Below are 72,089 nucleotides of genomic sequence, written 5' to 3'. Positions count from 1 at the left end.
CTGCTTCTGGCTGGCTGCGCCCTCCAATAGCAGCAGATTTAGAATAATCTGAAAAAGTAGTCTACAGGATAAGATGAGTTAACTAAAAGCTTTCCTGTACAGGTATGTTTTCAGATCTTTTTAAAATATTTACTGAACTTCGCCTGCTTGATGTACAGAGGCAGGGTGTTCCATAGTTTGGGGCATAATGGATAAAAGCAGCTTCTCCACTTTGTTTGTGGAGCACTTTGGGTACGATTAAAAGATTAGAATTGGATGATCTAAGTTTCCTTTGTGGTTGATAAGATATTAAAAGCTCAGAGATATATGAAGGTGCTATGCCATTCAGAGCTTTGTAAGTAATTAACATAACCTTAAAATCAATTCTATAGGAAATAGGGAGCCAGTGCAGTTCAGCCAACACAGGGGTGATGTGTTCTCTCTTCTTAGTCTTAGTTAAAAGTCTAGCCGCAGAGTTCTGTATGAGTGCCAATTTCTTTAGATGTTTTTTGGGAAGACCAGAGAAAAGTGCATTGCAGTAGTCTAACCTGCTAGTGATAAAGGCGTGAATTAGTTTTTCTGCATCTTGTTGAGTTAAAAAGGGCTGCCTTCACCTCACCCAGTAGCGCACAGAAGCGGTCCAAGGCTTTACCTTTGCTTAGCCAGCGCACGTCGTTGTGCAGCAGCAGGTCATCATGGGTGGCGTCCTCTGAATCTGCCACAAGCTGTCAGAAAAGTCGATGCTGGGTGCTTGATGTACCCCTGACAAAATTGATGATACGCATCACTCTATCCATAATCCCCTTCAGCTCACCACTGAGCTTTGCGCAAAGGATACTCTGGTGGATGAGACGTGGAGTGCTCCTTCAACCTGCTCACTAAACCTCTGTGCCTTCCCACCATAGCAGGGGCCCCATCTGTCACGAGTAGGTTGATTTTCTCAAATGACAGTGAAAACTGTTCAGACACTTTTGACAGTTCAGTGAATATAATGTCTCCAGTGGTGTGCTCCTCCAAAGGAATAAGAGCCATCTTCCCTAAACAGCTTCCCATCAAAATATCTGACAAAGACACACATCTGCGCAACATCTGTGTTGTCAGTGCTCTTGTCTATCGCTAAGGAGAAGTAATTAGCCCGAGTGAGATCACTGATAACAACTCCCTGCACAGCATCAGACAGCGCTTCTATGCGGCGGGTAGCGGACCTTGCAGAAAGGGGCACCTGTTTGACAGAGGCAATGATTCCATCCATGGACTTGTCAACAGCCAATTCCTCCAACACTGAAACCATGACTTCTTTAAAAAAGCTCGCACTTGACGCTCTCTGTTGCAAGGTGAAACCTCGCAATAGGATCCTGCTGCTCTGTGCATAGCCTTGTGCCAACGCTACAATTTTGGACTTTCGTGCCTCTGTTTGCAGTGGATAGGCAACCTTGAAATTACCATGCTTTGTCTCGTGGTGCCGTCTGATGTTATATTCTTTGCAAACAGAGACAGATTCTTTGCAAATCAGACACACCGGTTTTGCATTTTTGAAGTGCAATACCATCATTCCGTCTTCTGCTCCAGTAGAGCGTTTATTTTCCTTTGCTGGACTGATTAACAGGACCCATAGGCGTCGTCTGAATGCAACACTGTTTGAGAAGTTAGTTGGGCTTAAAGGCATCAACTGAGGAGACACCACTAGCTAAGGTTACACACACTTCTTTGGTCACACAAGGACAGCACAAAGACTTGAGTTCACAAGCTTAGATCGCACAAGCTTAGCTTAGCTCACAAGCTTAGACTGCTGTCCCCGCTGTTCATTCTTGTGAAGTTTCTTCCATTTTTCATGCCCTGACTGGTAAATTGATTTCATGTTCATCTTAATGCATGAGACACTGTTGCTATAACTGTATACCTGTCTGTCACTAGCTTGACTCAAGGGGAGACGGAGGAGGGGGCCTTCATTAACTTGCTGGGCCCTACGCAACTTGCGTAGTGTGTGTATAAGGAGAACCGGCCCTGGCATGGATTTGATAGCCTGTGTGTACAAAGTAAATTAATATTCATAGATTCATATAAATTAAGTTACTCTTCATGTGTTCTACATGTTTTGAGATCTCCAATTTTAGTTGTCTTTAGGTCTTCCCTGTATCACCCCCATCACCCATCCACTTCATATCTCAACAAAATATGTTCTGCCATCATAAACATCTTTAATTTTTTCATGTGGGTAATATAGCAAAGACCTAAAGACACATAAAGATGTTTTATTAAGGCAAAACTTACTTTTTTGAGACATGAAGTGAAACACTTCAGAGTACTGGCACATCGTTTACAACCTTTATTCTGCTCGTATGGCAGTTAAATGAGTTTTTGTTATTCTATTATATGTTTTTCCCCTTGCATGTTTAATCTTTAGTGTTTGACTATAGCTGTTGAAATACTTTGATAAGGTGCTTAACTGGAGTTAGCTTGTGAAATGAATTTCTCTTAGTGTAAGGGTGTGTCAGCATATGAAAATGTTGTATGTGAATACATGCTGTGTGTATTGAAAAGGCAACATATCCCTCATGTTCCCTTTTGTGACACGGACAGATGACTTAAATAAATAAATAATACATAAATAAATAAGAAAAATATTCATGAAATGGGTGACACTGCTGTGTGCATTATCTTTAATTTACAGAGCCCTGGAACTCTCATGGTGGTAATAAAGAAAAAGTAACTGCACATTTTTTATTGGTCTTGCAATAGTTTGCGTTCCCTTACAATAACATATGCATTCCATATAAAGTCAAAAAAAGGGAAGGAACAGTCAAGTATTTCCGAGTCAGTCAATCATAATTTGGGCCTACATTTCATATTCATACTCACACAGATATAGTAACTACATGTAGATATAATGTGCTAATGCATTTTAAAATTATACTCATAGACTGTGCAGTTTAGCCCCATTACCACCTTGAACATGCATTAGCCTTTGCCTGAACTGTCCATTGTGCTTATCTTTATATAGAGTACCAAATGGCAAGTATTTCTTAAAACACACAATTGCACTGATGATGCAAGTAGCCAATTTTGTTGCACTGCTTAGTTCCTTAAAAAATGTCCAGACACTTCCAGACAAAACATCAGTATATGGAATCAGTCATGACCATACTAATGCAGAAGTGAAACTGATGCTGAGTCAGATTCAGTTACAACTTCAGCACAAACACACAACAGAAAAGGGAAGGCAATGGAGATGTCAGCCAAGCTCTGTGTTCTAATGGTCTTACTGATCTTCTCAGACTGTGCACGTAAAGGTAGAGTAAAACTAAATGTCTTTGCCAACACCTCTCCAAACATGCAATTGCTTTAAACTGCTACATCTGCTTAGCCTGGCGAGCCAGACCCACATTAAAGGGACACCAGGCAACGTTTTCGTGTAAATTAATCATCTTCGTAAGTCGGTATATGGTTAAATGACTCATTACGGGGTGAATGAAGGCTCTCTCGCCCGCCCCTACTGCCTGTAGGAAGAATATCCCACTTGCAAGTTCGGTGTATCCTACCCGCCGACCGAAGCAGGATCAGTTTACAGCACAGAGGCAGGCTAGAGATTGTTGCAAACGTGTGTATGATGGTAGAGCCAGCGAAGAAGCAGCGAAAACCCTTGAAGGAAGACGCAAAGAAAAGGAAAAAGGCTTCAGACCGAGCCAGAGGGAGTTTCGTAGAGAAAAAGCATCAGGCTTGCCTGGTGTCCCTTTAAAATGTAGGGTCTGGGCACTCACCGTTTGCAGTGCTCAGTCCGAGGGGCGGGATAATCAGTTGCCTTTCAAATTCCCTCTGCACGCAATAGGACGCAATAGGATATTTGTTTTCAAGTAGCAGGGAATTCAAGCCAAACCGTTGCAACTCTGCCATCAATCATTATGTTAAAGGAGAACTTGGCAACTATTTCAACGTAATAAACCCTTTTAGAAATCATTTGGATGGTTAAATGACCTGTTCCGGTAAGAATGGTGACTTTCCCGCTAGCTTAAGCGTCCCCCAGGCGGAAAACCAACCTTGCAACATTGAGACTTACCGTCCCGGAAAGAGAAGTGAGAAACTCGTTTTAAATCGTGTTTCTTACCTTGTAACATAGTAACTAAACTTATGCTAACCGTTCGCTAGCTTGTAAACAAATCCATGTGCTTTGTCGTTACCTTTTTCCACAGTTTGAAATAGCATAATGCACAATTTCTCCAGCAGAGGGGGAAATCCTGCCAAGTTTCCCTTTAAGCCCACCAAACGACTCTATACACGATTTCAATGACCTGATTAAGTTTCGATTTCTGGAGCTCACAAGCCAACGGAGGGTTGCTAGACTAGCCCTGGCAGCAAATGTAATTGCCGCTAGGGGCGCGTCTAGATTTCTAGGCTAACATCTGCTGCTTTGCTGGTAATGACCATAACATTCAATAGTTGTTCACAGCATAAAATTATAGAAGAGAGTCTTAAAGGGATATACCACCATTTGGGGAATTAGGCTAATTTTCCTTCATCTCACCTGCTAGCATCATGCTTAAAAGTAGGGTGACCAGACGTCCTCTTTTGCTCGGACATGTCCTCTTTTTGAAACCTAAAAATGTGTCCGGGCGGAATTTCAAAGTCGTCCGGGATTTTGTTATTGTACGTGTTTACAGCGAATTTGCATTGCTCTCTCTTTCATTCATAGATATATCTATGTCTTTTTTATTCACATACTAGTCACGCCCTCCCCCTACAGTTCGCTTTGCATTGAGTGGAAAGTGTAGGATGTAGAGCCTGACCTTAGCTACCGTCATTGGTCGATAGTAGGCCTAATCTCTGTAAACATTTAATTGGTCAGTCAGTCACCTCAATAGCGCAAACTTCCTTGTTTAGTGTAAGTTCACTGACAAATTCAAACGTAAATTTCCATGTTTTTGTCTCGGTCGATATCAACATGAAGCTGAGTGCCTGACCTGGAAAGCAGGCACTTACGTGTTGGTCGCAAATAAAGGTGCCAACGACCTACAGGTAGGCTACACAATGTTCAGCAAAGCATCGAACAGCAGCGAGGGGTGAAAGCTCATCAGCTAAAGTGACAGAGTTTTTCGACCTTAACATTACGTCTCCAAAATCATTTTGATGGCACATAACCTCATAACCATAGACTGTAAAAAATATAACATGACGAACGGCACTTCTGCCATTGTCTGAGCGGCCTTCTCTAGACGATTGCCGACCTAGCAACTTTCTAGTTTCAGGTAGGAAACTGCACTTTGGTTATCCCTTTAAACTGCCTTTAAGGCAGTGTTTCCCAAACTTTTTTTCTGGGGACCCACTTTTTAAAAATGACAGACCATCGCGACCCATTTCACTTCAGATCTAACATGCAACCACCAATATTGTTTTAGGCCACAGGTTCTCAAACTTTTATATGCACCCCCTAACCGTTCTACACTGCCATATGTATACGTAATAGCGCCTAGGTCTGGCCTACTACCACTACTATTACAGGGATTGGTGATGTCAGTTTCCCACAACTCTGCAATCTCAATTATACATGAAACAATGTTAAATATTTTCAAAGCTATACAATTCTCGCTCAGTTTTGTACAAACACACAACCTCAGGTTTTCCTCATCCTGCTTTGAACACAGTTGTGTTGCATTTTGAGCACCATCAGCGTGGAAAGTTACCTAAAAGATAACGTTTTAATGCGCATCTGAGAGTTTGGGGATATTCTTGCATTCTACGCAATCGTCAATCTTCAACATAGTAAGCTGTTCCTGTATATCTAAAGAGAGATGTTGTACTAGGCTGCGTTGCGTTGCAGACAAATGGATCCATAACAGCGTTAATTCCGATGTAAACATAGCAAATAACTCAAGTCGTTATATTGTAGCCTATTACTGGAGGTTTCTTTGGAAAGTTGAATCCGCAAGTTAAATGTTTGCTTGTTTACAGGCCTTATACTAAGGCTGTGTATTGGTGTTGTGACAAGCTATGTTATCGTAAGAATGTGAAATGAATACATTTCAGAATAAGAGGCTTTTGCGCAATAGCCAAAAGATAATAGAGTTTGCGAGGTGGAAAACAAGAGGAAATAATAGCTTTTAAAATGTCCATTTAAATTGTAGCCTTATATAATGCATTGGTGTGCATTTTAAATCCGAAATAATAAGGAATGTGAGCAGGCTGCTATTAACTTTAAAGAGTGCATCTACAATCGAAACTATCAGCCTATGACACAAATTGAATAGCCATGCCCGGTATACGGATGTCTGCTTTAGTTGACAGCATGGTAACTAGATTTTAATCGGTCAACGAAAGCTGTCCGTTAATGTTCATGCTGATTCATGTCCGTTAATGTTCATGCTGATTCATGTCCCTTGCATTTTGCAACTGCGAGGTCCATAGCAGGTGCCCCACAGAAATGTTTCCTTTTGCGAGTGAGATGCACGCTGCCCCCTCTGTGACGCGTTCGCCCCCAGTTTCAGAGCTATTCTAGGGCCGTCACTGTGGTAAACAAACTATATCCTAATAGAAAACTGATAGCTTTCCTGGTTAAATGGTATAAGCTAGGCCTATTACACAACATAAATTGTGCTGGCGACCCAAATAAAATTTCCGATCCAGTCTTTGGGAACCAATGCTTTAAGGGATAGCCTGCAAACTGACAACAGCAGATGTCAATAATCCTCTATCTACTGTAGCCTATATTCAGGTGAATTAAATATGTTGGCATAACATGAGGGATAGTTGTAGGCCTATTTCTTTACAAAAGAAATATCTAATAATAATGGATTGAAAAGAGGTAGGCCTAATAATAAGACCAGACATAATTGAATAGATATAAGAAAATGGACAACATATCCACATCAGTCCCCATCAACACAACTGTTTTCACAGGTCAGGATTATTAAGCTCTAAAACAGATTGTCAAAATTATAGAGCTACTGTAAAAGATTCAGTTTGTATTTTCAGAAACACCTTGGATCAAATGTAGAGATATGCAACATTAAAGATGGGTCGCCATCCAAATGTATCTTGCGCGTATTAGAGCTCAATAGCCCTGCTTTTATTGGAATTATTGTTTTTGCACATTTAAAACTTTCAAGTGTTCAAAATAGTCTTTTGAGGCAGTGTTTTTCTGTTAGCGTTGGACTGGCCAATAAAGCTCATTATCATACATAGTCACCATGTCTGTTGACACATGCCCCCCCCGCTGACGTGTCCTCTTTTTCACAAACCCAAATCACCCTACTTAAAAGTGACTAAGATTTCCCGTCATTTTCCTATTTAAAACTTGTCTCTTCTCAAGTTAGAAAGTGTAATAAGACTAACGGAAAATGAAACGTGGCGATTTTCTAGGCTGATTTGACATGGAACTATACTCTCATCCCGTAATAATCTGCTGCAGCTCAAACTTGTTGCTGGAAGTTACAGGGACTATTTTCAGGTTCTGCGTGATATTGTGCTGCTGGGCCCATGGTACGTTCGCAATGTTCCTTGATTATTACGAGTTAAAGGTGCAGTCAGGGATTTAACACAATTTTAAGCCCATAACATTTTTTTTGTCACATTCAGCAATCATCTGCTCACGACTGCTAGCTGCCCATTCCGTGAGTACACTGGAAAAAAAGGGTCTTTGTAGGCAGCCCAGGCTCCGAAAACTAAAAATAAACAAAGTGGGGGGCATTAAATTTCTCTGGGAATACTGATGATAGGGGTGAGATACCTCTCAGACATGTTTTGTTTGGTCCTTGGTTAAAAGATAACATACATTTTTTTTTGCACAAAAGCGTCTGCTTATAAATTTAAACATTAATATAAACAAACACTACTTCCTGTGTCACATCCCCACTGGACAGATCCTCCATCGTTAGAGTGAAAGCCTAACTTAAAAAGTACATACCAAAATAATAATAAAAAAAAATACATTTGTAATACAGGAGACAGGGAGAGCCCAATTAAGTTCTACAAAATACAAAAGAGTGCCAGAATGGTAATACTGTCGGTGCCTCTACTTTTTCATGTCAGCTGTAATCATGTTTTCCTTCAGCAGGTGTCAAAGGAGATGTCACTCCCACTGTTTTCTCCAGTGCTGGGGGGCACATAACCCTTCCCTGCAATAATGTGCTTGACGAAGGCTGTTTCTCAACTACATGGATCTACAACAGTGCTGGTCATGATGGAACTATTGAAGAAGTTGGCCATGGACAAGTCAAACAAGATTCACCAACAAATCGATCAAAGAGACTTATGGTGGAATCTGACTGTTCTTTGAATATTACTGATGTAACCACTGAGGATGCTGGACTTTACACATGTCAACAGTTCCCGAAAGAAGGTGGACAAAAAGAGGGAGGGGATGCTCCAGTTTATCTAGCAGTTCTTCAAAGTATGCATTTGTCAAACTCGATCAACTTGATATGTAGGCTAAGGGATAATGGACGACACGGTGGTCTGTTCACAGAAATGAATGCACGGTCGAGGTTGTAAAACGGCCCCGACGCGAAGTGGAAACCTCGTAAGTGCATTAATTTCTGTGAACAGACCACCATGGAGTTCATTATCCCGCTTATTCCACTGTTGCCACTTGCGTTGTGTTCATTTCCTTTTACAGTTTAAACGTTTTAATCGCTAAAACTGTCTTGTTTGTAGAACTAATTTCTTCCGACACATATCAACTAGGCCTAATTTCTCAACTTGAAGGACAAACTGTCGTTACTAGTTCTAAATGGATGGTTGCTACAGCCAAAGGCCAGTTGTTAATTCTATCTCTCCCGTTGTTAAGTGGCCGTATCCCAAGATTCTGATGGACTTTAGCTTTGAAACATCGCTATTTTACTCAGCCTGCTGTCATCCATCTAGCTAAAAGTCACCTCCGTCATATGCTACAACGTTGCCATGTTCTGAATGTCTGCATTTTACAGCTCGGATGCAATGTGACAGTTCATTTAAACTTCACAACGAGTTCGGCGAATTAATATACAAGTGTGATACGGCCAAAAAAAATTATCTACTTCATAGGTGTGCAAATAACATACGGTTAATGGTCGATCTAAAGGGAAATTCAACCAAGCAGTGGAATAAACTTTACTAAATGATTTATTTCACAAATACAAATTGTTTGCAACTGTGAGTAAATCCTTAGATACCTTCAAACTGCATATTATTATTATTTTTCATTTTTGCATATTTAAATTCTTCTTTAGTGTTTGCATCGCCAGAAGTGACAGAAATAGAGCCTGGTAGTAAAGTGACTCTCCAATGCCTCCTGATTACACATGACAAGTGTGGAGGAACCGTGGAAAATAAGAGAGTTAGTCTAAGCTGGGTGGATAAGCAAAACATGAAGCTGAATGAGACAAGTAACCGTCATATCAGAACTTCATCTGCCTGTAACATCACTATTGCTGAGAAACTCATACATCTAAAGCGTTCTGAGAAATTGAGATTATGGACATGCCAACTGACTGCAGATGGGAAGGTCAAGGCTTCAACCACCTACACCATTCGAGTAAAAGTTATGAGGTAACGTCTCCAGCAAACATCATCAACAAACATCAGATAAATCCTGTTTCTTGTGTAGAGTTGTACTCGAAGAAGTAAATCTGAATGAAAGATTTGTCCATCTACAGTCACTGACAAAGGGTTAAGACAACCACTGAGGAAAATGTACTTTTGTCTTCTAAACACAGTGATTGTATCACAGATGAAATTGATTCTATTAGATTGTATCCGTACAGTGGCCTTTCCAAGTGACCACACAAATTATGGTTCTTCACCTGTCTTCTAAACATGGTGTTGTAAGACAGTTCCCAATGTGTCTTCAGATTAATGCATTCAGAGACACAAAATTTGAACACACAGTGGCTTGGGTCTACGGAGTCCCTTAAGGATGATGTTGGTGATTGAGCTACTTATGTTCCCTTGCAATACTTTTGGGTTCCCATGATACAAAAAAGGCAGAACACAGAGAAAAACAGCACAATGATGTGTTTGCTGAATGATAGTCACTTGAAAAGTGACTAATGCCAGGCAAACATAAGGATGACACAATTATGGAAACAACAATGTCATCTCTGTTGCAGTCACTGCACCAAAAGAACATGTACGGAATGGAGGTCTTTTATCATTGACTGTAGTGCAGTGCCCATACAAACCATGTCGATTCCGGTAGATAACCTGTATCCCAATTACATATTCATAATGGGCCCGCCGGCGGGCCCACTAGGGGGCGCTTCTGCCTAATGTGTGGCACTTTGAACCATCATTAGATTCAGGACTGTGCAGTTGGAATTGCTGCTTGCCCAAAGACCTTTCAAATTAGGCCTATTCAAAGTATTATATATATATATATTGTAACGATTTGATAGCGACACACAGAGTTGTCCAATCAAAATGTTTATTAGCTGAGAACGAGAACAGGGACACAGACATACCAAGACACCATTACATAGGAAACTCAAGGGAAGTCAATAAAACAAGCACGATACACGAACAGGGTAGTCACATACAATACACCGGGTAAAATACATGAGGTACAACGTAAAGAAAGACTACACAAGCTAACACATACATCACATGGTAAACGCAATTACACTCACTAAAACCGACATTACACAAACCAGCATTCACACACATTGCATTCTGGGAGGCTAGCACTCAGTCCAAAAGACACCGACGTTACACAGCCCCCTCGCGAGCTATTGCCGTCCTCGGCAATATCTCCTCGCTTAGCCATTGCCATAACGTCGGTGTGGGCATTCACTCGCTCAGTCCATCAGTCTGTGGTACCGCCAACAACACGCGGGGTGCACACGCCGCAGGAGCTCACTCAACGGGGAGCCACACTGCTAGCAGTCCAGTGCGGGCGTGCTAGCAGCCACGTGGCCGTCCCCGCTCGTCACCAGCTCCCTCTCAGCAGCCGCCCTCAGGCTGCACTTTCCGCGGCGTGTCACCACGGCACTCCTCCTCTCCAGACGGGGCCCTAGGTGGCCTTGCTACCGTAGACTGTGGCACCAAGCACTGGAACTCACGGGTCAACTGTCGCTGCACCTTTGTCGCTCCACTCCAGAGTCGCACCGACCAGGATAGGCAGGCCCCAGCTCCGCTGCAGCCGGACCACGCTGAGCTCTCAGGCCATCAGCTACCGGTTTCAGCGTCCCTCCTCACGCTGCCTCCTCGCAGAGCTGTCCTCCTCTGCTCCTGGCCCGCTCCACTCCGTCATGGTCGCGACGAAGTCTTGATCCCCCTCTTCTGCCTTGTGCTATCACCCAACACAGCGAACCTTTTTTTTATCTTTTTTTTTTTTTTTTTTTCTCTGGCGCCGACCAACAGGCCAACTAGAACGGGCGCCCACACAGCACGGTGCCTCTCACACGCACCCAAACGTTTTAAAGTTCAGAGTTCAGAGAGCCTTTCCGTCGAAGCTGCCCCACCGTCGTGAGTTCGCTGCCCCCAGCGTCTCTGCCAACCGTCCGTCGTCCAGGAACCTTTTTCCCCGCCGCTCTCCTTCGGCTCTGCTCACGCGTCGCGGCTCGCAGCGGAGGCAGCGCCCAGGCCAGCGTCGTCTTCTCTGCGACCGCTTCACCAGGCCCCTCTTCCGGCAAGATCTCCTCCCATGGCAGCAGGCAGGTCCAGGCGACAGCTCCTCTCCTCCGGCGGCAGTAACGATAGAAGGCCTCAAGCTCTTTAGCAGCCCTTACAAGGGCTCTCCCTGGATCCTCCCGCATGGGCCTCCACCCAGTGGTATGGTCTTCCATTCCCAGCTTCTCTCGCTGGGCGGAGGCCATGTTCGAAAGTCGCTTCTGACACCAATGTAACGATTTGATAGCGACACACAGAGTTGTCCAATCAAAAGGTTTATTAGCTGAGAATGAGAACAGGGACACAGACATACCAAGACACCATTACATAGGAAACACAAGGGAAGTTAATAAAACAAGCATGATACATGAACAGGGTAGTCACATACAATACACCGGGTAAAATACATGAGGTAAAACGTAAAGAAAGACTACACAAGCTAACACATACATGACATGGTAAACGCAATTACACTCACTAAAACCGTCATTACACAAACCAGCATTCACACACATTGCATTCTGGGAGGCTAGCACTCAGTCCAAAAGACACCGACGTTACAATATATATATAATATATCAATATAATATGCTCAGACTGGCAGTTTACAAACACATATAGTTTTTTATGTTTTTAACAGACACTGCATCTCAGTTGTTGTGTCCCTCCTGGTTTGTAATTCTATTCCAGCTGGGTTCCTTTCATGTGCATGCGCTGTGTTCACCACATGCACAAACATATTAGGCTACTGCTGGTTTTCAAGTTGCATTTTCTAACTATGTCTACACTACAGCCACTTGGATGAAAGACATGTTTAAAACATGTTCAACTGGATTCGATCCTGCAACAACAAAATAGATCCATGAAGTCATCAGTGTAATACTCTACTCTCTCAGCTACTCCACGTTTTCTCATGTCACTTTCCAATTATCTATTAATTTCATCAAAACTCTCCCCTTTCTTCCTCTCAGACTCAAAATCCACCTCAGCATTCCCAACCATATTAGGTAATGCAATCCACAATGCACCACAACTTCAATGATGGCCAGGTCTTTTTTTGTTTCAAACAAATATTAGTACATTTTTACCACAAACTGATGTCCAGAAGGTGTGCTCAGAACAAACGTCCCTGTATCCATCTTATGTCATACTCGTACTTGTACTTTTGGACTACGATGGTCCTAATTTGAATGATGGGCAAAGTCTTATGTTTAAAGCTTATTTAATCACAAGGCAAAATCAACTTGCTAAGTTAACACAATGGGTAAGACCGTAAGCACAAATATATATGAGTCAGCTTAATCCTCCCACATGCCATGTGATGGCTATACAACTTTAACTCTTTGGATGACTTTATCCACCATTTAAATTAGGGTCCAGAGTGTTCTGATAACTTCAACCGTCTAATGCCAGCAAACATGGATGTTATGCTAAAATAAAGTGAAGTTTGAAAAGAAAAAAGTAGGATTTGTCCTTTAAAATTTTGTTAAAGCTCCACTTTACTCTCAGTAGCATCAACATCAACTTGTGAAACCATCACAGATAGCACGACCACACCATCGCTAATCCTGAAAGATCATACAGGTAAGCTATGTTCTACTCAATATTAAAATGGATACTTTCATCGGTAACACTTCTACATAAGAGTGACATGACACTGTCATAAACCTAACACTAACTTGTCATGACAAAAACCGAAGGACACTTGACAGAAGCGTTATGTCTTAAACGTTTATGACTTGTTTATAATGTTTATGACATGTTCATGAAAGTGTCACGTCACTCTTATGTAGATACCTTCAAGTAAAGTGTAACCCTTTCATCTAACTTGCTTATTTTCTACATATCCGCTTCCTACATGTTTGAGTCTCCAGTTAAAATTCTCCAGTGTTATGTTCAAATGTCGCTTCTTTCAGAATTGCTACATGTCATGAGTGTATGAGTGTCAAAGAATGACCACAGTCAACTTACTATAAATAGAATTATTTACCTCCAGATGGATCCAGTTGTATGCTAAGTTGCTCATATATGATACACTGTTCTGTCTGTAAGATAATAACAGCACTGCACCTTAATACATAAAAAGACTAGCTTGTAAAGGTTTGTGACAAAGGTTTTATACAATTCACTAGCCTATATACACAAAATCAGTATTCATTTACACACAAAATTATTATAAAATGTAAAAGCCATTTTTCTATCAGCAACATTTGCTTCCATCTTGGCTACATTTTACTTAAAACAAAACTTATATATCTATATACAACAATACCCTCTGTGCCAAAGACCACCATGCCATTATAAGAAATGATCCGGATGTGTAGGGTTGAATCTGCCGAAGGAGCTGCTGACCACTTTCTACTCAGCCATCATTCAGTCTGTCATCTGCACCTCCATCACTGTCTGGTTTGGGTCAGCCACCAAACGGGACAGGGCCAGACTGCAACGGACAATTAGGGCAGAGAGGATCATTGGAGCTGACCTTCCCTCCATCCAGGACCTGTACCGGTCCAGGGTCAGGAAAAGGGCAGCAAAAATTTCAGCAGACCCCTCACATCCTGGTCACAAACTGTTCAACCTCCTTCCCTCTGGTAGGCGATACAGGGCACTGTTCACCAAAACCAGCCGACACAAAGACAGCTTCTTCCCCCAAGCAGCCACTCTGTTGAATGCTGAGAAACAGCCCCCGCCCTTACACTGAACAAAGTCAGGCAACGCTGTTCTGCTCATCTACCTCATGTATACTTCTTACAATCCTACAATACAATATTGTTGTTAATACATTATCATTGCATTGAACTGCCTTGCACTATATTCATATTTAAATCTTAAATATTAGTCTATACTGATATTGTACTATTCCTACCCTCTCAATCTTGCCTGTGCCTGTTGAGGTGACCACGACCATGGCAACCATGACACGGACAACAAGGAGGCGGACATCCCCAGCCGTACTTGTACTTTGAGAGCAAAGATTAACCGTAGTCAAATTCCTTGTTTTGTTTACGCAAAACTGGCCAATAAATCTGATTCTGAATGTGTCTTTCTCTTGCAGTCTCCCTGATTGTAGGGGCTCTTGTTGCCAGCCTCTTGTCAGCCATAATAGTGATAGTGGTGATCTGCAAAAAAAGAGCAAGTGAGTGGTCTACTGCTAACCTAACAATACTACTATCGGCACTGAAAAGGTCATGTAAACACCATCTGCTTTTAAAAACACTTTGTTCAAATTTCAGATTCTGAAAGGAGGACACAAAACAATGTTGTGAGTAAAAATCATGCACAATGTCATTAATATATTTTTTCCCCAGTCATGACCCTGTTACTGTTAAAGTTGAATCTGACTGATATTTAGCAGACACTTTTATCCAAAGCAATACAGACTCTCAACGGTGGGATATGTCACTGCTGATTCTCACTGTTGGTTTAATCACAGGTGAATTGTTGTTAAATATCATCAGAAATCAACATTTTGTTCTCTCTTCCTCTGTCAGGAGGATAATATCAGCGAGATGAGAGTCAATGAGTCTGAACAACCTCCAGCTAATGTGAGTCAGTACCTAACCCCTATTGCATGTACAACATTAACACTTGTTTGTGACACACAAAATGTCAGTTATATCAGCAGTAGACATACTAAACATTTTTGTCGGCTAAAGAAAAAAGAAATCTACCTTTTCATAATGCCAATTGCGCCCTGCAAAAAACCAAGACAATCCGAGATAATCAGCTTCCTCACTCCCAGCCTGTCAGACATAAGCAACATAGATAGCCATTGCATGCTTAGTTAGCACGTTCAACTCACGTTCATGTTTCTGAACAAACTTGTATGTAGAGATCCAGTGTTGTCCCTGTCTGTTATGTTGACTGTTATTATGTTGAGCATACCTGTAGGTTCATAGGTGATGTGGTTGTCTTGGGTGAGGAAGCAAATGTAGGCTACATATTTTAGGTGGGGCTATGCTGACCTTCCGTTATATGTGTCTCTCTGCCTGGTGCCTTCCTAACCAGTAGTAATGAAGCAATACATCTTCTCAGAACATGAATGCTAACCCTATAAACATCTTCAATGTGTAGGACCAGAACACAGAACACTATGCATCTATTAAACACCTCAACCAAGCACACACAAAGCATGCCAGGGTAAGTTATCAGTAATGATGTCAGTCTATCTTTCTTGTGATGCTCCTCAGTATGTGATATGTTTTATTTTCTTTCTTTTTGCAGAAGTCACCTGTAGACACTGTGATCTACAGCACACTCAGGGATGCAGTGGAGGCTAAACACACGTAAACGCCATTAACACACCTCCTGAACTTCGGAAATAGCGTTTACACACCTCTAATCTGCATTTATCAACCTCTAAATTGCATTTATCCACCTTTAAATAGCATACCATTCTCAAACAATACTAAATTAATGTTGTTTTACAATTGTCTATAGTTTTATATTGCTAGTTTCATATTGTTGAACTTGGCCTGTGCAACACAGTTTATCCATATTGCACTGCATTATGGTGTCAGCGACCAGTCTTCTCGCGGCAGTCAGCAGGAAGCATAAAATATTAGTCACACCGCATGTCATATAAACGAGTTTGGATAGTGAATGGATACACACCGATTTCTGAAGCATCAAGACAGCATCTCTCTTATTGATTATGCCAGAAACGGCCCTGAATACAAGCCCAAAGTGAGTGAGAAACAGAAACAATACAAGACTTTTTTTTAGGTTAATTTGATGCGCGGTAGATCCATGCCTCTGAGTCAACAAGGCACGACGTTGACATTATTAGGTTACTTCAGACGAAGTTGGAAGTCACCTCTACCTTTCCCCATTAGCCTAGATAACTGGTTGTTATTTCATGCATTCTCTGGCTTTTAAGCCGCTAAAAGCTATTCGCCTTATTCACCCGGTGGCCAGAACGAGGCTAAAGGTGGTGGTAATACACTCGGCCGTCAAATTTGCCTATATTGCCAATATTTCACATGCACAGGAATTCTCACACACTCACCCTAGTCTTCTTAGGAAGTGTTTGGTGTATGGAGTGAAAGTCTTAAGAGTCTTAGAGAGAAGTGAACAACAATGATGACATCAACAACCATCTGCAAATCTGATCCAACTGAGCTCTCTGTAAAATGTATTCTCTTGATATTGTAAGGTGATTGGTTGGTTGATTGATTGATTGATTGAAATTCTATATTGGAAATCTGCCTTTGGTTCCCATGTCTTCTTGCTGCTTCATCTTGCTGTCAGGTTAAGCAGAGCCCCTGTTGTTCCTGCTTTTACCAGCAGATGATGCCACTGTCCAGTATGTCACAGTGTATTCAGGCTACCTCTGCAAATAAGTGATACTTATGATGAAAAAGGAATAAGGATAGTTAACAGACAAGACGTGTAGCACATGATCACCAGTTCACATGCAATATGATCTTTGGTATTATTATGGTATAATGGTAGTTTAATAACACATCCTTGTTTTACAATGATTGATTTATTTTAACAGGGAAAACATAACTTGTCATCATTAAATTCGCTTTAATAATGGCAAAACAAGCTGAAGATAATGTATTGTGGACTTTCATACTCCTAACATTGGTTTGTTATGTCATCATATCATTATAAATGTTATGAAATTGGGGGGTTCCAACACATCACTCCTTATTTCTCTTCTATTGTATACAACTGATACTGTCATGATTGCAGCAACAGGATGCAAGTAACCATGCCAACAATCAGAGTGAATCAACTCACTTTGTTTCTTATAACTGCTCTTATGATGGTAAGATGTGGTAATATGGTTTAATCACTTACAGAAAACTCAGACACTAGAGCCAGCAGATACCATTGTATTAAGCATATATGCATAATGTAAGCATAATGAATAATGTAAAGATTTTGTACATGCACATTCCACACATACTTGCATGTGATTGAATCACCACAAGGTGGGGTCATAAGCTGCTGTGATGAGAGTCTGACATCTGTATTGGAGGAAGGTCAGGAACACACAGACACACACACACACACATACTAAAGTAGACTTTATGACTTAAAAAGTAGACTCTAAGGTAAAATACGACGTCAAAGCACAACGTCAAAGAATGCATCGGTATTTTGACATTCAATGGCACATTTGAAGGAGTCTGCTTGTGAGACCGTATGGAACAGTCATTCCACTAAACCTTTTTTTGCTTTACTAAAACCTAGCATAGCCTTTACACATTTGCACTCGTCTATTATTTGAACTCATTGGCAAAGTCAAACTAACTTCACCATGGTGTCAGTCAACAACAAGACAGTTATATGCAGTAACTTACTTTCACTATTGACTGACAATGGGGTTACCATCGAAAACATAGGCTGGAAAAAGCAACACTAACCCTAATATTTTTCGAATGACTGAATAAAACAACGTTTATCCTGCAGAGGAGTTGCTTGTGATAGTGCGTCTTCAGCTGTGCTCTCGCCTAATCACTTTTAACCGTCATTACCAATTTGCAAATGCATTGTAAGATGTATTTCGTAATATCTTTATTCTAATTTTGTTTCCCATTGTAGCCTAATCGTATAATTTCTAATGTTTTGCATGGATGTGCGTGCACTGGTGTGCGTTCATGGAGGATAGAAGGATGGTGCGTTGTGCACCCGCCAATATGACGCTCTTAAAATAACATATAAACTCGCCATAGACTTCTAACCAGGTTTCTCTTGGTCAGTGGCGTAATGCGTTTTAGTGGTGTACAGTAGCGATTTTTAGACAATGTGCTAGGCCACTCCCTAGGTTGTTAATTGCCACACTCCTGGGCACATTGTTTAAAAATAAACGTGCAAAATAAGAAAATAACCTTTGCGCCGGGTGGAAACGAGTTTTATGCCATGCACCAGGGTGCAAAATAGGGCCCAAAGTAGGTCTACACCGACACACACCTGGAACACCTGGTATTGTAACACTTTGTAGCTTATCAGGACCTAGGAACCCTTTCCGATACACCTTTACTAAATCAGCAACTTACCCATTTTGTTGAAAACTGATGAAAAGGGGAACTTCACAGCACTTACAGCAACATAATAACATTTAAGCTATTAACATTTAAGCATTTCAACAGAACAACAGCTACAATAACATTCAGTGCAGAGGAGACTATAGGAATTACCACTGCATCTGTCAACCGTAGTACTGGAGGATAGGAGTACCTACATATTAAGTACTAGTCACAATATGGTAGGAGAAGTGGTAGAGAGGAGGTAGAAAGAAATGTGCAAAAGAAGTAGGTAGAGGAAGGAAGCCTGGTAAATGTGAGTCAGGTGTGTGAGGTTGCTAGGAGAGGAGCTATTCTTGGAAGAGTTGTGTCTTCAAGAGTTTTTTTAAGATAGAGAGGAAGGAAACTTCCAACAAAATGTCCAACATGTTACAGTAAATACATTTTCTGTTGAAGTCAGATGTTCCACATCACAGGAAATGATGGGTAGCCTACAACACTTCATGGCCTGTGAAATCTCCTCCTAATCCATACCATAAGATGCATTCAATCTTTATTCCGATTTTGAAATCACAGCAAATTTCTGCATTGTCTTCAACATTGGGCTGACATTATAATGTGATTACACCCCAAAATAATTGATTTGCTTTTTTATATCAATGATTCAAATTTTGGGCAAAGCATGCAGAGATCAACTGTGCCTTGGGCTATATGACATCTACAGGTAAGGACAGGGTCACATACTTTAAACAATAAACATACTTCATCCAATGGAGGCCCTTGTGCATTATTTTAATACATTACAGCTAGCAAGCCAGAACGTTTAACATCAATCATTGCAATATGAGTTAATATATGAATGTTTACACAACACAGAGAAAATCTCTCCATCTCTCTCAGACACATATACACTCACACAAACGTAGCCTATAAATACACACATACCTTCAACCTCATTGATTTTAACTGTAAGTGATTAGACCATCTTACCACTTCTCTTTTCTCAGTTCTATATGCCTCTCTCAGTTCAACACACACACACACATTGGTTTGTGTGTCATTTCCTCAAAAAAAGCTGTGACCCTCACTTAAAAATACTGAACTCAAGAGAACTCACAAGAGAAACTCAAGAGGACCAAACATGACAGCAGGCCGACTAGTGCTGCTTCTCTGCCTCACTCATCCACAAGCAGGTGAGACACAGAGTTTCTTAATGCATGGTTATTGTTATGGTTATGCTGGTTATTGTATTTAGCAGATGCTTGTCTGCTGTATGAAATATGGGTGGTGGTAGTGTAGTGGATAAGGAGCTGGGTGAGCATTTAGTATCCATAAAAGGTTGTGAGTTCAATTCATGGCTGCCACCGTTGTGCCAAGTTGAGCAAGGCACTTTATCCGTAGTTGCTCTGGGATTAGTGGCCCTTGTAAGTGAATGTCAGTAGCTTTGGATAAGAGCGTAAGCAAGAGAAGTGTAGAAACCATGTGTGTGTGGGGAGGGGAGATCTGAAAACAGTACTTTAAAAAGGCGAGTCAGTAATAAGACATTTGGAAGTTATTGTCTAAGTGATCATTGAGTGGGTTCAAAATGAAAGTGATTCTGTTATTGTCATGTGTTTTTTTTTCTCAGGTAAATGTGGTGTCCCACATATTGTGTATTCAAAGGAAAGAGATTATGTGAAACTGCCATGTGAAAATGTAATTGCTAAAGACTGCTCTACAACTACATGGCTCTATAGCACCTCTGGAACCAGATCAACTGTTGAAGTGGTCAACCGTGGAAAATCAAATCTGACAACACAAACATAGCAGACAGACTGAAGCTAGAGCCGGACTGTTCTCTCAAAATTATCAACTTCACCTCTCAGGATGCGAGAGAGTACATCTGTCGACAGTTCCTGACGGAAGATGGAAACCAAAAGGGAGAAGACCGTCTTGTTTATCTTTCTGTACTCACAGGTGGGCTTTCTTTACTCTGTGTAGCGTTATACTATGAAGTATAATTGACAGTCGGTAATGTCTCCATTTTTTTTCTTAGTTTCCTCCTCAATTCCAGCATCAGAGCTGAAGGCTGACACCAATGTGACCTTCTACTGCCATTTGGCCATCCATGACGATAGCCAGAATAACAAGGGTGACATAAAGCTAGTGTGGACTGGCTTTGACCATCATCAGGTCAAGGATCCATATAATATCTCGTTCACACGAACATTGACAAAAGAGGACAACAATAGGAAGCTGCAGTGTAAAGTGGAATGGAAGGGAGAGCTGAAAGCCACTGAGGACTACATCATCAATCTACAAGGTGACTTGTAGCACTGATCAAAAGTAGTTTTAGTTACTGATATTGCATGACCTGCCTTTATGTTTATTATTCAAACCGTAAATGTCTTTCTGGTCCATTGACATGTACAGGGTACATAATTGTTGGAAGCGATTTAAGCACTTTTTTTACTGAAAAAAAAAAAAAGATTATTATATTACAGATAGTAATGTCCCAATGATACAGGTCAAGATGGCTCTCACCCTGTGGGCTTGATAGGTGCTGTGGTTGGGGCTGTAGCTGTGGCTCTGTGTGCATTTCTAGTATTTCTCTGGAGGAGAAAAGCAAGTGAGTAACATTAAGATGTGGGGCACACCACACATAAACAGAGAGAATCTTGCATAAAAGTTATAGGCTCTAAACAGAAGTTTTCTATACATAAACAAATAAAACAATGGACATAATAGATCATGAGACACAAAAGAAATGGAAGCGTAAGCATTAGTTCTGTCAGGAAGACTTAATAGGTCACTCATCATTCATTACTTCCATCCAATCACCTGTCTGCATCAGTCTTTATAATGACATGACTTTGCACCTGCATGTTGCTTTCAGGTGCCGATTTTCGATGTTCCTTCCCTCCCTCCCTTACCACCACCAGTTTGGCCTTGTCCAGACGTCCGGGGGGTAGGCTCCGCCACCTGCCGTTGCATTTCGGCAGGATCTGCAAGGGTCTGCACATTCAGTGACCTGGACCGAGGACGAGGCCTACACCAAAGACTATCTTATTGTTGCTTATGTATTTTGTGTATCCTTTGATGGATTAAAACATGTGTTAACTTTCATTATACTTCCCTGAGTCTTTCTGATAGAACAATGTTTAGTTCTCCATTATGAGGAGACTGATGAGCTTGGTGTTTAATTTCTATTATTTCAGAGGGCCAAATGGCAAATATGAAGTCTGAAAATGTGAGCAAAAATGTAACAGAGGAAAACAACTGAAGATGACAGGAAAACATTAAAACCAACAAAACAGGTTCTGGTAACTAATGAAATGTGAATAGTAAAAAAGGGACAAATTCTGGGTAAATTACATCAATACATATTTGTTTGTGTATGCAAGGGACAAATGCATGTTTTGCATATCAATGTGTTCATATACACTATCTAAATAGTAAGTACCTCTTAATAGTACCTCTTGATCCACCTGATGTCATCTTGTTTTATCTTCATCTTGTAACCTATAGTTAGACAGACAAAATACAACGGTATACAATAAATTATACAACTACCATTAAATCACAAGAGCTAACGAGTTAAACAATCACTCAATATGGCCTCTGAACATGCATATTAAAACAGCATACTGTATTATTGACTTTTGCGAGTTGACTATTGAGAGTTTTGCACTTACAGGGAGACACGGGAGTGACCTATGCAGGAATTACCATCACAGCAAACACCAGGAAAAGCTCTGATAAACCCACAGCCCAACATCAGATGGAGTATGCCACCATCAAGACTAAGTGCTGAACTGAACAGACCACCCCACACTGCTGGTGGTACTGTAAATACATATGCTCTTACAGTGTTATTCATGTGCAGCATCTCAGTAGAATCCTGGTGTATAGTTGGCTTCTTTGTAGGTCTTCTCAGCCGTTATATTCATGAATTCAATGCAGAAGAAGCTGCATTAAGAAACACTAGTAGCAGAGAATGTAAACGGGCTCTGCTATTGGCTAGCCTCTGTGATGGTACTTCAGACTTTGGTTGCTACTATTCACAACTACCACCATCATTATCATCTAGTTTCCAAGGTGTGCGCACAGGTAGATAGATAGATAGATAGATAGATAGATAGATACTGTAATGATCTGAGCCTAGCTGTTGATGACTGTGCTCCCATAATGCTGTGCAGTGTATGTGTGTGTGTGTAATGTTGATGTTGGTTTTAGTATGAGTAATTGCGTTTACCTTGTCATGTATGTGTTAGCTGGTATAGTCTTTCTTTATGTTGTACCTCATGTGTTTACCCCGTGTATTGTATGTGACTACCCTGTTTGTGTATCGTGCTTGTTTAATTGACCTCCTTTGTTTTGCCTGTGTAATGACATTCGTGTGTTTTGGTGCGTAACCAATAAAACCATTCTGAGACAACTTTTCAAGATTGCTACATTGGTGTCAGAAGTGGGATCATGACCCCTACTGGACGGGAGGAGAAAGCTGCAACTGATGCCCTAGCGATGATGAGTTTCCTGCCAAGGCGGCTCTTCGACAGCGCGCTCGCCCATGGCCACCTGCTGGGCCCAGCAGACGGAGCCAGCCTGCAGCGTGACCGTGACGAAGAGACCCGCCCCCGGCAACAGGAGGAAACGAACCGGGCTGATGGCAGCATCCCGCCACTTGAACCCGCTCCACACGGGGAGATGATGGAAACCGGCGGTGCCCGGTGCGACGGGCGGGCGTAGAAGGGCGGCCCAGCGTAAAGTTGCCCCACTACAATGGCGAAAGGCCGCTGGCGACATACATGGTACAGGTCTGGCTGGCAGCCGAGCTGAATGGCTGGTCGGCGGAGAGAACGGGCGTACAGGTGGCGTTGGCTCTGGAGGGGGAAGCGCTACAAGTATTAGAAGACCTGCCACCGGCGGAGCAAGTAAGCTGGACCGCAATCGAAGCAGCTCTGCAACGACGATTCGGCCAGAGAATCTTCATCAGCGATGCCAGAGAACAACTCGCTTCCAGACGGCGACACAAGGACTAGAGACTGGGCAAGTTCGCGGCTGACCTGCAGCTGTATGCCCGGCGGGGCTACCCAACGTACAGCCAGGGTCTACATGAAGAGATGGCACTGGAAGCGTTCGTGCGAGGCATCCACCCAGAGCGGCTAAAAGAACACCTTCGCCTGAGCGCCCCCAGCTCGCTGTCCGCGGCCCTCGCGGAAGCCGAACGGGTGGAAAACATCTTCCGCACAACAGAGTCGAGGCATTGCGTACGCCAGACATCGATGGAGGAAGACGAGGAGGAACTGGAGGTGACGCGGCAGACCACGACACAACGCCGCCCACGCGAGTGGAAGAGGCCGGCCAGCGGAGACGGATGCCACCGGTGTGGCGAGCTGGGACACGCTCGCGCCCCAGTTACTAGAAGAAGGGGCTATGGATTGCATACGGCTGGACCGGCTCGGCCAAACCAGAGGACTGTATGTGGACTGCACGCTAGACGGGACTCAGTGTCGCGCCTTGATCGATACTGGCTCCACCATCTCGCTTGTGCGCCCCGGTCTCTTACCCGGCACGCTGGTAGCCAGACCCAGAGGCTGGGAAAAGACAAAAACGCGCATCACAACAGTTACCGGAGAGCGAGCGGAACTGTATGGACAAAAAGTGGTGTGCGTGTGCATCAACGGTGACACGGCGAGCCGCCGGCTTTGGTTGGCTAGCATTCAGGATGATTGCATTCTCGGCCTGGACGTGCTAGAGAAATGGGGGGCTGTGGTGGACATTTCCCGGTTCACACTACACTTGGGGACGAGCAGCGTAGTGTTGCACACGGCGGGGAAAACAGAGCATGAAGTGCGGAGAGCTGGCGCGACGAAGAACTCTCCAACTCGCTCCACACAAGTCCGCGGGAAGCTTAACTTCCGCCAAAGAGTACTCGTCATCCCAGACTCCGCCCCTCCCCACACAAGCCCGCGAAACTCAAGCCCGCGAAAACAACAGGTCTAATCCAGGTCCGCTTGCTGAGTCTCTGCCCCTCCCCACACAAGCCCGCGAGAGCGGGTTGAGCAAACACCACTCTCCGCTCAGAGAGCGCGGCCCTCTGTAGAGACAAGGCAAGCCGTAAATGAACTCTGCACTCGTAGCTGTGAGGGGCTGAGTGAAGCCCAGGGTAGCCAGGTGCGGAGACTACTAGCAGCGTACACCGACATCTTCGCCGCAAGAGATGAGGACTGCACCCGAACGAGCCTGGTCCAACATGATATCGACACCGGAAATGCCCGGCCCATTCGACTTCAGCCTCATCGCTTACCGTTCGCCAAACGACAAGCAGCTGAAGAAAAGATCAAGGAAATGGGCACGGCAGGAGTGATAGAGCCAAGCAGTAGTCCCTGGGCTGCGCCCGCTGTACTACGGTCCGAAGAAGGGCGGCTCGTGGGCGTTCTGTTTTGACTACAGGCCTCAACCAGGTAAACCCGGAAAGACTCCTACCCGCTCCCCCGCATTGACGATGCGCTGGACAGCATTGCCGGCTCCTGCTGGTTTAGGTCGCTGGACTTACGCAGTGGCTACTGGCATATTGAGCTAGCCCCGGAAGCTTGGCCGAAGACAGCGTTTACCATTGGGCAAGGGCTGTGGCAGTTCCGGGTACTTCCATTCGGCCTATGCAACGGGCCAGCGAACTTTTAGCGGCTGATGGAGCGTGTCCTGGCGGGCATTCCACGAACATGCTGCGTGGTTTACCTGGACGACATCCTGTGTCATGCAACAGACTTCACCGGTGCCATAGGACATCTGGAAAAGGTGTTCGACGCCATACGGGGTGCTGGGCTCAAACTGCACCCGAAAAAGTGCCACCTGTTCCGGAGGCAAACCGGATTCCTGGGCCATGTTGTGGGGGCCGCCGGAGTGGCCACCGACCCAGCTAAGGTGGAGACGGTGAGACGTTGGCCTGTTCCACGCGACAGTGCTGAGCTGCGGAGCTTCCTGGACCTGGCTTCATATTACCGGCGCTTCATTCGGGACTTTGCTACAGTCGCCAGCCCGCTGCATCGATTGACGCACAAAGGCCAGCTCTTCGAGTGGACACGAGAGTGCGACGAGGCATTCCGACGGCTGCGGAGGGCGCTATGCAAGGCCCCGGTGCTCGCCTTCCCTGACCCTCGACTGCCGTTTATCCTGGACACCGTCGCCAGTGACGTGGGCGTCGGCGCCGTCCTCTCACAAGCAGGCGAGCAGGGCGAGCAAGTGGTCGCATACTTCAGCCGCTCACTGGACCGAGCGGAGAAGAATTACTGCGTGACACGCAGAGAACTGTTGGCTGTGGTGGTGGCAGTGCGCCATTTCCGAACCTACCTCTACGGCAAACGGTTCCTGCTGAGAACGGACCACGCGTCGCTCACCTGGCTGCTGAACTTCAAAGAACCAGAGGGCCAGCTGGCTCACTGGTTGGAGGCGCTCCAGGACTACGACATGGAGATTCAACACTGGGCGGGTCGCCTTCACGGCAACGCGGACGCCCTGTCCAGGCGTCCGTGTGCAGCAGACCAGTGCCAACACTGCCACCGGAGGGAGGAGAGGAGCCTGGCCGCGGCTCAACCGGAGCCCGCTCGTCGGCTACAGGCTGCATCACCGCTGGCAGAGAGAGAGAGAGAGTCGCTGTTTTCAACGCTAGCCAGCGTCGCGCCAACGAGAGGGTCAACGCTCGCCAACAGCACGCCATTGAGGGAGCCAACGCTCGTCAGCAGCACGCCAGCGAGAGACTCAATGCTCGCCAGCGCCGCGCCATCAAGAGAGCCACCGCTCGCCAGCTTCACGCCAACGAGAGAGTCAACGCTCGCCAACAGCACCCCGAGGTCGTCTCGCCACCTTCCGCTACCAGCTACAGTGATCGAGAGACCGGAGACAACACACCGCAGCCCAATGCCACAATGCAGCACAGCAGAGCGGCAGCTGGAGCCACGGACGAGCAGTCGCCGGTGGACGTGATGTCGAGGGAGGAGATCCGGGAGGACGATCCAATCGGAAGACGCCACGCTCGGCCGAGTGTGGTCATGGATCGAAGCCGGTCAGCGACCGCCATGGACTGACGTATCAGCACTCGATCCAGAGACCAAAGCGATTTATTCACAGTGGCCGGGAATAGTAGCACGTCAAGGACTGTTGTATAGACACTGGCGAGCTCCCGATAGGCAATCTGACATTTTCCAGTTGCTGGTTCCTGCTGGATTACGAGCCTGTGTACTGGGGCAGTGGGGGCGGCTCATTTCGGCATTGCAAAGACTCTTCGTCGGCTGAGAGGCCACTTCTATTGGCCGGGATGCAGGCTGGACGTTGAACTGCATGTTCACTGCTGTGACGCCTGACTCTAGCAGTGCAGCTGGCCATATTGGCCGACCGCCGACAAAAGGACTGGGACTTACACTTGCCCCTGGTGCTCTGGGCATATCGCACAGCGGTGCAAGAGTCAACGAAATGCACACCGGCAGTTCTGATGTTCGGGCGAGAGCTACGCACGCCAGTGGACTTGGTGTTCGGTTCGCCTCCGGAAGCGGAGATTGGAGGTAAGCCAGGGCTGGAATACTACAAGCAGCTACGCAAGAGACTGAAAGGAGTACACGAGTTGGCCAGGCAGGCTATGAGTGAAGCTGGAATACGTCAAAAGCGAGCTTACGATACGCGCTGTCGCGGCCAGGAGTTCCAGCCCGGCGATAAAGTTTGGGTGTACTGCCCGGAGAGAAAGAAAGGCATTTCCCCGAAACTCACTAGTCAGTGGGTAGGACCGTGCGATGTCTTAGAGAAGCTGTCTGATGTGGTCTATCGTGTGAGACTGATTAAGCGTCAGAGAGTTGTGGCTCTCCACCGTGATCGACTGGCCCCGTATCGACCCCTGGCCTCAGCTGAGGGTCGTGGAGACTTTGACACTGACTCTGTGGAACTTGGTGACCCGCGGCAGCGGGGCGCCCACAACACCAGCGTCGCGTCCCAGCCAGGCTCATGGACTGACGTAGGGTAAGACTTGAGTCAAGGGGACATGGACTAAGTCTCGGGGGCTGTGTAATGATCTGAGCCTAGCTGTTGATGACTGTGCTCCCATAATGCTGTGCAGTGTATGTATGTGTGTGTAATGTTGATGTTGGTTTTAGTATGAGTAATTGCGTTTACCTTGTCATGTATGTGTTAGCTAGTATAGTCCAGCTATCTGATCACATGCGTCTTGAACCACCTCTGAACACCTCGGATCTGGGTGTGTGCACACCTGGCATTAGCGTCTGAAGTGATCAAGATCCAATCATAGTGCCAGGTCTGAACGGTGTCATAGAAAAACAACAGAGATAGTTCATGAGGAAATATTCAGCTGTAACATAAACTAGAAGAACTTTCTCCACACCATTTACTCCAGTGGCTGACTCAGAGGTGGTTATGGTTTTAGATGAAAGAAGATAAAAGGAACTGAAAAGGAAGATATGTTGTGCAAGAAGTGCAAAATTCACAAGTGACATTAAAATTTCTATTTTTTAGCCACGACCTGATTAAACGTCTCTGCACAAAGTTATAATAAAAATCTATTTTTGTGTCAGAGTAAAACAAAATTATTAGCCAAGTCCTTTTTTCATGGTGAAAACAAACATGCACACACACACACTCACCACGTTTCTCTAGTGTTGTGTTTTTTTTTTATAATTTTATAGATGTATAACACATCCTTGTTTTACAATGATTGATATATTTTATCAGTAAAAAGTAAAGAAAACATAACTTGTCATCATTAAATTCTCTTTAAAAATGGCAAAACAAGCTGAACATAATGTATATTGTGGACCTGCATACTTCTAACATTGGTTTGTCTTATGCACTTTGTGCTGATACTGTCATGATTGCAGCAACAGGATGTAAGTAACCATGCCAACAATCCGAGTGAATCAACTCACTTTGTTTGTTATAACCACTCTTATGATTCTAAGATGTGGTAATATGGTTTAATCACTTACACAGACACTAGAGCCAGCAGATACCATTGCATTAAGCATATCTATTAACAACATGCCACTTTCTATCTGTGAATAAAGAATGAAACTTGTGGTGGCATCATAGGCAATAACTAGAATACAACAGAAATAGTTGTGCTATGCTGCAACAGTACAGAATGTGTACTAGTCTGTGTGGGCACAAGCATGTGCCATATGATTTTCTAATAAGCACAAATCTTATCTTATCACAAATAAATATCATCATAATCATCATCATTGGCATGGCGTGACACATACCTGCTCCATTACCCAGTTCGGTAACACTTTATAATAAGGCACCATAATAAATAGCAAACTAGTCATTACCTTTGTTAATATTTGTAAATTGTTACTAAAATATCTATTTGGCACAAGTGAATAGTTTTCTCTCTTTATTGCCCCCACAATCCAAATACCCACCACCCCCAACACTCACACACAATCTCTACACAGCCTAAGCCACAAGCCACCTCCCCAATCCCTCAATAATCCCTCCCCAATGTCCAATATGCACTTTACATCTTTTCTTACACCAGTAACTATGGTGTAACTATTAACTTGTACCAAATAGATATTTTAGTAACAATTTACAAATATTAACAAAGGGTTAGGTAATGACTAGTTTGCCATTTATTATGGCACCTTATAATAAAGTGTTACCCTACTGTAAGTTCTTGTTATCATGAAGCCTACACTCTCCACCAGCTGCTCACTGTACCTCTGCTCTGTATGCTTGCTTATTGTACATCTTCTTGTTGAAATTCAACAAATTCATCAATTCAACCTGTTGCTGACATATGTTACCCTACTTGCAATATTGTATACTGTTCTTCTACATTGGTCTTATTATTGTATTTCTGCAATTGGCACTATGGTATCCGCCGTATTTTCAACGTGTAGGCTACTTCAATGAACCAATGAATCTTGGCTCTGAGACAAAATGGGAGTGGAGAGGCCTGTCAAGCACTGTTATTGGATCAGTCCAGTGTCAGTATGGAAATCAACCAATGGGCCGCTGACTGTCCTTGCTTTGGGCCAATCGCTGACCAAACAAATTAAATTATGTGTTCTATTGGCCCAAAAAGTGTGTCGGTCCACCAGGAAAATGCTCGATATGCCAGATGGCCAGTCCGCTCTGGTTGATGAAGTCTATCGGCATAAATGTAATACTCAAAGGAGAGAGTACAGAAATACTCTGGTACACCAGACTGATAGCCTGACGAGCCAGACCCACATTAAAATGTAGGGTCTGGGCACTCACCGTTCGCAGTGCTCAGTCCGAGGGGCGGGATAATCGGTTGTCTTTCAAATTCCCTCTGCACGCAATAGGACAGCGCTATGAGTCCCATGCGTTTCCCACCAGCGGAGCTAGTTGGCTAGTTCAAACTTTTGCCAACATAATAAAAGCTTGTCACACTGTTCACACAACAGCAATATCCATCTTATTTGTTTTCAAGTAGCATGGAATTCAAGCCAAACCGTTGCAACTCTGCCATCAATCATTTTGTTAAGCCCACCTAACGACTCTATACACGATTTGATTGGCCTGATAGAAGTTAAATTTTTCGAGCTCACAAGCTAACAGAGAGTTGCTAGATTAGCTGCCGCTAGGGTGCGTCTAGATTTCTAGGCTACCAGACTGACTAAGGAGGATTCAGAAATGCCTGTGACAAAGTCTTAATAATTCCGTGGAAATGCATGGATTCCAGTTGCTGCTACTGGAAGAAACTGGAATCCATGCATTTCCACTGAATTATTTTTGGAATCTGATCCCTTATCATACCTGTTCATTCCTACTCGTCGCTCGACTTATCGTGACTAAATTCAAGATGGCTGCAAACGCTAAACTTCGTGAAGATACTGTCTGCATAAATCGTCTTGTAAGTAAACTACCAGTGCTTTTTCAAAGTTCTCAATGTCTTGTTTTAAATATCAGGGCCCTCAGAAGTCTACCAATGAAGTGTGGAGATACATTGAGCATCGTAAATGGTGTAAAACAGTGATTTATTTGCATGGCTAGCCCGATGTCGAAGCACCACCATTGAAAAAGCTGTTGGTAGCATCGGCTAACTAGCGCCAGATTTTGGAGTGCAGGGGACAAGCCGAGATGGGCTATGAGACATACGTTCACACTCGGTATCATGTTTCAACACACTTTAGGTCAATATCACACCGGAATTCTCCTTTAATACTGGTCAAGCACAGCGCTTCGGACTTGTAACCGGAGGGTTGCCGCTTCGAACCCCGACCAGTAGGCACGGCTGAAGTGCCCTTGAGCCAGGCACTTAACCCCTCACTGCTCCCCGAGCACCGCTGTTGTTGCAGGCAGCTCACTGCGCCGGGATTAGTGTGTGCTTCACCTCACTGTGTGTTGACTGTGTGCTGTGTGTTTCACTAATTCACGGATTGGGATAAATGCAGAGACCAAATTTCCCTCACAGGATCAAAAGAGTATATATACACACTTATATAATACCTCTGGTACTGTGAGATCCTAGACTGATAGACCATTGATAATCATTCAGAATGATTTAGATGAAAACTGTATTTGCTATTGAACATGTCGCCAAATTCCATTAACACCAGCTTTTTTAACCATTGTTTGCACTTTAGTCTTTCCCTAGCCTAGCCTGGGAACACCCAGACCTTACAATTGGGAGTGGGCCTGGAAAAGGTTAATTGACTTACAACTTCCAGCAGGGACGTAACTAGCAGAGAAACTAAACTTAAAATTGGTACATTAAACTCTTAGCAAATCGTTTCAAACGTATAGCAATCTTGTAGACAAATGCAGTCGTTTACTCCATTCCAATGAAATACATGTCCATGCCGGATTAGTGACTACATTTGCCTGCCCGTGTTCGAGACATTGGAAATGGGCTTCAATGGCCTCTTGGCCAGATTGACCTGCAGAGCAAATCCCAAATTTGCCAAAAGGTCGTATAGGTATTCCCAGACTAGTCTTTCCCAGCAAAACATGGCAATTTCCAGAACAATGCAAAATTCCTACGTAAGTTTGATGAATTGACGTGTTTCCTAAAGAATTGTCAAATAATTTATGCAAAGCAAGGTTTGGTAAAATCACAGAAATTCCTAACCTTTGAAAACACATCAAAGCCAAAAATATTTGACTTGCTTAGGTGTTGCAGATTTGTCATCAGTACAGGACCATCTGGGTTTTTAGAGGAATTTTAGAGGAATTAAGCTAAACAGAATTTGAAGGATGAGTACACAAACTCCCAAAAAAAGACTTCCAGTTCTGGCTAAATCATGACAAATCTTCAGCAAAACCACTCATGACAAGCAGCTTGAACAAATGATCTGACAACTTAAAACAACATTAAATGACACACATTGGAATAAAGAGAGCCTGAGGAGTTGGAAAATAAAAAGATTTGGAGTAGGGCCAACTTGGGCACCACTGTAGTAGATAATGAGTACCTTTAAAAGCAACATACTTGGTCAAAACAGGATTTGGGGTGAAACCACATGGAAATTTCCAATATCTATAACTATTCTCTTTTTAGACCTTCTTACCACTTCTCCTTTCTCACAGTTCTATATCTCTCTCAGTTCAACACACACACACACACACACACACACACACACACACACACACACACACACACACACACACACATACCTTTTGCCTTTACACGCACATACGCACATGGTAATTGTGACACACTGTTATTTCCTCATCTTTCTTCAAAGTGTTAATTTGCCAACTAACTAATTTCAGTGTTGACAATTAAGTTGCGACTGCTGAGACACCACAGGAAAACTGTTTTAGGGCTCAGGGCTCACTGTCTTCTTCCCTAACTTAACTAATCAGCAGTGGGCTTGTTAGTTATCATTTCAGTCACTTTCAAACTTCAGGTCATTCTGTCACAACCTAATGACCTCATCATGCTACATCCATACAGGATAATTACTATCCTGTCAATGGGGTGAACAGCTGGCTGGGATGACGTGGTAGAATTGAGGAAACTCTGACCCTCACTTAAATACTGAACTCAGTTCACAAGACAAACTTAAGAGGACCAAACATGACAGCAGTCAGACTTGCTTTGATAGTGCTCCTTCTCTACCTCACTCATCCACAACCAGGTGAGACACACAGAGTTTCTTAATGCATGGTTATTGTTATGGTTATGCTGGTTATTGTCTTTAGCAGATGCTTGTCTTCTGTAGGAAATAAAGGTGGTGGTAGAGTAGTGGATAAGGAGCTGGGCAAGCATGCAGTAGCCAGAAAAAGTTGTGGGTTCAATTCCTGGCTGCCACTGTTGAGCAAGGCACTTTATCCCCTTTATCCCCAGCAAGGCACTTTATCCTCAGTTGCTCCGGGCAGAGGTGGAGGAAGTACACAATTCCTTTGCTTAAGCCAAAGTATAGATACACCTTGTCAAATATAACTCCAATAAGTGAAAGTTGCTAAGTCAGATTTTTACTTAGCAACTTTACTTAAGTTGAAGTACAGAATTACTTGCTTTTAAAAATGTTTGTAAAAGTGTTTTTAGAAATACAAGTTTTTTTTCTTTTCTAATGTATTGTAAGGGTATACATCCTTTGGTCAATCATAGGACTTGAACAGACCTTTAGTTCCTTATATCCAACAAAAACATTTTACCTATTTGTATAACTTTGCAACTATTCAAATGGATGCAATAATATAATTTAAATTTATTTGTTCAAAAATCTAAAACATTTTCACTGCCGAATACAAAACCAGATAACTCAATTATGAGTAGATTATTTATTGTTTAATGAGGCTAAAGATTTAGCTATGTGGTGAATGTCAGGTGATTGTCTAATTTCATTCCAATTTCACAATGACCATGGAGGATAGCCTGGTTAACACTAGACCACTTCTCAAATCTCAAGTGATCAAACAGGTTCGTCTGGGTTCTCGCAGGCTTCATGGAGGATGTTCTGATGAAGAATCTGTTATCACCATCATTACCACAGCCAATTCAGCCAAGTTCAAATTGAACTATTGACAAAGTTAACTTCAAAATGGTCTTTCATATTATTGCATTTAAATAATCAATTGTGGTTAAAAGTAATGAGTACTTCATGGTCATATTTTGAATTTTGAATTTCCCCTTGGGGATCAATAAAGTATCTATCTATCTATCTATCTATCTATCTATCTATCTATCTATCTATCTATATTTCAAATGTAGTGGAGTCAAAAGTACAGTATTTGTCTTTCAAATGTAGTGGAGTAAAAGACACAAGTTTCCAAAAATATTAATGCTCAAGTAAAGTACAGATACTCAAAAATCATACTTAAGTACAGTAATCAAGTAAATGTATTTATTTACTGTCCACCCCTGGCTCCGGGAGACTGGCCCTTGTAATAATTGACATATGTATGTAGCTTTGGATAAGAGCGTCACCCAAAATAATAAATATGAATAAGTAAGTAAGGGAAGTGTAGAAACTATGTGTGTATGGGGAGGGAAGATCTGAAAACTGCACTTTAAAAAGGGGAGTCAGTGATGATGAGATACTTGGAATGGAACATATTAAGATCCTTGGATTGGAACATGTTATTTATAAGTTGTTGGCTATGTTATTTATGTCATTACCATGTTTTCAGGTAAATGTGAAGACCCACATATTGTGTATTCAAAGGAAATAGATGATGTGACAATGCCATGTGAAAATGTAGTTGCTGAGGACTGCTCTTCTACTACATGGCTCTATAGCAGCCCTGGATCTCAAGACGCTATTGAAGAAGTCACCCATGGGAGCATCAGGTCTGAGAACACAAACAGAGCAGACAGACTGAAGCTAGAGCCTGACTGTTCTCTGAAAATTATTAACGTCACCTCTCAGGATGCGGGAGAGTATACCTGTCGACAGTTCTTGACTACACATGGACAACAAGATGGAGAAGACACTGTTTTTTATCTTTCTATACTCACAGGTGGGATTTTTACTCGGTGTAGCATTTCTCTGTGAAGTATATAATACCCTGCAGTCTGTAATATCCAGGGTTCCCACTCTAAGTGAAATTTCATGACTTTTCCCTGACAAAAACACTGAATTTCCATGACCTATACTGTGTAATGAAGGGTGCAATGCTAACATAAAAACTAAAATTTCCCTCAGGATGAATAAAGTATCTATCTATCAATATACCCACCAAATATTTCAGAACAGTCACATAGCATTCAAGAATCTTTCACTTTTTTATAGTAAGAGATGAATAAATGGCCATTGAATAAACAAAGTTGGACACCACAACTACTCAAGCAAGCAGTAAATCTAATAACAAGATATACACCAATTCTGAGTGGAAATATATTATGAATTGGCAAATACATTTTAAACAAAATTCCCTGATATTCCATGACTTTGCCCCCAAAATGATAAAATTCCCTGACCTTCCATGTCTGGAATAGACTTTCCAAAATTCCATGATATTTCAGAAATTCCATGACCTGTGGGAACCCTGAATGTCTTCATTTCTTTCTTAGTTTCCTCCTCAATAGCATCAGAGATGAAGGCTAACACCACTGTAACCTTCTACTGCCATTTGACCATCCATGACCATCGCCAGAATGGACAGGATGGCACAAAGATAGTGTGGACTGGCTTTAACCAACGTCGGGTCAAGGACGTGTATCCATATATTATCTCATTCACACGAACATTGACAAAAGAGGACAAAAATAGGAAGCTGCAGTGTAAAGTGGAATCGAAGGGAGAGCTCAAAGCCACTCTGGACTACATCATCAATCTACAAGGTGACTTGTAACACTGATCAAAAGTACTTTTAGTAACTGATATTGCATGCCTGCATTTATGTTTATTATTTAAATTGTAAATGTCTTTCTGGATCATTGTACAGGGTACATCATTGTTGGAAGCGATTTAAGCGCAGTGCTTTTCCTATATCATGCTCCACTCGTATACAAACCTTTTTCATTTTACTGAAGAAAACGTAACAGTTATTACGTCCCAATGATACATGCATATTGGCCTAAGAGGTAAAGAATATAAGATGTTTTGAGGTTTTTTTCCCCCCTTCCATTCCACTTTACACTGCAGCTTCCTATTTTTGTCCTCTTTTGTCAATGTTCGTGTTTTCAAACATTGAATAATGTTTCGGTTTTTGAATTCAACCATTTACAAAAGGCTAATTTTCTTCCCGTGTCTGTGCTGCGCAGGTCAAGATGGCTCTCACCCTGTGGGCTTGATAGGTGCTGTGGTTGGGGCTGTAGCTGTGGCTCTGTGTGCATTTCTAGTATTTCTCTGGAGGAGAAAAAAAGCAAGTGAGTAACATTAAGATGTGATTAAGATTAACTGGGGCACACCACACATAAACAGAGACAATATTCTCTATTGCATGAAAGTTATGGGCTCTAAGGTTTCTATACATAAACAAACAAATCATATGATGCTATACATGAATATATTGTATACCGGTAATACAACCATAATACATAGACATAAATTGGTTAAGGTTTAGTCTTCCATTATGGAAACAATATACTTCTATCAGAGGATTAAAAAGTCATGACAAATTCAGACACAAAAAATTACAGCACACTGAGAAATCCTCTGATGAGCTTTGTTATTATTATTATTTTATTTTATTATTATTTCATTTCAGAGCGTGAAACAGCAAATGTGAGGTCTGAGAATGTGAGCACAAATGTACCAAAGGAAAAAACTGAACACGAGAGGAAATTATCAGGACAATCAAAACAGGCTCCGGTAAGTAATCTGAAATGTATGGTGTCATCGTTGCCAGAGAAATGAGAAAATGAAAAAAGTGGGAAAAAGTCTGGGCAAATTGGACCTTTACATATTTGTGTGCGTGAGTTAATTTCATTCATAATTTCATAAATACACTGCTGTATTATTATATTATAATATTCAGTATCTATCCAATGTTATCTTGTTTTAGCCCATACTTACTCAGATGAAATGCAGTATTTGAAATAAACTATGCTTCATTAAAATAACTATCATTAAACCACAAGAGCTAACTAGTTAAATGATCACTCAGTATCACCTCTGAAGATCCATATTAAAACAGCATACTGGATTCAATGTACTGACTTGAGGGTTCTGCACTTACAGGGAGACCAGGGAGTCACCTATGTGGAAATTACCATCACAGCAAACATCAGAAAAAGTTCAGATAAACCCACAGCCCAACATGAGACAGAGTATGCCACCATCAAGACTATGTGCTGAACACGCCACCCCACACTGCAGGTGGTACTGTAAATACATATTTTCCTACAGTGTAATTAATGTACATTTCTCGGTAAATTCATGGTGTATAGTTGGCTTCTTTGTGGGTCTTCTTGGCCGTTACATTCGTGTCTTTAAAACTGTGTGAGGTGTCACGTGTTAACTGTTTTATTGATGCTGTTAAGGATGAGTGTGGACCCTAATGCACTCAGGGAATGAGGGGTCGGTTTTATAGACCTGCTTACAGCATAACTCTAATAATTACAGTCTAATCGCTAGGGATTTTTTGTTAAAGATTGAACGTTTTACCTTGACCTTTGTCTGTCAGATTCCTATTAAGATCATTTCATTCCTGTTTGAAACAAAGTCCGTCAATCTAATTAGGGTCTGTGTAGAGGTCTGTGAGGAGACAGTTTTTCTATTTTTGCCATCAGATATTTTGTTTTTATCAAATCACGAAACAATTGTATTTGTAAAAGTATATCATATAGGAATCCTATCCAAGATGAATTTTCCCTTGGGGATCAATAAAGTATTTCTCTATCTCTCTATCTATCTATCTATATGTATCTAAGTCTCTTTCAAGGGAATTGTTGGCAATATTTTGAAGAACAATTGCTCTTTAATGTACTTATCTTTCAATTAACAGAACTCCCTACATACAAATGTAAACAAAAAATATGTTTTTCACTGTATTCATTTGCTTTATACCTTAATATAAATACTTAAAAATGTAAACTCTGTTGTGTGCTTTGTCTGGGCATGGAGGGTGTGAGAGGGGGGTGCAGATCAGATAACATGGTGGTGGAGAGCAGCACACTGTTGGTCTGCACACTTGAGGCTTTTGGCACCACAGCCCCCATGCAGTGACGATCCAGTAGGTGTCGAGTGCCTTGGTCTTGACAGTGTCTCAGAAGCCTCTGAACGGTCAAGCTCAAGAACAAAAGGTTGTGATCACCCCCTCCTCTCCCTCCTCTCCCTTGCTCTGTTTTCTGGCTATACTGTGCTCCTTTGAAGACCTTACCCAACCCCCAGTCCTCTTGACCTGATATCCCACATGCAAACACACACACACACACACACACACACACACACACACACAGTGTGTGACAGACTACCGGAGCCGGTACGAATGTTTCAACATTAGCATATTAAACAGCCTGGACTGGTTACTGGCGAATGTAGTTAATCTGCACACTTAAAGCAAGAGAGTGATTAAGAAGACAAAAGTGGACTGTGGACTGACCAGTGAGCAGATAGAGAGAAAGAGATAGTTCATGAAGAAATAATAATAAGGCGGAACATGAACTAGAAGAACACTCATCACACCATTTATGTCAATGCCTGACTCAGAGGTGGTGATGGTTTTAGATGAAAGAAGATAAAAGGAACTAAAATGGGAAGAGAAATTGTGCAAGAAGAGCAAAATTCACAAGTGACATTAATATAGTCTTTTAGCATCCACATGAATAAACGTCTCTGCACAAAGTTGTACAAATATTTATTCTTGTGAAAAGTTAAAGGCATTACCCTAGCCCTTAATTTTATAGTGGCTAAATCAGAAAACACACACACACACACACACTCTTGTCACACACACACACGTTTCTCTTGTGACTATCATACTACTATTGTACTCCACTGTTCTGTATGCATGGTGACAGACACAGTTAAGTAGTAGACATCTAAATATTGGGTATCTATCTATGTGTGTACTCTCAGCTCTCTGATAGTCCACTCTTAGAATGTGACAGACTATCTGTTGCATATTGCTCTTAAACTGGAAATGCTCAGTTGTAATCTTAAATCAAGTCATTTTACACAGAGCAAAATATACAAATGAAACGAAATAGACTTTTAAAATCAGTTCATAAGGAAAACTAAATTATTTGACACTATATTTACATTCATATAGCGCTTTTCAAGGCGTCTGAAGTGCTTTGCAGTGAAGGAGAACCTCACTATTCACCACCAATGTTTAGAAAATAAAACTTCAATAACACTCAGCTTGTCCATCAACAACAATCATTGAAGTGGAAAGTTTTCCATTGGAAATAAATGTCAAAGGGGATTAATGTCCTTTGTTTCGATGTTTTGCAATTCTGCCAGGAGGTCCCTTCCATTTACTGAAGGCAGATTTGGACTCTATCTCAAGCTTGTTCCATTACATTATACAATTGGTACAAATTTCAAAATGAATGTGCTGTAATGTGTAATTAGGACAATACTGACTCCAGTTTCCTGACTAAAGACAGTGATAACTGTCCGGCAGCAGAATGTAACCAACATCCAGATGTGATCACAAAAAGGACATGTATCTACGGACACCAGTGTCAGTGTTATAAGGAAAAATGTGCATCCCAACACTGGGCTCTCTCTCTGTGGAGGTGGATAAGTTGTAAGGTTTGTTTTCTCCCCTCCCCACATACCTCTTTGCAAAACAGCTGCAATGGCACCAAGTAGTCTGGCAGCCCCCCTGAAGAGTACACAGTGGAGGGCCACGCATAGACCAAGGCCAGGGAGAGGTGTGGCTGTGTTGGTACGTGGAGGACAGGAGTACGTGGGGTGGCCGTGGGACAAAAGGCCAGAGATCCTGAAAGCCTTACAAAAGGCGGACAGGGAGAAGTGTTAAAAGTGATACCTGACAGAAACGAGCAACTATGGACACCAGCAGTGTGTCTTTTGGCAGACGTATAGGCCTACCAGTAAAGACACACATACACACAGTCTGCTGCTGCGCAGGAACCTAATAAACAAGAGGTTTTCGGAAATCTTTAGGTGGGAAACCTCAGCTATTTCCATCTGGTATTAAACATATAAAGAAATCTGAACCATTCCAGTTCATATAATACTGCAATGTGTCAGCTAGTTATATCCAAACACTCTTAAGTACCACACATTTTAAAGTCTTAATGACTCAACTGCAGGCCTGTTGAGACAGCATCACAGTGCTATATATTAGGCAACACAAATCCATACACACCTGCATCCTGTCACTTACACTGATTTAATATAAACAATTACATATTTAGAACTAACTTTGTTGAATATGTGCAGTGAAATCCGTTGTTTAACTGATGCATTCACCTGGAGATATAGACATTTCCACCCCGCCCCCAGTGACCCGTCTACATCTCAAGCACTTTCTCTCTCTCTCTGGTTTACACATTTTCTAAAACATTTTCAGGTTTCTTGGTTAGACAAAAGACCTTGCTTTGAAAATATTTTCGTTGTGGCTATCATTTCACATTGTCGAGTTCATTCGAATAGTTGGACATGACTCTAAATTAAATTGTCAATTTTATCCTTATTGCCATGACTAATAAATGAAAAGGTAACAAATGTAAAATAGACACTGACATCATCATTAAAATGGATTTAGCTTTAGAATACTTTTGAATTATATTAGGAGTACTTTTCTCTGATCAAGGAAATCCGTCCGCAAACAACGTAAATGTCCTCAGTATTTTCCTAAAGATAAGTTATCATTACGAGGTTTGAAGTAAACTTTTGAGCAGACTTGTACATCTAAAATATCTGTTAAACCCAGACAGGTATCACACGTAGGCAGGCCTACCAAACGTAGCCTATCGATACGCTCATCAGACTTAATAGCCTCTTGACACCAAGGCTTTTGTTAACACTTCACATTGAAATTGACCACGGCGCTGTGTGAGAGGGTGTGTTTTCATGCCTGGAACAAAAAACAATCTTGTGATTGACAATTTCCTGGAGGGAGGTACTCCTTATCATGTCAAATCTCTAAACTGCCTTGGACTCAGGTTGGCCGCAAAGAAGCTAACCACAAGCGCAAAGTAAATTCAGTCAGTCAGTAAACTCACAATGGATTAATCTGGAAACGCAGAACAGTTAGGCTAATTCATCTCACAATATCTGCTGCCCAGGTCGGACGGACGGACGGACGGTTATTTGAGAGTTACATTACTGATTTCAGGTAAATATTCATGTCCTCATTATACGTTTTTATGAGTTTAACGATAAGGGAGACTTCCCAATTAAGATTTTAAATTGACCGAGTCTAAACGGAGTAACGAGCTAAACGCCATAGTAAAGCGAATGTTTCCAGAGGGAAATCAAATCAGTGTTGACACAACGGGAAAACAGCTTTTTTAAGATGGCAAGTGATGTTTTCAGATTTACTCGCGGCTAATGAATTAATGGGAAGCAACAGGCGCAAATTCGTTTAGTAGGCTAGGCCTTCACCGTGTGTTCAGTGTATGTGCTTTAAGGAAACCCTGATACAAATGTTGAATAGTGAAACAGTAGCATATTATGAATGGTATGGCAAAATGGTGCTAAAAATTACATTTTGACTGTGGTGACCAGCAATTAGCAATTCATTATACGTTTTCAGTTAGGGCTACTGTTATGAGACCGTGTGCCTTCCATGGCACACCCAACTCTCCCCAACATTCTAAATCAATTGTATGCACCATATTGCTATGTAGTATAGTAATATTATACACCATTTGAAAGCTTGGGAATCCATACATGACAACCTTTTCATGTACAATCTGTATAGTGCTTTACATTGTCAAATTAATCCTACTATGTCTCAATTAAATTTAATCAAAAATGCCCTCCGCCTTTGGTGCTTCCCTAACTTCTAGCTGCAGTGTATATCCTTAGCAATAAGTAGATGTGTCATATTGGGTCTTGAAATATTCACAGGAATCCATAGAAATTGAATATCCATGTTGGTTTATCCAATATTAGTTGTGCAGATGTAGAGTCCATCTTATACACACCTATTGAGCCAACAAAGAAAATGCAAAAATAGATACTTTTGTGTAATTATTCCATACATTCCTACATTGTGTAGTCATTCTATATCAGAACTCCTGACATACAATCCAAGTATGTTTACAAGAAACTTCAGAGTGTTACCTTTCATTTGAGATTAGGACTATGCTTATACACCAAGAGGTTGCCATACAGTAAGCCTTTTATTGTCAGTATCCATTTTGGGTAGCCAAAAGTACTATGAGTTTCCACAGGGCATTTTACAAAACACATGAGCATACCTTGGCAAATAATGGTCTAAAGTACTCATATTTGATTCTATATTGATCTACTTTTGCAAACAGCTTCACAAGACCTGGCGCTAGGGCTCAGTTGTGTTTTTAAGTTATCAAGTGACCTAGAGGGCTGAAATGTGGTCAGTTCAGATATGCTTGTTATCCAGCAGAAAGAAAAAAAAAAACAATATTCTAGCCTCTGTAACTCTGTGCCAGTACTTCACACAATTATTCTGTTTTCTAAGAAACTACAGGGTCTCAGCTTTTTAAAGAGGTCAAGCATTTGATGGTAGGCCAAACTAGGTGGGAACAGTGCCGTCTGAAGTAGGCACAGTGCAATGTCGCTGAGTGTGTATACTGCCTTTGTCATCCCTACAGTTTAAAGTTACAAAATTATTTTTGTTTACATTTCTTAAAAGAGCAGTAATAAGAGGCTTTCAGTTTTCCATCCTTTTACTGAGACTGCTCTACTTTTTCTCTCTAGCAGGAATGATTCAGAGGAAGGAGGTTGTGCTCTCTGTCCTTGGTAAGCTCCAGGATGCCACCGAGTGCACAGGCTTGGAGGCCCTCACCCAGGTGGCCATGGAGGTGGAGCAGGTCCTGTCCCCCTTCCTCCTCCCCACAGATGCCTGTAAGGAGCTCACCTCGTGGATGGGGATCGATAGCGTGGCCCATACTCTTTACCCTGCGGATGCCCCTGTCGGCCTGCTGCCTCTAGCCTGCAAGGGGGAGGGGAACCTGCTTTTTGACGCGGCCAGCATGCTGTTGGTGGGCAGCACCAGTCTTAGTTTGGAGCTGCAGGTGAGAACCGTGGTGGAGATGCTACTGTGGAAGAGGTACTACCTGTCTGGGATGATCGACTCCAAGGTGATGCTGCAGGCTGCCCGGTTCTCCCTCTGCGCCGAGGAGTCGGAGGACATGCTGAACCTCCCCATGGCCGTGCTGGAAGCCATCTTTGACGCCGATGTCAAAGCGTCCTGTTTCCCAGGCTCCTTTGCCAACATGTGGCACATCTATGCCCTCTCCTCTGTGGTCCAGTGTAACATCTACTCCGTCTACCCCATGTACAACCTGAAGATCCGGCCCTACTTCAACCGGCTCATTCGGCCCAGGGTTTGGCCAAAGGACACAGAATTAGAAACAATCCACATCATGTGGTCCGGGGAGTTGGAGGACGCCGCCGTTTTTAAGCCTCACAACTTTGTCGCCCTTCTGAAAGCCTGTGATCTGAACATAGGAACCCCTAACAGTGAACAGAGAGCCCTGCCGATTAAGACTCTTGAACTGCTGAATCAGGACTCGCGGCTGTCCTACTCGAGCCTCAAGGACAAATTCAACATCACAAAGAGCACCTTCTACCGCTGGAGAAGGCAAACCCAGGAGCACCGGCAGAAGTCTGCTGCTAGGTATGAGGCCAAACACTTCTTTCAAGCCTGCTACTTGGAAGGAAAGCTCATTCCTCTTCCCCAGTTTAAGGAATTCTTCCCGGAGATCTCTCGCTCAACCTACTATGCCTGGAAGCATGAGCTCATGTCCTCTGGAGGTCATCTCTCTGGGGGATCCGCAGGAGAGGTGAGTCCAGGGGAGAGCACGGAACCAGAGTCCTGGTCCTCACCGGATGGGAAGCACAGTGATCCTCAAGACAACATCACAAGCTACTTTACATTCAACGCAGACAATCTGGAGGGAGAGCGCGCCCAGAATCTCACCCTGATGCAAGAGGCCAAGAAGTGTCTGCAGAACTGCATTGCTATGAACACCTCGTTCCCATACAGAATCTTCAAGAGAAGCTTCCCAGGCATATCAAGGTCAACATACTACAACTGGAGGAGGGAAGCCATGCGGTTCAATCCGGGTTACAAAGATGCAACTGGGAGCAGTGAGGACAGCTCAGATGGTGACAAGTCTCAGAGACTAAACGGTGAGCTGTTCCCTGTCCAGCCAGCAAGCCACAGGCAAGCCCCAAGGGTCAAGATCTGGAGACACAAGCACAAGATTTTTCAGGTGGCACACCTTCGCAACAAGAAGCTCAGAGAGCAGGCAAAAGCCTATGCCCAGAAGTCCAAAATTACATTCTCCAAGTTCAAAGCCATGTTCCCCTCCATTTCCACTAGCTTCTACTGGTTCTGGAGAAACAGGAGCAACCAACAAGAACAGGTAATGGACAACCCACAGGTAAAAGCGGCTGAAAGCATGGTTCTTGTCAGAGATGCGCCTCAAAAACAGATGGCCAATCCTCCAGTGTCTCTGTTGGAAGGTAACCCCAAGCTGTTGAGCCCAAAGCTGTGGGCTCATGAGACAGTCTCTCCCTACAAGGTCACTCTTCCTGCATACCCTGTCCCCCACAAAACCCCAGAGGACCAAATGTTTGTCATGGATGTGGTGGCACTGGCCAACTTTAAGGCCAAGGCCAAGTTATTCCTGCAGCAACGCTTTGAGGAAAAATCTTTCCCCACTTTCAAGGAGTTTAGATCCTACTTTCCCCTCACTCCACGTTCCACTTACTACATGTGGAAAAGAGCTTTGCATCATGGTGTTCCGTTAGTTCATGGATGATGGCTCTAAATTGCTGTATACCACCACAGTTCAACCAATCGGGGATATTTTTTTCCATCAGCCTGGACTCACAGTAAGAAAATTCACACACATTTTTAAGTATTTAGAAATAAACAGCCAGGCTAATCGTCTAGATCTCTAAATTGCATTTTTAAAATGTCCCTCTTCCTTTCCCTTACTTTAGTCTGCTCTCAGCTCAGGTTCAGGACATTAGCATGTGTGTGAAATGAGACTATCCTTAAGCTGTGCACCACTTAAGCCTTAATGGCCCTTGGGCAAAAGGGTAGTTCAAAGCCAGAGATAGTGGGGCTTCAAATGGCTCTTTGTTTGAGTGGTTTCTTAATCGCCTTGAACCGCAGTGACTGGTTGGCCTTTTATTTTCCTATCCATTTTATTTTAGTTGCGTCGGTTACAGCTTACAAAGTTTCTTTTTTGTTTACTTTTGCAAGTCAACATGACTAGCATCTGTAGTTTCAAATGCTTATCTTATGCCAATTATTATTTCAATGATGAGAAATGAAAGCATTGTACAATTCTTTGTTTGACCAAGTTCTGTTTCATTCTTTGATTCATATATATATATTTTTGTATTGACAACTGAATGTTATCTGTTTCTAGAAATTAATTCATGTGGCACCACTTATTTTATATTCTGTTCTTGCCACTCTTAAATTTCGATGTTTTTTTTTTTTCAGTCAGTTTTTTTAATTCACTAAGTTAAGCAATGATATGTTATAGAACTCAAATGTGCTCAGTGTGAATGTTTACAATGCAACATTTTATGACATGAATATCAGGGTCTATATTTTCGTTTTTTGCACACAGTATTTTGACAATTTCTTTTAAAAGACATATGAATGTCCATGTGGTTTGTTGCTCATTGAGATTAATCTGTTTCGCTTCACCTTTTTTGTTAAAACTACCTAATCATTTTTTATTTGAGTCTTTTGACCAAGGTCTGTACCATAATCACAAGTATTTTGTCTTATTTTGTCACTTTGTAATGTTTACAATCTAAATTTATGGAGACATCTTTATGGTGTAATAAAATGGAGGGTTTTTGTAGACTGTTTAACAGCGTCTTGAATATTAGTTGTTTCAGGTGATGTACTCTGGCTCCTGGATGCTTAGTGATTCTGTACAGTGTAAATCATGGGAATGTGCATGTAGTAACTCACACAGCAAAGCAATTTTTGCTCAGAAGCAAGAAATCAATAAACCTTCCGCTAAATGTTTTGTTGTGCCTGAATGTTTGTCAAATTTAGGACTGCTCTTTCAAACTGTGAGTGAGTCATCATTAATTTTTGCACTCGTGCCATAACATCCTTTTTAAGTTCTCAGTGGCATGTAATTGTCTCATGTTCAACACAAACCCAGTGCTGGCTTAGTTAATAAGTGTCTGATCGATTGTACTTACAAGGACCCATGGACATAAAATTGCTTTATGATTTGGAGTTGTAGACCAGTCCATTGCCTCTCATCTTGGGAGGAGTATGGCGCACATCGGTACAAAGTCTAAAGCAATGTATAGCTTTACTTTTATGTTTACATTTATCTCTGTGAACATATTGGATTTTTTCAGGTTTAATATTGCTGAAAAAGAATCCACTTCAAAGAGATTTAATATCCTTGAACATATACCATTTATCCACAGAAAATATTTCAACCCCAATATTATGTCTAGAATATTATGAACCTTCCTATTTATAATGCATTGCAATGACATAGGTAGTCCCATGGATTTCAGGAGGTACTTGAAATATGAATAATTTGAGATGGCAAAACAGTGCAGTGCTACATTTAGGCTATGAGATTGTGCAGTCAACCAAAAGCATTCTGTTTGTAGGAGTCGATTTAAGTAGCACAATTCATCATATTAATATTCATTTTGAATACTGTGCATTGTGAAATGTAGTTAAACACTTGTACAGTATGAATTGTTTTTAGTAATGTCAATGATATTTAACACTACGAACAACGGCAGCAATGGCATCATAAAGGACTGAAGGATTGGGGTACTTAAAGCATTACTGTGCTCTTGAATGTATAGAATGTCCCATACGTGTCATTTTGTAGAATCTGAGTGGAATCACTGTGGTGTCTTGACCCAGAAAAACCATGCACATCTAGACAGTGGCAGTGAGAAGTCTCTCACCAAGCTCCTAACTGCCCGTTAAGTCAGCTATCACATCACCTTTGCTTTTTCCATCTTAGCAGTCACGGCTTCAGACAACCATGCAGACTTCATACTGGCTGCTGTTTACCCCCAAAATAGCATGGAAATAATGAGCGTTGGCAGGTGGGGAGTAAAGCCTGCTAGGATTAGCACAGTGAAGCCATGAGACTGCTAGAAAAGCAGTTAAGCACAGCAATGCCTTGGGTATGCCATATTCATCTGTAAACAAAGATGCACAGGGGAAATTGTTGTGTGTTTGCCCTCATTTAAGAAATGTACATCTCTGAAATGATGGGCAGTCTTGAATGTTCAGTAACATCTAATGATGACTGCATCTACTCCAGAATTGACGAGTGGTAACAGTCATGTTGTTAACTAGAGAGTGAAAGGTTTCAAAAGCAATAAGTGCTCCAGTAACTCTTTCCTGTAAATGTACTTTTTATAAATTCTTATGCTAAGAGAGGATGGAAATAATGAAATAACTAAACACACATTTGCACATTTGCACACATTTAGAGCTCAAACAAGTCCGGGTCTGTCTAACAAAATGTTTCACCTGTTGTTTCAAATGTTGAAAGGATGATTTGCATGTGCAAGGACCCTTGAATCATCCGAACATTCAGCCCCAACAGCTAGGCCTACCCCCGACAGCTAAACTTGTAGGTCATTTTGAGGGAGTCAACAGTGACAAAGCAGACAGTGTTAACCCTTAAAGGTGTAGGTTTTTGAACGTTCTAAGTTCCGCAACAATTGAAGGTTCTAAAATTCTATGTTGAATTCAATGAACCCAGATATTCTTTAGAACGTTCATTTCTCAACATGAACCAGTGTGACGGTACTCCTTTAAGGGTTAAGTTAAATTGAGTTCTTGTAGTATATCTGGGACACAAGTATACATAGTCTCTTATCTTCATGACCTCACATGTTTTGTCTTACAACTGAGCCTAGTTTTGATGGGACCAAATACAAGAACATTCAAACTTGATGTAGTATGAATTGTGAACACTAGATGACACCAACAAGCTTTTTATACAACATCAGTGCACGTAAAGGCACAGGCAGTTCCTTATTCACACTGCTATGGCACTAGGTCTGTCTCAGTTAGGGTGTAATACATATAGGTATCAGCTTCAGTTGTTAATTATCAGTTATTCACTTAGTTTAAATGAGGAAGTGGGCAACCTAAATATAAAGTTTTCTTTAATTTGATATCACCTACCATCGATCCCGGGGCACTGCCTTGAACCTGAATTCGAGAGGTGCAGTACATGTGACGCAATGGTCTGAAATGTCATAAAAAGCCACAATGATAAAGTGTTCAGCAGACTGATTCTGACTATACAGTCGGTGGGCAATGCAAATGAAGCGAGATGAAATCTCCTTTGAACAGATACTCCGCCTACCTCAATATTTCTCAGTGTGTGTGGAATGCATGTGGGCACTTGCCTCTCTCTCTCTCTCTTCCCCCTCTATCTATCTATCTATCTATCTATCTATCTATCTGTGTGTATTATTGTATGTTGTTTGCCTCATGTTCACCCCTGTATGTTCTCTTGTGTTCATTTTCTTGCCTTTGTGTTCTGCCTGTGGCAGTAACAACAGCTGTGTGCCCTCACCTCCCTCCATATCTATCGATAGAGGCATTTCCCACTCCACAACCTTCAGCAGAAAGCACTTCTCTTTCGACCAGATGACTCTTCTTGTCTTTCTATTGTGTGTCTGATAGATTGGGAGCCCATGCTGGCAAAAGCCATGATTGCCAGATCAATGATGCCACTAAGACCTGTTTTTTCACCGATCAGCCTAGCAACATTTGAGTCCTCTTCTTGCTGCTGATGGAAGAACCTTCCTCACTAATCCCCTGTGCTGGATGGTAAATGCAGTGATCGAGTAGCATGGATAGATGCAAAGACTCTGTGACCTTTGCTTCAATCATGCCTTACATTACAGTAATTTCCTGTGTATTAACCGCATTGTGTATAAACCGCATGGCGGTATTTTATACAAGTTAAAAAAAAAACATATTAATACCAAATTAACTGCCTCCGTAATTGTACAAAATCAATGTATAACCTTTGGCTAATAGTCGGGAAATGACAGTATCTCAAAACCGGTTTGAAAGATTTATGTGGGTTTCTTCCTCAGCAAATCCATCAAGTTTGAAGGTGTTGAAGGTGAATGAATGGAAATTCTAGAACTTTGTCGTGGTCTGTGAACAGGGGTTTTTATCTTTGTGATCAGTGGAAGAGAACATTGCTAGTTTGAGTGTCAGACAAATGCCATTCACAAGGGGATTTTGTTTTTTACCTGGGGTGTAAAGAATGTGTTCTCCTGTCACAGCCTGAGGGTTGTTCATGAGGCTGTTGTTTATGCAGGCTTCAGTGGGAACAGGCTTCCATACTATCTTTATCAAGATGAATCATCTTTACAACACAGGGGGTAGAGAGAAACATCAGGCCAACACCTTCAGCACTCAAAGCAGACAACAGCCGCAATTGCACAAGTCAACAGCAGGATGGCGCTGTAATTCTGTCACTCCATCCGTGAGTACTAACTACACACCCAAAGTGTTTGCCTGCAGTCTAGAGCTTGCGTCCAGCACTGGCATTGTGTTACACAATTTCACGGAGCTCTCCCCTTTGTCGCGCATTAATTACCAACCTCCCTGGACAGAGCCACAGAGTGTAAATATTGCCTGTTTTCATTCAAAGCCTTCTCAGCTATTAAAAACAATGGTCTCCCTCAGAGCCTTTGACCAGTGATGCACAGCTGAGTGCACACCACATTGAGGGTATAGAGCCCGAGCCTTTGGGATCCAGTTCAATCCAGTAACAGAGCCATTCCCTATTCCCCCTGCATGATAATGGCCTACTTTAGCTATGCCCCTAATAGAGGGGACCTTATTAACGACGCCACCTTTCCAATTGGACCTCATCTCCGATAATGACCAAATTAGTGTGAGACTGTATTCAATTCTTCTGCCTCAATACAGAACGTCTAGCACTAGCTTGTGATTAGAAGCAGGGGTGACCACAAACCATGAACTCATTCCTAGTCAGCTATTGTCCATGGGAGGGAATGGATAAAGACTAATTGCAGGATTTGGTGTCAGCGTGGGTAACAAAACTGCACTATGGTTGGAGAGGAGAGGAAAATGTAAGAGGCAAACAAGCTTATCGTGGTGGCCTGTACGTGGGATTAATTTCTATGAAACATTTAAATGGTGACCATTAGCTAGGTAACATTTGGCAAATGTCTCTTTTTCACCCACACAAATAATGAGTACCTTGGCTGCTGCACCTCAACTCCAAATTAATTCTTTAATGAATGTAGCCTATCTGACCACAACTGGAGAGTAGGACACAACAACAACAAAAAAACACAACAAAGGAAGTAAAAATGCCCACTAGTGACTTGTGAGTTCTGCCGGGGTGATTTTGTGGGTGCTAAAACGGCTTCTCAGCTAATGATGCAGATAATGAGACATGTCATTTTTGTCAACTGACAAGCGCAGCTTTTCTCGCCTGTTGTCCTTGGGAAACCTTCCTTGTCAGACACTGCAGCCAACAAGCTACTGAACAGCAGAGGATATGACCTACATAGAGCACTGGCAGAAAATATCCAGCCTACACCTAAACAGACCTGGATTCTTGGGTACACAGACACACCATTATTTTGATGGCAGTAGTAATAATGCTCTCGATAAAAGGGGTGACATTGTATCTCAAGATGTTTTCATTTGCATTATGACCTAACTCCCTAATTGTTTAATTTCCTTAGGTGATTAATCAGACCACAGAGAAACATTATAGGCCTACCATTATTCCATTTCACTGGATAGAAGGTCATAGCTGCAGCAGCGTGTAGGCTAAAAATACAATGTTATAAAATGTGTGGCCAATGTTATTCAACCAAATGGTTCTAAACAGTCTCTTGTTAGATGTGTCTTGTTTGCAAATCTTTTTCGGGAAGGTTTCCCAGGAGATAAAGGCCAAATCGCACATCAGATCCTCCTTAGGCACAATTTAATGGGATGATAAACTAGCAGCTGCTTCAACGCTTTAAATAGAAAGATGACCGGCAGTGGTCTAATAAGTCTTTTTCTTGGAGGCAGGCAGCCTCGTGCAACGCAGCCGAGGGACTTGTTGCCTACCCGCTTTTAAATGAATGGCCTTAACCAAGATTGGGCTTTCCTCTCAGCTGAGGAGAAAAAAGATCACTTCTAGCCCTTCTCTCTCTCTCTGGGAGCTTTGCTTGGGCGAGCCACCCGCCCTGATTGATGTCCATTTCCTCCAGACTATCGATTCCATGCTCTGCCACACACACTGCTAAGTGGCATTCTGAAGCATAGGGTGGAATGTCCCCACGCCCTATAGGTACACGCCCACTTCTGTGGTCCCTAAAGTGCAGGAGTTGATTTACCTGGGGAGGCCTTATGCAGAATCATTTGTTTTGCCCTGGTTTTAATAATAATAGAAAAACAGCTTTCAAAAGACACAGTCCAGCGGCAGGTGCTTAATAGTCCTGCTGTCAAAACACTAGGAATGTGCTCGGGCTCTTTTTATGAGACTGGACCCGTGTATGTGTGACTTGACAGGCTCTGCGTCGAAAGTCGTGTTCTCTTTCCATGTCATCCCACTGAATGCACCTCTTTTTTCTTCTTTAGTGAATAAAACATTGAATTTAGTGAATAAAACATTTTACAATAGGTCTTATCAATAATCTTTAGGTTGTTGCTATGAGTGTCATCCTCATACTGTCCCTGGCTGGCTATGGCTCTGTGGTTAGGGCAGGAAGGGCTTATTTGTGGCTAGAGTGTCATATTGTTCCTTTGGGAGTGTTCATGTGACATACAGTGCATGTTGTGCGTGGGTGTGAGGGATCGCCCTGTGTCCATGCTGAATTATGTGCCTGTCACTTCCAATTCAGCCTGTCATATATTTCTCCACATGCAGTTGCCTCCACTGAAATCCCCTTCTTGAGGTAGAAGCATATGGCATTCTGTTCATTTGGAGAACTCTCTCTGACACGTGCACCATGCTCTCTCTGTCATGTTTGAAGACTTTGGGTTGCACTTTCACTCTGCTTTTCATTCTTGAAGCATCTCCAAGACATTGATGTGCATCAGTAGCTGCAGAAGCTGTGTGTTGCTGCACATACACATCCATGCTTTTTGTTTTGATAATCACTGTACAATTACCATATGGGGACAAAACACTAGTACCATGAGGGGTTTCTCTGATAATGATTTGCTATGAATTTCTATGGTCTACTTGCACATGGGAATCCAATTTATTTCCCGAAATACATCATAGATTTGTACATCATACAGAATCAATACAAAGTTAAAACTTGATATATAAAGGTATTTGAGGTGTGCCTGGAACTCATGTTTTTATGCTAAAGAAGTCCTTTGGTTGTGTAAACAATTATACACCAGCCTTGATATGTCTTAGGGACCCTGATGCATGTGTTGAGGATAATTGGCACTGCTTGCATTGAACTGAAGGATGTTGCTGGAATCTAAATGAATTTCCGTGGTAATTAAGGTGTGGACTATTAATGTTTACTTTCTGCTCTGTGGTTGGTCAAAATGGGAGCCAACTGTGATTCACATTAGACTTATCAATTGCAGTTGCATCTTCTTTTTCTACTAAAATTCCTTTTTTAACCTTATCTTTGTGCTTTGCTTTGCAAAACGACGAGGTATTGGGATTCAGTGAGTGTCTTGACAAACTGTTCTTGCTGAGCCTTTGTAAGCTTCTGGGACTGAGGAGAGGCTGATATGTGGAGCTGAGTCGTATCAAAGCATTGGTGCTCTGTTGTGACAGCAACACAAAAACGTTAAACCAAGCGACTGCTGTGTACTTCCTACAGAGAAATGAGAACAACCTATCCTTTTTATGTATTATCAATCTATGTACTGCATGTATGGTGAGTTAAGGGAGGACACAAGTATGAGTTTTCAGCCTGGGCACTGGTCTCTGCATGCATAGCTTAGCTTGTTGACCACCACAAATACCCTCACTACAGTTTTTAGTAAACCCTACAGTTATATCATAAATCAATAGAAGGTGTCTTTCTTTTTGACATTTTTTTTTTAATAATAGTTCACATTTTTTTCCACGATGTCTGTTTGTAAAAGTATAGGCTGATATTTTAATGGACTCAAAACTGCAAATGCCTTTCCATGTACTTTTAAATACAGTTTTTATCTCACTTTTCATCACAAATATTCTCAGTTTTGATGGCACCTTTGCTCACAAGTCTGAGTCAGGTAACAACGTGTGACACTACCATTGATGGTCGCATAAATCCGACTACGGACCCTTTCAACAATAAAAACAAAAACAATGCTTGAACGTTCTATTTGGGCCCCAATCTACTTCCTCTGCATTAAGATAACATATGGAATGTTAAAAAGGAAGCCTTGTGGGGCCAACTATGATGCTGATAATGGAACTCTCTTGAAAGGGTCCACAGACACTGCCTCTGCCTGTGGTTTGTGAAGTAAGTTTGTTGGGTTTGTTGACAATGGCTCACTCTTATCTGTGCCTGGCTGGGTGGAATACAGAAATATTTAGATATTTCCAACAACACGAAAGCCTTTTAGCATTTTTTTTTTACGGGCAGAATTCATTCAGATCACATGTGCAGGGTTTGTTATCGGGCAGTTGAGAGAGGCGTCTGATTTAACAACCCGGCGCGCATTGCCATGATGGTCACTCTGTGTCCCTCTCTTTCAAAAATCGGAGACTGCCCGACACCATCAGAGTGCATGGGGCTGCCTATGAAATGAAGGGAAGCGAGGCAGTGAAGTGCGACAGCTATCTCCTGGGTACCGTGCTGGTGCATGCCCCGTGGTCTCCGAGTTAATTCCACACCACGGCGCATCCCCCTCTGCCTCGCCGCGACCCCGCAGTGGACGGCTGCCGCTGAGAGGAGGCACACGTGGGCCACGCTCGTGGTATGAGGCGGCGGAGCGGAGCTCTGGGTTATCGGCTTTCAATTTGCCGTATTGCAGCTCAAGGGTCAGAGCACAGCTGCACAAACTCTCGGTGGGTTTGCAGCTTTTTAATCAACTTCCTCTGCTCCTTATATCTCCTCGCCCATGGCCTCAGGGCGCAGGACGAAGATGGAGGGTTTCATCTTGGGCCTCTTTGTTCCACAGCAATCATTTCTCTTAAATCAAAAGCACAAGGAAACATACCGAAGGAAAAATGAAATTATCAAGGGTCTCTGCTATTTGACCTTTTAATTGTGTGTGTGTGTGTGTGTGTGTGTGTGTGTGTGTGTGTGTGTGTGTGTGTGTGTGTGTGTTGTGTGTGTGTTTTGCAATACAAATTACACTGAATGCTGTGATGCTATGTTCTAGTTTGTATATATTCATGCATGAAGCTGGATATTAGAGTGTAAGTCTATGGATTAGAGTTTCAGTCTATCTCTGAATAATTGTCTCTATTTGATATAAGCAGATTAGATTGTGCATGTCCGTTTATTATTATTAGTGTGACTTTTTACAACTGCTCCTTATACATGCTATGAGATCGAGAAATATAGATTTCGGATTCCATTATTTTTTAGCACATTTTTAACACATTTCTATGTTGCAGGCATAATGGACATACTAACATTTGTCAACAAACTGCGCTACAGTAATTAGGCCTTAATATGTTGCATCTAAAACTCTGGACCCTGGAGAAAAAATAAATAAATCCCATTCTTAACAGAGGTTCCTGAGTGAATGAACAGGAAGCCAACCCTATGATGAATACAGAGGAGTTTGTTTGTTTAGAATTCAGATGAAGCGAGCACAGAGCTACTGGAGATGGAGCGTGATAACTTCAAAGTCTTTACAGGTGCTGGCACCAATGACATCAAAACAGTGCCCTCCAAAATGTCATGAAAGCCGAGGAGAGGAGAGTGAAATATGGCTAAAAAAGAGAGTAGGGGCGATTTGGAGGAATGAGCTGGAAGTAGTGAAAAAAGAGAGAGAAATGGGAAAGGAGACGGTGCTCTTTTTCTCCCCGCTCTGTTTTTCAGTAACACAGCTTCATGCATGTTTTTAGGTCCCTCTTGACTGGCAGATCAACAGGGGCGCGTATTGTTACAATTTCACAGTCGGTTGTGCTCCGCTGCCGACATTTGCTGCTTCAGTGGAGGCCAAGAGAGTATCTCTGGATGCTTACATTATCAGAGACATGGAGGAGGTGGCAGGGAGAGAGAGAGGGATAGAGGGAAAGAGAGAGAGAGAGAGAGGAAAGGAGAGGGAGAAGAAAGAGAATGCAATATACTTATAGAAAAGAGAAATGAAAGAAAGTAACTTTGAGAAGAGTGTACGCGGAAAAGAGCAAGGACAAGCTGGACGCAGGTGAGAGAAAGAGGAAGAGAGGGAGGAAGAGAGAGAGAGAGAGAGAGAGATGAAAAGAAAGAGAGGCCTGTCCCCATGTGGCCGGGCTGAGACTTCAGACCGGGGAGTTCTCTGGTTTGTATGCAGCGGAGGAAAGCTGGCGAAAAGCAGCCGCAAATGAGTTCAGTCCATCAGCGTGTTCCCATGGCGCCAGCAACAGAAGCTGCTGTTGCCGTGGAGGTTCAGTGGAGACAGCGAGCTGGCGGGCACCAGTGCTCGTAACTGACCCAAATGCTGACCCACCGCATGGGATAAGGGATGGCGGGGAATTAGCTAGTGGTTCCTGCATATGGTGGGGAAAACAACAACAGCGAATAGAAGACAGGCAGTGGCCTGTGGCTCTTTAATTATGCAGACCGTTGTGTATATCCATATATCCATGCATACATGCATCCATACATACATGAATCCATACATACATAAATAAATAAAGTCAGCTTCTGAATAAACAGGAGGAGATGTGAATGCAGCTGGGATCCCGCTGAAGGCCTGGTGGCATTGTGTTGTGCACAGGGAGGCGTAGTGTGAAGATGTGGCCCAGGGTTCGCTCACCAATTAGTCGCACTCTCGTCATGCAGATGAGCAGTCAGGGGAAGCAACTGGCTTCCATGTAATTGGCCCTGTATTGCTGTCAGATGTCAAGCAGGAGGCACGTAGTGGTGCCAATCGATGTCAATCTAGTCATTTGTATGGTGGAAATTAATAACGGTAAATAGAGCATGTATTAGATGTGGTCTGCTTTATTCGCCTGTTCAGCGCTTGATTGGCAGTGGCATGGTCTTTCATGCCCCACTTGTACACAAATGCAAACAGATGTGGAAGGTGGTATGTGGAATGTTGCAACAGCAAATACACTGAGCGATTACCCTTTCATTTCCTGCCATGTTCAAGCTTATCTTGTCCCTACATGGAAATCCACTGTGACAGTGTGGGCATCGGTACCATTTCGCATGTCATGCCTTCAAAGTTCTGTACTACAAATATGGTATGCAATGACAGCAGCCTCCCATACAGCAAAATCCTTAAAAGCACAGTAAAAAAAGAGTGAGTGGGACGATAAAGTGAGTCAAAACTGATATACTGTGCTGCACTTCCTTGAGCATCTTGATGACCCAAAACTCCTCATTACAATTTATGGCAAGCAGTAGACCACTGACTGCCTTGTGATGATGAAGCTGTGCAATCTCCCTCTAGTGTGACCGTGGTCACTGGCTGTTTGCTTTGCCATATTTGCAAAAGTTACTCAGTGAGATCTATCTGTATGTTTTCGGATGATCCGCTTTGCCCAGGTAATGAAATTTCAACTTGAGGCTCTGTCGGTTGCCCCCGTGTTTGATATTTGAAAACTATTAAGGCCTAACTGTGCACTCTCGTGGCCTTGGTGATGTGACAGAAGGGAAGGATCACGGTTTGTTTACTCAAACGCTTAACACCGTAATCCGTAGATTAACTCGTGCCAAACGGTGCTCTTAATTAAACCCGCTCCCGATTTGGGCGTGCAGCTAATGGGCTGTCACTTGGGCATACTGGACCTGCAAACATTTTGGATGAGTCATGGAGCTGTGAGGATACATGGCATTTTGCTGTTATCTTGGGGCCAAAAAATGCTTTAAGATGCTGAGGCCCTGTGTCTGTTCTTAGTCACTTGTGCTTGAAGGGGTGTTATAAAATGGCCCCAAATGAGCTGTTGTTGGGTCATTAAATCCACCACGCTAAGTAAATACTATTTGTCCCTGCTGTGCTTTTTAAAATTCATAAACAAAACAAAATAGTGTTCAACAGCCTTTTTGCTAAGATGACACACACGTGGTCTGTTCAGCTTCTAATGGGACCCTGTGGTCTGGTCCACTTGGAAGAATTTGATTGCATTTATTTTCAAAGAACTTGTCTTGACAAGTGCTGGACGAAACAGTATACAAAGCACAGGATTTTCTTACAGGAGTTTACACGATACATGTTTTGCCCACTACACTTGGTGCACCTGCGCTGATAAAAAATTGTGCAGAAATGTTTTTATATCCAACAAGGTCAGCTGTTCCTCTGCCAAATGAATTAGTAGTCAGGTCTAATTAGTCCATGAGCTAAAGTCATTGAAACATTGCTGCAGCCACTCTAATAAAATTAGAATTCACTGCCACAAACAGTAATGGTGACACTGTTTCCCACATAGGAAACATGCTTAGGTATGTAGGAGGTGGCAGATGTTTCAAAGGCTTTAATAAATTATATATCCATGTAAAATATGTTCTGAGTAAAAATGTTCTTAGATACTCTCTTAGTGGTTATTTTTCAAAGATTTTGGGTGAAAAAGACACAAACATGCATCTGAGCAGATGGTGAACGTTGCAAAACTTGACACTAGCGCATTCCATTTGGCAAAAGCACCGCTTTAGCTTTGCTCTAGCCTTGAATGCGGTAACTCCAGGCCCTTTGTGGGCGGCTGAGTGGGTGATACGGAGGACACGGCTTTGCTCTGTCTGAAGACGAGATGTTTTTCCCTGTGGCGTGTTGTCCAACAGGGGCGGTAGTGTGCATGCTATTCTGATGTCTGGATTATAAGGATGGTTCTGCTGTCTGACAGAGAGAGAGAGAGAGGTAGGATGCTTAATCTGTTGCTCCCTGGGTTGGACGCTTGAGGAGGAGAGAGGACAAAGCCTGGATGAAGAGATACTGCTGTGAATTTTGTTTATTTTTTGCCTTCTTTCTTCTTTCTCTATTCTGTCTTGACACAGCGGCTCTCCTCTTGCACCCAGACTGGGTGAGCTTTGGATCAGCAGCCAGAAGATCAATAAGGAGGCGGAGGGGTAAAATTGCTTGGCTCTCCTCTCCTGCTGGAACGCAGATTGCTCTCCACGTCTTCTTCTGGAGCTCTGGAGCTTTAGTTTCTCTCACCACAGGGCGAGCTGCAAAAAGCCCACCCACTTGTGGATCTAGACAGAGGACCAGAACCTCCTGGAAGGGAGATAAACTGTCTCATCATATGTTTATTAATGCAATCCAGCAGTCCAGTCAAGCTCAGATCAACCAAGGATCTTTGTGACATTTAGTCACTGACAAGCAAACAAACAACAACAACAGAGTAACCTTCTGAATATGGAGATTTAATATACATCAAATCCATTAGGATGGCAGTTCAGATACAAGGATACAAGGATACAAGGATACAAGGAAGTTTATTGTCACATGCATATAGTTACTGGAAGTAAGAAATGCACTGAAATTATGTCTGGTGTCAGCCTATTTGTGCATTTGGGGGTGCATTTTAGTAGGGCATGGGCTGCACACCAACAAGGAGCACCCAAGAGCAACAGGGGGCAAGGAAAAACTCCCTTACCAAGAAAGAAACCTTGCACAGCTAATGTGGCATTCTTCTACTCTGCCAAAAACACTTCCAACTTCCTTTGTTTCCTGGCATAACGTATCCTCTCACCTTGTGTGTGTGTAGTCCTGCCGCATGGCACCACCACCTTCCCCCTGTTCTCCGTGTCCATTATGATGCAGACCGCATGCCTTCTGGACCCCAGAATACACCATGCGTCCTGTGGAGCTAGTGGGCCTTTGAGGATACCAGCTCTCAGCAGTTAATCATAATTTATTTCCATTATAATCATGCTTTAATGATAGTCTTGCCATAATTGGAAGGCATAAAGGAAGGAGTTTGAAGGAGGACCAATAATCCTGTATTTAGCCAGTATGACTCAACATAAATTCAAAAATAAGCTTGCAATGATTGTTGGGATGCAATTTGTCTACCAGACTTTACAATAAAGCCGCCTTTTAAAAACAAAACATCCATCCCGGAGCAATAGCACGAGCGAAACAAAAAAAACAATGTGAGAGGCCGTAAGCCAGAGAATATAAATGAAAATGTTTCCATAAGCGAGACAGTAATGCCCTTTTGCATACTGAAAAACACCTTTCAACAGATGATCCTCTATGAAATAATAAGCTATGAAACTTGGCGCATAAAATAACCACGCACGCCATGAAATAATGAGATCAGATGGCGCAGCCTACAGCATATCTCTGTTCTCAATAACACCCCTGTGCTTTAGGCCCCTCCAAAGACTTAAAAGCAAAGACGCTATGCAAGCTTCCCCTTGGTGGAGACTAACGCCGTTAAGAGTCTAAAGATGTCTCTGTACAACCTGTGATTCCGTCTGGAATGTTGCTAGATTAACAAAAAGAAAAGAAACTCTGGCATGTATTTTATCCAAGTAGGATATGGCTTTTAACATATTCCAACCTCTGATTTTGCATGTCCAACTCACTGAAAAGAAAGAAATCTTTCATTCCAGTAGTTGATACACACTAGATTTACAAATGGCAGGTGCATCAAGTCATTTTTTGTGGTTCGTTTGTATGTTTTAGTCCCAGTTGGTTACAACATGTTTTTGGGGATATGCTGAATATAATGATTCACTGTAGTTTTATATCATATAATATTCTACCATGACAATAAGGATTAATGGAAACCATGGATGGATGTGGCTAACAACTGAATATGATGGGTCATGAAATACAAAGATTCCTGAACAAAAAAGCTGCAATGCAACAAACACATCAGCTACACAGACTCTTGAACAACTGACATAGACAGATAAACATGCATGACCATATAGACATACACTTTGGGGATTCATAGGAATACACTGAAACGTCTGCATGTGGGCCAGTATGAATAAGCTAAGGTCATGATAAACTTCCTGTGAACCTATGCTAATTGGACTGCCAGGTCCCTTTGGGATGGAAGCTGCTGGCTCTGTCTCAGCTCAATTTTTTTTTATCATTTTGTCTGGACAGATAATCTAGCACTGCTGTGGAGGATTCATGTAACTATCTGACCAATTGCTGGTCAAGTAACGCAGAGTCATCTTTCAATTCAAATCTTTTACTAATTATTAGTCAATATCCTGACTAAAAACAAATCTGGTTAATCTGGACAGTTTAAGATTTTGTTCATTTGTGTTATTATAGTGAGGGAAGATGCACTTCTTCCTCATGGTATCTAAAGGCATCTAATGTCTAATCTCTCTTATCATTTCCACATTTTGTGTTTATCTTTTATTATATTACATTGAAAGTAAAAAAAATCTAGGATGGGAGAGGGAAAGATGAATGCACTGCCCTTGTTCTGTGCCCATAGTGGTGTAGTGTACCCTTGGGCAAGGCACTTAACCCCCAACTGCTCCAGCCAAGCTGTCCAGTGGCCTAGAACACTGGAGATGGACTAGATAGCTCCAAGGTGTGAACATGTTTGTATTGTGTGTGTGTGTCTGTGTGTGTGTGTCTGTGTGTGTGTGCACTCATACATGCATGTATATATTGCCGCAAAAACATTGGGTGTGTGTGTGTGTGTGTGTGTGGGGGGGGAAAAGTGCAGTAGAAGGGGTTTTGTAGATTAAATGGCATGGGCTGCATAAGAAAGGTGGGGGAGGATTGGGATTGGGCGGGGGGCACCAACAAGGAGCACCCAAGAGCAACAGGGGCAAGGAAAAACTCCCTTACCAAGAAAGAAACCTTGGGCAGCTACGTAGCAGCACACTTGCACATTCTACTCTGCCAAAAACACTTCCAACTTCCTTTGTTTCCTGGCATAACGTATCCTCTCACCTTGTGTGTGTGTAGTCCTGCCGCATGGCACCACCACCTTCCCCTGTTCTCCGTGTCCATTATGATGCAGACCGCATGCCTTCTGGACCCCAGAATACACCATGCGTCCTGTGGAGCTAGTGGGCCTTTGAGGATACCAGCTCTCAGCAGTTAATCATAATTTATTTCCATTATAATCATGCTTTAATGATAGTCTTGCCATAATTGGAAGGCATAAAGGAAGGAGTTTGAAGGAGGACCAATAATCCTGTATTTAGCCAGTATGACTCAACATAAATTAAAACATTTCAAGGCATCTAATGTCTAATCTCTCTTATCATTTCCACATTTTGTGTTTATCTTTTATTATATTACATTGAAAGTAAAAAAAATCTAGGATGGGAGAGGGAAAGATTAATGCACTGCCCTTGTTCTGTGCCCATAGTGGTGTAGTGTACCCTTGGGCAAGGCACTTAACCCCCAACTGCTCCAGCCAAGCTGTCCAGTGGCCTAGAACACTGGAGATGGACTAGATAGCTCCAAGGTGTGAACATGTTTGTATTGTGTGTGTGTGTCTGTGTGTGTGTGTCTGTGTGTGTGTGCACTCATACATGCATGTATATATTGCCGCAAGAACATTGGGTGTGTGTGTGTGAGGGGAGCCTAGAACACTAGTGTGAGCTCTGAAAAGGCCAAGGTAATAAACCGAGCCTGTGATGCCGTTTCATTACGGTGGCATCGTGCCAGGAGTACCAATTCACCGGCAGTCATCACCAGTCTTTGATTTCCCGTGGAGGCCAAGTCAAACAAGACATCTTCATCTGTGTACTGATGGTCTCAGACCACACAAGGCCCTTGAAGTCTTTGAGGGGAAACAAGGGGCGTCTTTCAAATGGAAGCTGAAGATGGAGACACTTAAGAAGGGAATCATAATGACTTGGGCGCGATTTTGTTTTGTACCAAAATATGACAGCTTACTTTATCTCAGTAAACAGAAGCCCTTGATACCACATGTTGAATATTTGCACATCCCTGTATGTACCCTTGTGTGTGCATTGATTTTGGTGGAGAAAGGGTATATGTGAATTTCTGTGTGTGCTTTTGCATATGGGTATTTCATTTCCACCAGCCTAATATCTATGCATAGCTTAATGGAGTCCCACAGAGCTGCTAAATCAAGAGCCCACCATGATAGCAGCTAATCCCAGTGCTTTCCCCAGTGATGGATATCTTTAACAGCAAGTGTAACGAACACAGTCAGTATATTTCACTTTAATGGCCAGGGCATTAACGTCTCTCTTTCAGTCAAAGTCAGTCAGAGAAAAAGAAAAAAAGAGACTCTGTTAAGTCCAAAGAATCTCTGATGATGTTTTCCCTTAAAGATGGACTTGAACAATCTGCTCTCCAACTGAAATGAAACGCAAGGGTACACAAGGATATGCAATCTCCAGACTTTTGATAGTGATGTGTATTTCTGAAGCATTTTTGACAAATTTCTCTCTCTTAAATACACACACACACACACACACACACACACACACAAACACACACACACACACACACACACGTATGCATGCATACACACATACACACACACACACGCACATATGCACACACACACACACACATATGCACACACACACACACACACACACACACACACACACACACACACACACACACACACACACACACACACAAAACACAAACACAAACACAAAACACACACACAGTCTTGTTTGACTTGTTTGAATTTCTCTATGAACTGTATTCAAGGGAGAGCCAACCTAGAAGACCCATGACGAGTCACTATGATTGGTGTCTGAAAAACCCATTTCATCTTGGTATTCCCAGACATTTATAAGAATATATTAAAAGTAATATAGCATGAATATTATGAATGAACTGTTCTCACATTTCTAGTCCTGAAAAAGAATAAACTTGAAATGGGCAAATACTGCACACAATTCACTTTAAACTGTATGTGTATGCCTTCACTATATAATGTATTTATAAAGTAAGTGTTTTGTGTCCAAAAACAAGCGGGGAAATAAAACTTGTGGATGCATTGAAAAATTGTTTTTTATGGGGTGCATTGAGTTAAAATAGAAATCCATTGTAGCTCCTATCACAGCTGCCACTGGAGAAATATAATATTATTTCAATGGGTACATGTTTTATGCATTCACAGTCAGGGGCATAGTTTTGACTGCCTGCGGCCATGGGAGATAACATTAACAACAAACGTGACGCAATACAAACTAAATATGATTAATACAAGTCAAATAAACCCAATTTACTGAGGGGGGATGCTTATTGAATTAATCTCTTATTTTGGGTGTGTTAATCTGCAGTTCTGACAGGCATTTCAACAGAGAGGCTCCCCTCTGGGACGTGACTGAGGAGCAATAGGGGGTAGGAGGAGAGTGTCTTCTATCGCTTTAATGCTCTGATTAAGCTCCAACTTATCCATGAAAATGAGTTGCAGATAAACTCAGGAACAAACATGAACCAATTACAAGACAACTTCACCCCTCCCCCAAGTGCTGTGGCTTCAATGAACGAACATCTCAGCTCTGAGGGTTTCTGTTAAGTATTGATTGGGCAGATGTTCAGAACGACACCATAACTCTCTGTCCTTTTAAAAAGCACGAGAGACCATCTGTATTCATCACTTTTCTCTCTCTCTCCCTCTCTCTCAGTCATTTTGTTCTCATTTTGTTCGCTCCAGAGTGGCCGACGCTTTAGGCGGTGTTCTCGGCACGACGGCAAAATGGCTTGTCAGCCATTCAGACAGGGTTCACACAAAAGAGCCCTGGTCGAGGGCACAGTCATAATTGCTTCGTTCTCTCTCTCTCTCTCTCTCTCTCTCTTTGTATACTTCATTTCAATTTTTCTTTTTCTTTTTTTTCTTTATCTCATCGTTCTCCCAGTTATCATCTGTATCTGCTGTGTGTCTCAATCACTCCTCCACTTTCCGTCTCATTCCTCTATCTCTCTCTCTCTCTCTATTCCTTTTCTGCAGCTCCCTTTCTCTCATTCCTCCTGCTGGCTGCAAACAGAATCGATAGATTGCTTGTCTTGCTCCGCCATTGCCCTCTGACCTGGTGGAGGGGCTTTTTCTATAAATACCCCAGCAGCCCAGCGCCGGGCATGTAATTAAGAATTGATCAACTGACGCTGCGTGGCTGTTGTGGATCCGCCACCTGAGGCCCCAGTGCCTCATGGGAATGTGGGAGCAGGGTATTACCCATTCAAGCACAGGCAGATTTAAGGTGTGCTTAAAAGACCTGGCCCCAGTCGTGGCACGACTGGCTGGGGCACCTGCACCGTGCGCAGGCGACCCGGGTTCGATTCCCGCTCCGTGGTCCTTTCCGGATCCCACCCCGACTCTCTCTCCCACTCACTTCCTGTCATTCTCCACTGTACTATCAAATTAAAGGCATAAAAAGCCCCCCAAAAATATACTTGATTGATTGGAGTGAAATGGAGTGTTAAAGGAACCATATGTAAGATTGTGGCCAAAACTGGTACTGCAATCACTTTCAAATTACTCTAGAGAGGTGTATCACCTCCCCCTCCCCCCTGACTCGAGGTTGCTAAACCGGATGCCGAAACACTACTGACTTTGTGATTAGTAGATAAGTGGAGGGTGGCGCATCAGGCCAAAACACAACATGACATCACAAAACACAACATCAACATCAGTTGAGGGCTGCAACTTCACTTTAAAAATGACAATATCCTGGCCGGACTACTGTTGTCAGTGATATAAGTATTTGAAATGAACATGATTTCTTAATGTCTAGTGACATATCAGGGCCATTTTATGATTAACTGTAATTCATTTCTTACATACGGTTCCTTTAATTTACTCACCACAGTTCAGCATAATTGGTTTTACTTCATTTTTTGTATCATCCAAATAATTGAGTTTTTCATATCCTTACATGCCATGAGGTGTCAACAAATACTGCAACCAGAAAGGTTCTGTGTTGTAAGGTAAGGTGGTGTGACAAAAGGAATGAGACTAAGGTCTGGATAAAAGCTGTAGATTACCAGAATTTTGAAAATGGCTGAATGTATTTTTTGTAGCACACTAGCCTGGGATCCTCATATTAATTTAGGGTGATTTATTATTAAAAGTACACTATGCAAGATTTTCACCTTTATGAAGCCAATTTGATGGGAAACAAACTTGTAATAGGTGAATCGTTCACCTAGCATATCTATACAGCATAGACGTAGCAAGTCCCTACCAAGAAAACCAGCCGTGCAACTTCAAGAATCGTGAAACATTACGTTGTCAGTGGATATAACTCTTTTTCGAGATAGCTTTTGCCTGTTGTTAATCCTTCACCTCCACAACAAAAGCATTTTCATTGTGTACAGGGGGGATAAGTCACGAGAAGTCTGCTATTTACAACAGAAGAGTAAAGGGCAATTCCACGCAAAACTGTCACGTCCATAACACCAGCTAAATACCATGGCATTGTGTTGGCGTTATGGATGTGTGCTCTACAGTCGCCAAAAATACCTAAACCTACATAGTGTACCTTTAATCAGGCTTGGAATTTCACCATTTTAGGGGCAAGGCCACTTGGCCTTCAGTTGGGCATATTTGGAGGGGGGCACAAAGGCCACATGTCAGGGTACCAAGGCCAAAGTTAACTATACAGTAGTAGCATATAAAAACGATCAAAGTTGTATTTAGCCTATACACTGCAGTAGACCTGCATTACAAAAACATTAAACATGACATATTACATAGAACTGTAAATCATCTGATCATCTAACAATTACAGATATCTAGGCTATATATAACATTTATTTTATATTTGGCCTGCTATGAAATCATGTATTTAACAATTTAAGCACAGCTCAGCTTTAAGAAACTCAAATAGCCATGCATGCTTAGCATGTGATCATTAAGGCTACTTTCACAAACTCTTAGCAGCTGTCCTCTGAGTTACCAATATCTAGGCGATATTTGTAACATCTATTTTGTATTTGGCCCGTTATGAAATCATGTGGAACAATTTAAACACATTGTAAAACTTAAAGCCCAAATCTGGAGACATCCATGCATGTCGAAATTTACTGCAAATTCAAAACTGGATTACTGGAACGGCTAACTGTACAGGGGACTGTTTTACACCTTTGTGTTCGATAAGGTCTGCTGTTTATTCTGATATATGGTTTGTCATGTGTTAAAAGAAGGGTTCGTGAAGTATTCCAGCGAGATGAATGGGTAGGGAGATCATGGACGCAAAACCTTCAGTAGAATGTATGATTAAATTGAATTATATTATTTACTTTTCTCGCGAACCGTTCAACACAGCAATTTAAACATCGTTTAAAAGCTGAGAAAAAGCTTTCATGTGATACTTGTGATGTCTGTGTGATGAGTAGGCTACTTCGCGAGTAGTTCAACTGAGAAGAATGGGTGAATTTGGACGCACTTTCTTTCTTGCGCTGTCACTTTCCACTGCGTAAAAGACTAAATTAATTTGCGCTGTGAATGCTAAAATTATTTTGACAGGCCACAGGCTAAATAAAATCGCTATTAGTAGGACGCAAAGCAGAACATTAAAAGAAGGGGGCACCAAGGCCACCGTGGCCTGTAAACCTCTGATTTTCAAAGGGGCATCACAGCCAATGCAAGGGGCTACGACGGCCGCTGTGAAATTCCTACCCTGCCTTTAATATTTGTTGGGCTTTTTACATCTATTGTATTGAACAGTGAAGAGGCTGACAGGAAGGGAGTGGGAGAGAGAAATGGGGCGGGACCAGGAAATGACCCGGGTTGGACTCGAACCCGGGTCCCCATGGGCACTAGGACCTGAATATAGAAAGGAAGCTGTAGGCAGTTGTGTCACAGCGCCACCTGATTTAGGCTGAATTTAAGCTAGAGTTGCACCACCTTTTACAGTGCAAGTAGACCACAGGATATTCATCAAGATAATAACAATGATGCATAATTGCATATCATATATCTTCCATCGTAATGACTCACTGTTGAGATGCAGCATATAGTAGCACAGTGGTGCTGTTCTCTGGAACTGACCCCGTGGTCTCAGCACTGCTGCACAGTCTGCTCCAGTTGTACCAGTTGAGCAATTATACACAGCATGATCCTACACCGCGTCAGCGGAGATCTGACATTTCAAAGCCACGCACACCTCCCCCCACAGCGCCTCTCTTGTTTCCTCCTGCGGCGTCCAAACTCATCAGCCCCAAATGCTGTCATCGAGTGCAATCAGGCACCCCCAATCAAGGTTTTTTTTTCCGTCCCTCTGTACCCTTTCATTAATCTCCCTCGTCAAATTGCCCTTATTTAGGTCTATGAACTTTCAATCATGGCGCTGCCTGTGTTCTAGTCAAAGATAATTTGAGTGCGAGAGCGATGTGGCATAACCCTGGCAATTCTGTGCTGTGCAAGAGTGTTGATATGCTTTATATCAGTCTCTCTCTCTTTGTTTCTGTTTGTATTTTTGTGTATCTTCAACCCAGCAGGCTTCCGTGACTTTGGAGAAATCATGGCCTTGACACTGTGGGTAAAATGGACTGTCCGACTGGCAACAGTTGTCAGTGGGTGGGTGAGAAATCGCAGCCTCTCCCATCTGTGACCTCCATCTTCCAGGTTGGTCAGTCTGTACCACCAGATGGGCCGGGTTGTCCTGCCCCGGCCCGGCGCTCAATAACACTCGGTCGGTGTTGTTATCCTCCGCTCTCCGTTTGGATAACACTCAAGGTGCCTGTGGGAGGTGATTGTTTTGGAGAGTGAGATTGGATGGAGGGCGTTGGAACACAAATCCCTTTTTTTCCCGGGGCCCGGTCTCAGACACACTGAATGTACACATGCCAGTGTTGACTTCCCTCGGCTGGACAGTCTGCTTAACACGTATGCTGACTTGTTCCTTCTACAGAGGGAGCATGGCATTTTTCTTTGTATTTGTCAATCCGTCGAGGACATGTAAATAAAATATTGCACTATTTCATTGGATGCTGGTGACTTTCAATCCCTTTTGTAATTCAGTGGCTCAGTGGCGTGCTTGCAAAATCTCAAATGTCAAGTAGTCTGTGTTTTTTCTGTCGATCGGGTGACTGATTGCTGTGGCAACATAAGACACAAAAACAAAACAAAACAGTCCGCAAATGTCAAACTGAATTAAAGTTTATTAGTTGTGGAGGTGTTTTATAATGGTGAGGTTTTTATGACAGCCAGTCTTCCAGAATTATGAAGGCATTATCAACACTACATGCTACCAGGTCCACATTCCCCAAAATTAAATAAAAAATATTATTTTAGGCTACTATCTAGCCATTTTCTTTTCATAGTGGATAATGAATATTGTATGTGTCTATATATTGTTATAGCATGATGTGGCATGTGCTTGACGTCCTCGACCCAAACTTTGCCTTGGTGTCTGCATAGCTTGACCGTTACTACAGTGGGTAGATACAGGGGTTAAAATGGGGAGGAACGCAGTTCCGCCACCTCAGATAAATTAATAATAAATATATTCTGTCATACCAACAATATAGCGCGATTATACTATTAAAATAAATAGTGAGCTAATTTTTCGCGTGTACAAAGGTGACCATGAAGCTAGCAATTCTTGTCCAAAAAGTATTGCTACACTACGATACTCAATATGTTGTCCAACGGTGAGTCATTTTTCCCCGTTGCACCGACACTGGATTTTAGGGTTCCCCCACCTGTCAAATCCCACTTAGCCACTGAGTAGATAGAGTTTTGGTGTCAAAAGTAACTACACAGCTTGACCATTGGCAACTACAGTGGGTAGATAGAGTTAAGATTTTGCATCACACTTTCAAAATGCATGGAATGTATAGAGGACATATTAATGCATTTGAAATATGTGATAGCAGTTACTCATAGTAGTAGACACAATGGATCATGGAGTCATCTTGAGCAATTTCACTTTAATCAAATTAAAAATAATATTTTTAGCCCTTGAATAGGAACTTAATGGGCCACTTATTGTTCAGGGTGAAGGATTCTCTCACTGGGTTGGTCTCCCTGAGCAGAAAGCCGTGTAACTGTCCCTCCTACTTCAGTAGTGATCTGCAACAAAGATATGGTTTAATTTTCTTCTGTATACACTTAATGATGCATTACTTAATGCAATAAATGTTAAAGTTCATCAGACTTTCTTGAATTTCCCCTTGGGGATCAATAAAGTATTTTAACGATTTGATAGCGACACACAGTTGTCCAATCAAAAGGTTTATTAGTTGAGAACGAGAGCAGGGACACAGACCAAGACACCATTACATAGGAAACACAAAGGAAGTCAATAAAAAAAAGCATGATAAACGAACAGGGTAGTCACATACAATACACCGGGCAAAACACATGAGGTACAACGTAAAGAAAGACTACACAAGCTAACACATACATGACACGGAAAACGCAATTACACTAACTAAAACCGACATTACACAAACCAGCATTCACACACATTGCATTCTGGGAGGCTAGCACTCAGTCCAAAAGGCACCGACGTTACAGTATCTATCTATCTATCTATCGAATATTCAACAGTTAAACTGTGCTCTGACGGTTATGCAATCTTGTGGGCTATATTTTGCAACTAAACCTTCAACAAGGTCAGTCTGCATTGACAAATTAAGAGACAGACATCCCTGTCCTGCCTTTGTGTGTTCACAGCATATCGACAGACAAATCCACATAAATTTGTAGTGCCATATTGTGAAGGTTGGATGGCTCGCAGGTCCTTTAGTGATTCGAATACAATATGAAAACAACTGTATGGACACATCCTAAGTATCGGAACGTCACATATTACCAACCATCCCGTATGTCCAACCTCTTACGGATATGTGTCACTTAATATTCATTTCTATACAAACCAAGACGGCGGATTCCTAAAGAAACGCAAGCACCCACCATAAGTGTATCTAAATTAGCTATGTACCAAAACTTACATTTTATCATGACTCAAAGAGCTGTAAATACTAAACTACACAAACATCTTGCTCATGTGCTAGACAAGATTTATTGTAAACGTGCTAATTACTAACCATTTTGTTCTGTAATTACTAACCATTCTAAAACAACGATGTTTTTTAATACTTCAAAATAACATTTGATAAATTAACCTTACATTTTTCAGTAGCCATAGGTGTGTAGATTTGAACAAAATCTAGTTTGGTTCTTAACGGGGCTTTTACTGCCTGAAATATCCTATTTTGTTTACCACGCTCTTTACCACGAGTTTACTGCTGGACCTATTCCCAACCTTTCTCACGGCACATCAATGGTTAGCCCGAGTATTCTCGTTGCAAATAAAAAGCGGACTATGCACAATCCACTATGAAAAAGCTCCAAGCGGATTTGTACCGCAGTCTTACAACACAGTTTAATAGTTTTGAACCGCATTATGATGAAGATTTGTCTTCCTGTGAAATAATCCTTTTCATGCCCACATTTGAAATTTAGAGCGGTCTGTAAAGGAAGTGGCAGAACTTAAGTAAGAAGTAAGAGAACAAGAGAGAGAGCTGAAGATATGAAATTATTCCATTATTCTTTATTGATGTTTATTCAACTTACAATATCAATATACATGATATCAATCAGAAACAATACAAGAAAAGTTAGAAAAGTAATGATTTCAAAATCAATTCTTAGTCATTTTAAAGCAGATGTAACATTGCATCCAAACTAATGTAATGTATTCCTTGTTCTATTTGTATTCTACCTAAGAGCAACTTTGTGTACATGAATTCAACTATCAAACCCGGAGTAGTATTTAAACACTTGCTATCAATGTGCAAACATAACCCTCTAAAATAACAGAGTTCAATTCATTTCAGGTCAAGAACAATTGTAGAATCACTTAGAGAAAGAAAGCTGAATAACTGCACATTCTCTTCCACATGACTAAACACAGGTAATAACAACCATTAGCTGATGTAAATTTCACACCGTCACACAAACAGCTAAGGCCAGAATTCTCTTGTGACTGAGGACTTTGCAGAGCTGCACTACACAGAAAGAAACATTTTTCAAAGGGTTTTTTGCTCTTGCTGTGTTGACTCCATAAGGAAATGCTGGGTAATGCTGAATCGTTGCCAGAGGCCTTTGAAGCCAATATTTTGCAGCAAGTGGCAGCATCTGTCCTCTGACACGCGGAAAGATATGCTGAACAGGTTGCCAACTTTATTTATTTGTTTATTTTTATTTATTTATTTATTTTTTTGTTTGTTTTTTTCTTCATTTTTTTATATCTTCATCTCTCTCTCTCTCTCTCTCTCTTGTTCTCCCACTCCAAGCTCTGCCACTCTCTTTGTAGACAGCTCTGAATTTCAAAGACAGGCATGAAAAAGATTATTTCACAGTGTGAAGGTTTATTAGAAAGACAAATCTTCACCCCCTTCCCTTCCCCCTCCCCTCACTAAACCACCAAAAAGAGAAGAATACAAATGCACAGGCATGTAGAGTATGGGCGATTCTCCTGCAGTGCACTGCTGTGTTTTTCCACCGACAACAGACACAACCGACTGTGCAAGGAAAATGTAAACTGCAGTGTTCACTGAGAGAGTACCTGCTATGCATGTTTATGGACACATTACATATATACACACACAAACACAAACACACACACACACACGCACACACACTGACTTGAGTGATGATTAGATTTCTCTCTCTCTCTATTGCTATGTGTGTGTATTGCTCTTTTATTTCTCTCACTCTCTCTGCCATGGATTCTTTGCTTTGTTTCTCACATCTGTGGATCAGTCTGATGTGTTTAGTAGTCATCAAAATAAATAACAATATGATTATGATTATACTATTGTTGAACCATACAAGCACACACACACACACACACACACACACACACACACACACACACACACACACATACACACCATCAGACACCCAGGGCAAGTCGTCTCAGCCAGGCTTACTTGAGGATAAACAGAGAGATGTCTGCGATCAAGAATAACACTCCGAAACTCGGAACGACAGCAAATGCAGGCAAAATGCAGACGGCTGGAATGATAGCATCCTCTTTCATTCCCCCCTCTCTCAATTCCCCACTAAAACAACGGGCCTGTGGGACCGTCTGGTTTACGCGCTTGTCTGCTTTGTATTCACGTAGTTGCCGGTGTGCTCCCCTAGTGAGTGCATCCATCTCGTCCAGGTTTCTGCCTTTCTTCGTATATTCCGCAGCCTCTTTCAGTTTGCTTTTAGAGCTGATGAATGCAACCCTACAGGGGTGGGCCGAGGTTGCTCCAGTGGCCTTACCAGATATCACATTCGATTCTTTCAACACTTATCTCCCACCAGGAGACCCACGCCAGAGGGGAAGGTGTGAGGGGGGGGAGGAAGGCAAAAAGGCTGATCCTTTCAGTCAGGTTCAGTCACAACAAAGAAGTTAAGAGTTATTCCTTTACTGCAGATACTTCCTTTTGGGGCGCAAGCTCCAGTTGTTGAGAGTTGTGTCCAGACCACAACAACACACTACAGTCAAATTTATTGAAGTGTCTCACATTGGGCAGCCGTGGCCTACTGGTTAGCACTTCGGA

General features: G+C 42.4%; 4 protein-coding genes across 14 annotated transcripts; all 4 read left to right on the top strand.

Annotated features, from left to right (window-relative positions):
• The first annotated feature begins 3,156 nt into the window (after positions 1-3,156).
• Positions 3,157-17,712, top strand: LOC125299187. 10 transcript variants are annotated; one of them, XM_048250352.1, is made up of 9 exons: positions 3,157-3,269; positions 8,021-8,359; positions 12,525-12,560; positions 13,063-13,137; positions 14,609-14,689; positions 14,787-14,815; positions 15,045-15,098; positions 15,628-15,693; positions 15,778-17,712. In XM_048250352.1, the coding sequence occupies exons 1-9, from the start codon at positions 3,203-3,205 to the stop codon at positions 15,841-15,843; spliced, it is 813 nt and encodes a 270-aa protein (XP_048106309.1). In that variant the 5' UTR covers positions 3,157-3,202; the 3' UTR covers positions 15,844-17,712. The 10 variants fall into 10 exon arrangements, 6 of the variants coding, with proteins under 6 accessions (XP_048106309.1, XP_048106306.1, XP_048106307.1 ...); XR_007194335.1 differs by lacking the exons at positions 14,787-14,815; positions 15,045-15,098; positions 15,628-15,693; positions 15,778-17,712 and adding an exon at positions 9,177-9,495 and having other exon boundaries at positions 13,066-13,137; positions 14,609-14,686; XR_007194333.1 differs by lacking the exons at positions 14,787-14,815; positions 15,045-15,098; positions 15,628-15,693; positions 15,778-17,712 and adding an exon at positions 9,177-9,495 and having other exon boundaries at positions 14,609-14,686.
• A 1,529-nt stretch (positions 17,713-19,241) lies between these two features.
• Positions 19,242-21,577, top strand: LOC125299349. The gene is made up of 6 exons (XM_048250592.1): positions 19,242-19,254; positions 19,639-19,723; positions 20,296-20,486; positions 20,566-20,832; positions 21,070-21,138; positions 21,406-21,577. The coding sequence occupies exons 1-6, from the start codon at positions 19,242-19,244 to the stop codon at positions 21,537-21,539; spliced, it is 759 nt and encodes a 252-aa protein (XP_048106549.1). The 3' UTR covers positions 21,540-21,577.
• A 12,534-nt stretch (positions 21,578-34,111) lies between these two features.
• On the top strand, positions 34,112-39,365 carry LOC125299347. The gene is made up of 4 exons (XM_048250589.1): positions 34,112-34,451; positions 35,005-35,274; positions 35,698-35,802; positions 39,178-39,365. Exons 1-4 carry the CDS (start codon positions 34,112-34,114, stop codon positions 39,363-39,365), a joined length of 903 nt encoding a protein of 300 aa, XP_048106546.1.
• A 1,034-nt stretch (positions 39,366-40,399) lies between these two features.
• Positions 40,400-45,563, top strand: vrtn (vertebrae development associated). 2 transcript variants are annotated; one of them, XM_048250765.1, is made up of 2 exons: positions 40,400-40,688; positions 42,260-45,563. In XM_048250765.1, exon 2 carries the CDS (start codon positions 42,262-42,264, stop codon positions 44,326-44,328), a length of 2,067 nt encoding a protein of 688 aa, XP_048106722.1. In that variant the 5' UTR covers positions 40,400-40,688; positions 42,260-42,261; the 3' UTR covers positions 44,329-45,563. The 2 variants fall into 2 exon arrangements, with proteins under 2 accessions (XP_048106722.1, XP_048106723.1); XM_048250766.1 differs by having other exon boundaries at positions 42,257-45,563.
• The last annotated feature ends 26,526 nt before the right edge of the window (positions 45,564-72,089 follow it).

The sequence above is a fragment of the Alosa alosa genome, chromosome 8 (assembly GCF_017589495.1).
Source record: "Alosa alosa isolate M-15738 ecotype Scorff River chromosome 8, AALO_Geno_1.1, whole genome shotgun sequence".
Lineage (NCBI taxonomy): Eukaryota > Metazoa > Chordata > Actinopteri > Clupeiformes > Clupeidae > Alosa > Alosa alosa.
Note: the sequence above shows the minus strand (reverse complement) of the source record. Positions and strands in the feature narration are given on the sequence as shown.

What these genes read in the sequence shown, in the direction of transcription:
- vrtn (XM_048250765.1), top strand. Translation starts at nt 42,262, where the DNA reads ATGATTCAGAGGAAGGAGGTTGTGCTCTCTGTCCTTGGTAAGCTCCAG.
- LOC125299347 (XM_048250589.1), top strand. Translation starts at nt 34,112, where the DNA reads ATGTTTTCAGGTAAATGTGAAGACCCACATATTGTGTATTCAAAGGAA. An exon ending in TTATCTTTCTATACTCACAG is followed by an intron (nt 34,452 to 35,004) that starts GTGGGATTTTTA and finishes TTTCTTTCTTAG; the next exon opens with TTTCCTCCTCAATAGCATCA. An exon ending in CTGGAGGAGAAAAAAAGCAA is followed by an intron (nt 35,803 to 39,177) that starts GTGAGTAACATT and finishes TTTGCAAAACAG; the next exon opens with CTGCAATGGCACCAAGTAGT.
- LOC125299349 (XM_048250592.1), top strand. An exon ending in TTATCTTTCTGTACTCACAG is followed by an intron (nt 20,487 to 20,565) that starts GTGGGCTTTCTT and finishes TTTTTTTCTTAG; the next exon opens with TTTCCTCCTCAATTCCAGCA. An exon ending in TCTCTGGAGGAGAAAAGCAA is followed by an intron (nt 21,139 to 21,405) that starts GTGAGTAACATT and finishes TGTTGCTTTCAG; the next exon opens with GTGCCGATTTTCGATGTTCC.
- LOC125299187 (XM_048250348.1), top strand. Translation starts at nt 3,203, where the DNA reads ATGGAGATGTCAGCCAAGCTCTGTGTTCTAATGGTCTTACTGATCTTC. An exon ending in CTCAGACTGTGCACGTAAAG is followed by an intron (nt 3,270 to 8,020) that starts GTAGAGTAAAAC and finishes GTTTTCCTTCAG; the next exon opens with CAGGTGTCAAAGGAGATGTC. An exon ending in AATCCTGAAAGATCATACAG is followed by an intron (nt 13,138 to 13,877) that starts GTAAGCTATGTT and finishes CCGGATGTGTAG; the next exon opens with GGTTGAATCTGCCGAAGGAG.